Below are 72,089 nucleotides of genomic sequence, written 5' to 3' on the forward strand. Positions count from 1 at the left end.
AAGAGGTGAAGTGTGCTTGGTGGCAAAGCTTGGTCTGAGTCAGGCAGCCTGGTGATGAATCGAGCCCCCTCCTGACCACCTGTGTGAAGTCAGACACGTCACTCACCTCCCCTAAGTCTCAGTTCCTCTCTTATCAAATAGGATCATGCTAGTGCTTCCCTGTTAGAAGTCTGTGCAGATGAAAAGCAATGAGCCAGTCCCACTAAGGTGCTGAGTGCCGTGCCTCACACTCAGTAAGCCTCGCCAATGTGCCTTTATTATTAGTGTCAGCATTCCTGTTACTATTCTACTATCATGCTCATCATCATCTTTATAATGCCTTATAAAGTAGAATTTCCCTCAATGGAATTTAGAACATTTTACACTGCAGATGACCCAATGTTTCCTTGACACGCAAGGTTACAACTTGCAAGTGATTCCTACATTGTCAGACTGAACATTGCTCTCTAGCGTCATAGACTCACCAGTCAGTGAGATAATTATTTGGATGAAATTCAGTTTTCTTTGTTTTAATGCATTTTTATTTATTTATTTTTTTTGAGGAAAATCAGCCCTGAGTTGCCTGCTGCCAATCCTCCTCTTTTTTTTTTTTGCTGAGGAAGACTGGCCCTGAGCTAACACCCATGCCCATCTTCCTATATGTCGTTATGTGTGGGATGGCTACCACAGCATGGTGTGCCCAGCGGTGCCACGTCTGCACCCGGGATCCGAACCGGTGAACCCTGGGCCACTGAGAAGTGAAACGTGCGAACTTAACTGCTGGGCCACCAGGCAGGCCCCGAAACTCAATTTTCTGATGTTGATGTGGGCTCGGTGAGCCGAGGAGTCAAAAGAAAGATTTTCTGGACTCTCAACTTCTGGCAGTAGTGTTCCTTTATTCAGAGACTAGCACGGAGTAGCATGGGGACAGGACTCATGGGCAGTAAAGAGCTACAAACATGGGTTGAGGGTAGGGCTAAATTTATAAGGCATAGGTACATGAGTTATGTCTTTAGAAGACAAAGGAAAGAATATGTAAGAAAGTCGTTAAAATGGTCTCAGTGCAGGTGGGGTCTGGTTATTGGGTGGTCCTGTAACTTTGGATAAGAATCAGACTGGATCAGGTCAGGATGTCCTGTGCTTCCCGAGGATGATACAGATTGGTATGCAGGGCAGGACGCCTTGGGCTTCTCTCCCTGGGGCAGCCTCCATCCTCATCAATGTCTCCTCATAGATGGATTAAATAGTGTAACCACAGGTAAGGGGCAGATCATGACCACAGAGAGTGACTTGACCACCAGTGAGAAAGAGTCCCTTCTTATATTTTCCATGGAATACAAATATTTTCATGTCAGAAACATTTTCTAAAGTTAACCATTCTGAATACCCAGAAGTCAGTGTTCTTCAGAAATGATAGCTTGTTTTTGCTCCCAATGCTCTTGTTCTGAATCTGACTGAAGTGTTGGAAGGACGCCACCTAATGCACCCCTGGTGTTGTAACTGAACACAATGGGCTCCTCTCTTGGTGAGTGCAGAGCCAAAAACATGAAGACGGCAGGAGTAGGCGAAGAAAGTTTTATTACTAGCACAAGCAATGGAGAACACTGAGGGTCTCTCCCAAAGCAGTGGCTCCCCAAACAAGGGTTTGCGGGGTCCTTCTATTGTGAGATCATAGTACAGTTCATGAATATTCAGTTAAGGAAAAGGCAGGAGATCAGGGTTTATTGCGTAACCGTCACGTTCCTTTAAGGCTCATGGGTAGATGTGCACATGCTACTACATACATCACATGACCCAGAAACAGCTGCTTGGTCTCTCCCAGAGGAGGAGAATTTAAATTGTTAATGAGATCATAATGGAGACGGTTCAATTCACCTAAGATCAGTTTGAGGCAGCTAGAACCGCTTCAGTTATCTTGCTTGTGGGAACCTCCTGTGGTTAGGCTCGTCCTGAAATTTTCTGTCTGCAAAACACTCAACAGAAAATGTCAGTTTCTATCAGATCCTCAGTACTCCTTTCTTTTCCTAGTTCCCTGGTCACGGTAACTGTGCCTATGTACATATTTGGGGCCACTAGGTCATGCTCTAGTTGTCAACAAAGATGAAAACGGAGAGAGACTAATTATTGCATATGGTGAGGTGACTTTTAATTGTGTGTATTTGTAAAGAACGATCACACTTCAACAAGTCACCTCCCACCACTAGGTTTTAACACAATTGCCCCTGAAGAGGAGGAGTTCTGTCTGGCGTTCTGCTTAGACACCTAAACTCAGGAGGCTGTCACTCAGTCACAACAGGGTCTTTTGAACTGTCCATTCAGAGGCGGGGACGGAGTAGGTGGGTGGGGCGAAGCGTCCCAACCCCCCGGAAGTTGTTGCTGCTCCAGCCACGCTGCGGACCGTCTCCCCGCCATTTAAGGCTCCACGTGGTTCTGTTGCCTGTTTTGTCGAGTTGAGACCTGTACCCACCTCGGGAGTCATAGGAAGGACTTCGGGGGGACCCAGGAAAACTAGAAATGGTGAGATTTTGGGGCCCAGAGTCAAATTTTGGGGGAGGAATGTCTCTCCCAACGTGGACTTCCTTTTTCCCTCCTGGTGTGCTTGGGATTTGTTGTCGTCTCCCATTAACAGTCCCTGGTGGCTGTGCGGCAGCCTCTGTCGCGCTGTGACCTGCACTGGCCGTGGGGGTCGTAGGAAGGACTCAGGTAACCCAGGAGCCCTAGAAATGGTGAGTGTGCGGCCCCAGGCGTGAGGACACGGGAGGAGGGGCTGGTGGGAAGCGGCGGGGCGGGCCCGGCCTCCCGCGGTCCCCTCCGGGCTCTGCGGCCCCGAGTCCGCGGTGGCGCCGCTCGGCCCTCAGGCCCCTCCGGCCGCAGCGTGGGGGCGGGGCCGGCAGCTGGGCCCCGGGCGTCCTGTGGTCCCTGCGCGCGGCGACTGGGGCCGGAGCGTCTCTGGGCCGCTGTGCGGCCGCAGCCCCGCGTGTCCCAGAAGGTGCGGGGCCCGCGGGAGGGTCCTCAGGACAGTCGGGCCTCGGGCTCCGGGGTCCGTGCCCGGAGGGGCTGCGGTCTGTGGGGTCCCCAGTCTTTCCTTTCTCTCCAGGAGGCACCCGTTTTTTCCTGAGTATTCCACGTATTTGGGGAGCAGCGTCTGAAATCCACAACCCTGTCTCCCCAGCCTAGGTCTTTTTAGGGCTGACAGCAAATGCCTAAATATCCAGTCTCTCCCCAAATTCCCAAATGCCAACGTCCTTCCTTTGATTAACAGCATTGTCGTCAACTATTTGTTCTCCTTGTTGGATTTCAAACAGATCCAATATTTAATTGTTTATCATTTTCTCCCAGTCACTGGATGGCTGCTTTTAAAGGATTTATTTTGTGTGTGGATGTTTTCCATGAGTAAAAAGCAGCCCATAACCACCTGGAACTACATTGTATGAAATCCTTGTGTGTCTCCCCCAGGATCTTGCTGGGCACAGACATCCTAGGGCACGTCTTTTGGGTGGAGGTTTTTCTTAAGAAGCTTTTCTGGATGATCTGTCCTGTCAGCACTGTTCCTACCTGAGTTGGTCACCTTTGAAAGACTTACTTTATTTTAGTTTCAGTTTTTCAGTAAGTAAAAACTTATTTAGTCGATACGACTCGAAACACAATATAAGGCATTACCAAAGAGGGAAGAAAGAGATGAATTTCAGAAAAAATAACATATTCCAGTTGTACATTGCATGTACTAATCCTTTCCTTTTTTTCTTCCCTTCTGGATAGTAATATTCTGGGGTCTGTTCTTTTATCTTGGGTGAGTTAAAATGGATTTCCAGGGTTTAGACTTGTAGATTTGAAGTGTTCATGTATGATTACTAGTTTATAAATAGTGTCTTATAATGAAAATACAAGTATAAAAATAGTATATTAACATCTTTTTTTCCCAGAATGCAGTACGTCCTTGTGAAGTTTTTGTTGAGCCAACAACATGCAATACAATTTTCTTCGCTCATTTAGGCATAAAGACTAATTTGAGTGTTTTAGCTGGATTGTTCAAACACTGAGTTTGTGTCATTTAAAATATCAGTGGTGGGCCAAAAAAAATCCAGTGGGACAGAAGACTGAGGGCAGTGAGTCTAAGCTGAGGCCCCCTTGAGCCTGCAGAGGGAAGGCCTTGAAGGCCCAGCTCTTCTTCCTGGGGAGCCTCCCCTTGCGGGTGTCTTACTGCTCACACCCCCATGGAAGAAGCCTTTATCCTGAGAGGAGCTGCAGAGCCCTGGAAAGCTGGGGTGCACATGCTCATGGGGTGGGGAGTCACTTCCTTTCTGAGGTTGTCACTGTGGTTCCCTTGGGTCTGTTTCTAGACATAACTGGAGTTGTGCATCCACAGTATGGGTGCACTCAGAGAGTAATTTGTTTACACAGAGAAAGTCTGTGAGAGTCAGGAGCTCTGTGTCCTGGATTAGGGCCCATTAATCTGGGGTCCATTTGGGTCAGAACCTTAAACTGGATCCAGCTGAGTTTCCTCACTGTGAGAATGGAGCCTGAGAGAGGGAGCATGTGCACTGTTCCCTGGGGAGGGGAGGGTGTGTGGGGCTCCCAGAGCTCCTTCCTGTGGCTGCTCAGGTGCCCTCCCCTCCTTCTCCAGGGACTGACCCCCTCCAGGGCTCTGTCTCCACCAGGAGAGTCAGGAACTCGGGACCTCTGACCGTGGCTTTCCTTCTGTCCTGTGGGAAGCAGGCTGCTCGTCTGAGCTGATTCCAGTATTTGTGTTACTTCCCTGTGGATTCCTCTGTCGATGGACTAGGGCAGCCCTTTGGCTCTAGTTTCCCTTAGCACTTGGGGCTGAAACTGTAAGTTGATGGAGAGATAGGATGTGAGGAGAGCAAGAAATGTTTGTCATTTTTGGACAAGTTTTTCTATGTGCATTTCTCTAGTAACAGAGAAATTTAAAAGGCTTAAGTAATTAAATTTCTACTTTAATTGGTGTAAGGAAAACTTATGAAAGCTATGTATATGTTTGAAAACCCGATACGTTTAAGGGGTTAAACTCAAACCTTGATTGCATTATGCCACTTAATGTTTGAAAATACCCCAATGTGAGATGTAGAGGATGGACAAACTAGGATGCCGCATGTCCTTTTAGTAAGAAAGAGATTTGAAAGTTTTATTTTGTATGGTTTACAATTTTGTAACTGTTAGTGTTTAAAGGAATTAAATCTTAGAATGGTTTCCTATGTACAAGAGTTAAAATTATATTTCTTTATTTGAAGAAAATCTTGAAGACAGCAAAGTCTAACTTAAGAAGGCTCGCTGCCAGCATTTCCTGGTCCCCTCCATCACTGTTACTCAAGTCACCCCCTAATACACAGTTTTGATTATTTTTCAAAATTTTTAAATTTTTTAAAGTCAGTTAACTTTTTATTTTTTTTATTATTATTATTATTTTCCTTTTTGGGGAAGATTAGCCTGAGCTAACATCTGCCACCAATCTCCCTCTTTTTGCTGAGGAAGACTGGCCCTGAGCTAACATCCGTGCCCATCTTCCTGTATTTTCTATGTGGGACGCCTGCCACAGCATGGCTTGCCAGGCGGTTCCATGTCCACACCAGGGATCCGAACCGGAGAACCCCGGGCCGCTGAAGCAGAGTGTGCGCACGTAACTGCCGTGCCACCGGGCCGGCCCCAGTTTTGATTATTTTTGAGCCTCCTTACAGTATCTCTGCATAAATCAGTTGAGAATGCATATTTTTTACCCACATTTGTCCTCGTAGTGAGCAGTCAGACTCCACATTTTGGGTGACTGCTCACAGCTTAAGCCCCACCCACCCTCCTCCCCTTGTGCCCCCACCTGGACAAGCTGAGGAGAAGCCTGGGTGCTCTCTCCTCTAGAGCAGGCAGGAGATTCCCACCACACCAGCCCCTGCCTGTGTGTGGAGCTCTTGCCCCGGCCCCACCCCCAGGCCCAGTGAACCCCCAGGCCAGACTCCATTCCTTGCTTTCTGAGCCCTGTCAGAGCTGCTTGAGAGGCCGGCCCTGCCCTCTTCTCAGACCTCTGTTATGTGAGTCCTGAGCCTTTTCCTACCCTGTGTGTGTGTGTGTGTGTGCGCGCGCGCGCACACCACCCTGGCATCAGTGTCAACAAGGGAACCACCCCTCTGCAGGTGACCATGACAGTTCGCGCCCTGAGCAGCATGTCCAGACATGACTCCACCCGTGGGTCTGTCTTCTCTGGCTCTGACTTGCTCCCCTGCGCTGCTGCCTGGTGGAGGCATACACTGTGGGCTGCTGCTTGCTGGGGAGCTGGGCTGTGAGCTGTGCCGCTCCGTGTTGCATTGTGGACTCTACAAAGCCTCAATTCTAGATGAAGCTGAGCAGAGTTGGCAGTTTCAAGATTTTAAAGGCATTTGGGAGAAAGACTGGGATTGAGGCCTCCCTAAATGAGTCCTGGGTCAGTGTCTCTGCCAGTATTGATCTGTGTTAAGAGTGAAGCTGTGACAGAATCTGTGTTGGGCTGACATACCTCAGGGAAGGGGGTGTAGACAGGGACTATACCCTTTGCAAGACGTGGGTCCATCAGATCGTAACTCCTGAAAGAGCTGTCATTTGAAAAAAACGAGAAGAGGGGGCAAAGGCAGGCGGCAGGTGGCAGGCTGAGTCCACGCTCCTGACACCAGAGGGCTCCCCAGGCCCCTTCAGTACCTCTGCTGCTGCCCCTGCCTCTACTGCCACAAAGACCCTGACCTTCAGGGTTACAGGGGACAACACTCATGGCACCCCTGTAGCACAAGGCGTTAGTTCAAACCTGGCTTAAACCCAGGGTTTAACCCTATAAAGCAACCAGTTGCCACGGGGGAGGCTCCTAACCCTGATGGTACTGCTTTGAGGTTCTTGGGTGGAAACAAATTTATAAATACCAGGGAAGAGAACTACTCCCTCCCCTGAAGTGTATCCCGTGACGAAGAAAACAAAACAGGAAAGGAGTGAGGAAACAAAGATAAAATACTGAAACAAAGATCCACTATTTGAGCGAACTGAAAATCCAAAATATGCTGAAGAATTTACACAACAAAACAGATGGAGGTACACTGCTTGACTTTTGGGCGTCTACACCATGGGTTCTGAATTAATTTTACTATCTGATGTGATGCACTAATTCGACACCTTCAAGCAGTTAATCAACACTAGGTGTCATATGACAGTTATACCTGGGATCCTGCTAAGTTTAAGGATGGTGCCCCTGATGATCTTAGGGGTGTTAATGAATACAATATGGAGGACAAATAGGGCAAGTGTTTCATCTTTAGCCGTCAGAACTATGGTCTTGCCTAAATTCTCCATGGTCATAACACCCATTGTCCTAAAATATCCCATAGTGAGGTGGGAACCTCTGAGCCAATGAGCAAGAGTTCAAATGAAGTCCTTGCCGCTTACAAACTGGCTTGTCAGATTGGGACCCAGGGACCTTACTCCACAAAGAACGTAGTCACTATGGCCCAACATAAATTACACAAGGCTTTGAGGGATTGAAACCTGTCTGGAAGACCTAGTTAGTGACAGGCTGCTTACTCCCAGTGCTTCTTTTAACACCCCCATTTGTCCTGTAATTAAACCTGGAAAGAACGAATGACACTTGAGAGTGATTTACCTCGGCTTGAGGCTGTTTGCACGCACAGACCTCTGTTCATGGTCCCCACAGTGTGGAAATTACTGACTATACCAAATCAGCAGTGGATAAATATCCTGCTCTCACAGGTTTGGCTGAGTCTGCTTGTCCAGTCCTGTGTCCACAGCCTCTCAGCTGCACTTGGCCTTCCCTCTGAAGGGACATGATGCCCCTTTACTGGGTTGTCCTCATGGATCTTCCACAGCTGTTCCCTCCCACAGTCCTTGCAGGGGGGGTCTGAACTCATCATGGTTTCTCCAAGAACAGAGGGACGATGTTACATTACTGACATGTCTGAGGACATACAAATATTGAAAAAAGAGCCCACAAGAAGTGGATGGGAAATTACTGTTCACCCCTGTGAGGCCCTGAAAGCTTGTTTAAACTTCTGAAAATTATTTGATAACCTGAGACCCGCGCCTTCTCTGAGACCATGAAGAAATAGCTGCTGTTCCCCTCAGCACCCACAACAGCTAGGGTTTTCGGTTGTTCCAGAAGTAACATATTTCTTGTTTACAAATTTTACTTGACTTCATTTGTGCTGTTCCTTGCAAATTTGCCACTTTGAATGGGCTCCCCTACCACAAAAGTCTGGAGACTCTTCAAATTGTCATACTACCAACACTCCTGTTAGTGCCCTCAGAGACTCCTTCACTATAGAGGCCTCTGACCTTCTGTCATGCCTCCTGGGGTACCCATGGTGGCCATAAGTTGTCCATAGTCTTCTGATGCTAGAACCTGCCCCAGGCCCCACGCTACATGCCCTTAGAGCTGCAGTGACCTCTGCTTACAATGCTGTCCTAACAGTAGATGGCCCTGAGCTTGGGACCACATATCCAGCGGTCCATTTGGACTTGGGACGTGGAAGCAGCCGTCCAGGAGCTCAGCATGGCTACTGAGACCCCCTGGAGACCTGGTGGAGCCAAACCTGGGCCCTCTGGGATATCCTGCCTGCAGGAGGGGGTGGTCTTCCCTGTCCTCAGTCTCCTGCCAGGTGTCATGGTGTTGAAGGACTTCAACCAGATATCTTAGGGCTCCCTGAGAGAAAAGCAGTGGGAGTCCATAGACTTTAGGGATGACATCACCACCTTTGTACATGAGGGAGCTCAGGTGGAATTGTGGCTTTTCATGTCTTAAGTGAGACATCTTTGATGGTGTGGACCCGAGGGTCATCACACTGACCATACATCAAGCTGTTATTTTAGCACCAACTGACAGTTGGCTCCAGCTGCAGACATTACAGACTATGCACGATTCTCTGAGAGTTGCCCCTTTGTGATAAAAGAAGTCTGGGGATCTGTTGCCTCAGAGTTACCTACAATAGAAATCAAAGTAACACTTGTCTCTACACATATGAAGGGCACACACAAAACCTCACCAGGACACTCCTTATCCACGTGGGAGTTCCAGACGCTGCTGATAGTAATGAAGGCGCTCATTTCACTTCTCAGAATATACAGCGCTGAGCTCTTAACAAGGCATTCAGTGGAAGTTTCTCCTGTCTTCCATGTCTCAGGATGCAGGCGTCGTAGAGCATCATTATGGCTTATTGCAGTAAGTTCAAATTAATAGGGATGAAAGTTGGTCTGGTTCTGTAATGCATCAGTCATCAGGGGTGAATACTAATATAATACTAATATATCTGTCTGTCTGTTTTTTCCTATTAGACTTTAGCTTTTTTAAGAGCCGTTTTAGGTATACAGAAAACCTGATCGAAAAGTGCAGAGATTTCCCACATAATTCCTCTGCTCCACACAGTTTGCCCTGTATTTTGTATATTGCATGAGTGTGGTATATTAGATGAGCCAATTTGATACATGAAAGTTCATGGTTTACATTAGTGTTGACTCTGTGTTATATAATTTCCGGGCTTTGGCTAATGTCAGATGACGTGTCTCCATCATTTCTGTGTCATATGGGATACATACAGTGTCCTAAAAATCTTCTCTGCTCCATCTATTCAGTCTTCCCTCCCTCCCACCCCCAATTCCCTACGAACCACTGATCTTTCAGTGTCTTACGCTTTCTTTTTTTTGCTGTGAAAGATGTGCTCTGAGCTAACATCTGTTGCAAATCTTTCTTTCATTTTTTCTCCCCAAAGCCCAAGTACATAGTTGTATATTTTAGTTATAAAGTCCTTCTAGTTCTTCTGTGTGAGCTGCCACCACAGCATGGCAGATGCGTGGTGTGGTTTCGTGCCTGGGAACCAAACCCACGCCACCGAAGTGGAGCGTGCCAAACTTTAACTGCTAGGCCATCAGCGCTGGCTCACAGTGCCTTATACTTCTTATATTCTGCACAATGTCACATGCTTGAAATCATACAGTGTGTAGCCTTGTCGTATTGGCTTCCTTCACTTAGAAATATGATTTTTAAATTTCTTCATGTCTTTTTGGCTTGATAACGTCATTTCTGTTCATCACTGAAGAATGTTTTATCCTATGGTTGGACCCATGATTGTTTCTCCATTCGCCTATTGGAATTATCCTGGTTACATCTAGGTCTTAACAATTATGCATAAAGGTCTCAAACATATTCATGTGCAGGGTTTTGTGAACATGGGTTTTCAACTCATCTGGATAAGTTTGAAGAACATGATTGCTGCATCGTGTGGTCAGTGTAGGGTTAGTTTTAAGAAACTGCCTTTCTCCCAAAGTAGGCATTCCATTCTCCATTCCCACCAGCAGTGAATGAGGCTTCCTGTTCCTCTCCATCTTCACTGTTGTTCAGTGTCCTCAGTGTTTTCAATTTCAGCCGTTGTAATATGTATCTGTTGATGTCTCCTTTTGTTTGTAGTTTCCTAGTGACCTGATTTTGAGCATGTTTTCATGTGCTTATTTACTATCTGTATATCATTGCTGCAGTGTGTATTCAAATCTTTTGCACATTTGTAACTGGGTTGTTTGTCTTCTGTTTGTTGAGTTGTAAGAGTTCTTTGGATGTTTTGGGTACCAGTCTTTGTCAGATAAGTGAATTTCAAAGCTTTTATGCTAGTATGTGGCTTGTGTTTTCATTCTCTGAACACCATGTTTCACTAAGTGGAAGCTTGTCATTTAATGAAGTCAAACATTTCTTCTACTTGGAACTTGCTTTTGGTGTTGTATCTGAAAACTAGTCACCAAACTCAAGGTCACCTAGATTTTCTCCTATTTTATCTTTTAAGAGTATTGTAATTTTACTTTTTATACTAAGATCTATGATTCTTAATATGAAAAGAATCTATGATTCTTATTGTCTGTGTCTAGAATCTTTTTTTTTTGCCTGTGGATTGCCAGTATTTCTGGCATTATTTGTTGAAAAGACTATGTTTTCCCATGGAATACCTTTCGTCCTTTGTCAGAGGTGAGTTCAACTATATTTGTGTGGCTGTATAGGAAAAAATTGACTTATGTATTGTATCATTTTGAGTAATATCCTGTGTGGTGGCAGAGGAGGTAAATTTGACATCCTCAAGTTGGGATATTTTCTCTGCCTGTTTATAAGACGAGTAGCTGGGAGGTTTTCAGTTCAGTGATGCACAAAGCCCCCAAAGGCCATTTTTGCTGGTTTCTGGGATCATTTCCATATGTTTACTTTTCTAAGGGATGATATGGAAGACGAGGAAAATGTGACAGCTTTTTCTTCACTAAACAATGGGAATCCAAACTTCTTCCCCCTCCTTTTTTTTAGTGCTGATTTGTGTTTTCTTAGCAGTGTAGAGATTATGTGATTTTGTAATCATTAGTTCCTCATTTGATCCCCTTTCCCCGTCTTTCCTCCCATGATGCAGGTGAAGAAAGTAAAACATGAGGTCTTACCCAAATCACAGAGGTCAGTACAGTGGAATCTCTTAGTTTTGAAGGCATAACGTGTGCCCTTCAGCTGGGCAACGTCAAAAACTGCAAACGCACAAGAGCACTGTAAGTTTTGTATAGTCATGCCCTTTTACAAATGTGACATCAAAGTTTCCAAACAGGACTCACAGGCAACATGGTGTTTCACTATCTGACATTCTGGAAAAGGCAAAGGTATAGGAACCTTCATTACTATCAGCAGCGTCTGGAACTCCCACGTGGATAAGGAGTGTCCTGGTGAGGTTTTGTGTGTGCCCTTCATATGTGTAGAGACAAGTGTTACTTTGATTTCTATTGTAGGTAACTCTGAGGCAACAGATCCCCAGACTTCTTTTATCACAAAGGGGCAACTCTCAGAGAATCGTGCATAGTCTGTAATGTCTGCAGCTGGAGCCAACTGTCAGTTGGTGCTAAAATGACAGCTTGATGTATGGTCAGTGTGATGACCCTCAGGTCCAGACCATCAGAGATCAGTTCGTAAGTGTGGGAGGGTTCACCACAAGGGGCACCATGGGAGGGTTCCTCTGGGGTGAAGGAGTGTTCTCCATCCTGATGGTGGTGTAACTGTACATTCAGGAAAACTCACAACTACCCTTAGTATGTGAATATACTAAAAACAATGAATAGAAAACAACACACATGTGTTCACATGCTAGGAGAATGTGAAACTCTCCTGAACTTTGCTATGCATGCAACACTTCCTTCCACCTCCTTAGGTTCCTTCTTGAGTGTGCCTGGGCGCATCCTAATCTAACCCTTGGGCATCGACATCATGTCTTCCCAGAGCAGGTCTTGAGGCCCTTTCCAGCTCCTAAGTTTCCCATGTCAACTCTACTCAGTGCCACCTTGCTGGGAAACATGTTTAACTGCAACACCTGTCCACTCTGGAAATTTTCTCTTGTGTCGACCTTAAAATCAAAAGAGCCACTTATTTTACCAGTAAAATGAGTTTATTTGGGAATAGCAGAGAAAGTGCAATTCAGGACATGCAAACTGGTGAATCCCACGCAGGTAGGGAGAACACTCTTAGAGACGACAGGAGGAAGCTGAGAGGGGCTGTTTGGAACAGAAGTTCATCGAAGGAGAATGAAAGTTCAGGGTGGTGACAGTGGCTGAGTGTGGTGGCTTCTCATTGGCTGGGCTATTGCTGGACAAGGAGAAATTCTTCCTCCCTCTTGCTGAGGTCTGTAAAGTGAATTTCTCCCTGTTGGGGGATGGTTGGTGCACTTTTTCCTGTTTGAGGTCTGCAAGTTATGGGGAGGAGTATTGCATGAGAGCTCCCCGCTTCTGGGCTTCCCGACTCTATTTTACATGAGATTTCCTGTATTTGTTTTCACATTTGCAACCCCAAGTGACTGTGAGGTGAGGCAGTGGCAGAACCCAGAGCCCATGTCATGAGGCACAGGCCCCTGGAACATAGTACTCTCCACTGTCACATGAACATCACCTCTGCACCAACAAGCAGAGTTTCACAATAATCTTGATAACACCAATATTGTCAAAGATTTGTCCTGCCTTGTCCTAGCTCTGGGAGTTCCTCAGGTGCCCGGCTGTACCTAAACCACTCTCCTGAGATCTCTGGCACATTCCACCCTGTGGTTTCAGTGGCTCATGAGCTGACCATGCCTGGCTCCCTCACCTGAGAACCTGCCCCCAGAGTGAGTTTGGAGCCCACCCACCAAGGCTGGTGCTTGCTCTTTCTGGATCAGGACTCAACCTGCAGAGTTCCAGGCCCAATTCCTGTGGGAAATGGTGATCTCAGCCAGATCCTCTGCAGTCGCTGTCCCCCTCTGTTCACGTGGCTCCCAGACTGCAACGGCACCACAGCAAGGGAAGTGGCTGGAAACTGCAGAGATTTCCGCCTTTCCTGAAGTGCGCAGGCACAGGTGACACCCCCGCCCTTGTTGGAGGCCAGGCCAACTGTTTCTTGAAGGGAGGAGGCAGAAATGAGGTAAGCTATGTCCCAAAGTACTCTTGCAACAACTTGCAGTGCTTTCCTGGGTCACCAAGGTGATGTTGCTGTGGCTGGAGTCTTGGAGTCTGAAGTCCTGAGGCCTCCAGACCCCATCAGTGAACATTCCAAAGCAGGGCAGTGATCAGGGCCTGAGTGAGGACAGACCTCAGGGTTGACCCCTGCAACATCTGCATGCAGGTGAGACCTCAGGGGTGATGGGTCCCAGACCATGGAGACCACAGCAGAGGACAGGGCAGCTGGAGGAGGACGCACAGAGCTTTGTTGCCGGCACTGAGCTTGCACTGGGAAAGCAAAGTGAGGAAGGGGCACGTGGTGAGGGGTGCATTTCTGGAGGGGATCACAGCAGCATAAGGGGCTGGAACACCGTGATCACTGCAGCCATCATGGGCCCTCACTCTCATCGTGGGCTGTGTGTCTCTGGGCCATTATCTCTGAGGGTCTGTGACTTTGTGTATCTGTGTGTGGGTGTGTGCATATGTGTGTCCAGTGAGAAAGCCTGTGTGATTTTGTCTGTCTGTCTGGGGGGCTGTGTCTGTATGTCCTTAAAATCTGGAGTGCTGTTATGTCATTTGGTGCCCAACTACCCTGCTAGCATCTCCCTCACCATGTTGCATTGAACTAACGTGAGCAGACAAATCCTTGTCTTCTTTCTGATTGTATTACTCGTGTTTTATTTTTATTTTTATTTTTTAAAAGATTTTATTTTTCCTTTTTCTCCCAAAGCCCCCTGGTACATAGTTGTGTATTTTTAGTTGTGGGTCCTTCCAGTTGTGGCATGTGGGATGCCGCCTCAGTGTGGCTTGATGAGCAGTGCCATGTACGTGCCCAGGATTTGAACGGGTGAAACCCCGGGCCACAGAAGTAGAGCATGTGAACTTAACCACTCGGACATGGGGCCGGCCCCTCGTATGTTTTATTTTCTGTCTCTTCAGATGTTTTGACTTCTCAGGGGGGCCTCTCAGACATAGGGAGACCCTGCCCCTCCCAGGGGCACTTCATTCCACGTTGGCGGTGGACGGCTTGTCTGGAGCAGGCCTCTCATGTGCATCCCGCCCGATCCAGTGCCCTGTCCCTACAGACCTCCTTATCTGCCTCTCACACGCCAGACGGTATTCCCCACCCTAAACCCACCCAGGGCCAGGAACCAGATGACTGAGGACCGTCCCTAGGCCCCAGAGGCTGCTGGGATTGTTCAAAGCAGCCAGTCCTGAGCTGCTCACTCTGCCCTGACTCACATTTCCTGTGGGACCCAAATGAAGGCTGTGGCCTAGGTTTGTGTCCCCCTCCTGATTCTGCCTCCTGAGCAACCCTGATGCAGCCCCTGTGACCCTGCCTGGCATGGCATCCCCCTTGTCTTGGGAAATGTAAGTAATAAAGTTCTTTCAATGACATTGGCCTGTCCATGTTGTCACTTACATCTATAAATTAAAATCTCAAGGGTACAAATCAGACGCTGATCCTGAGGAGAAAGTGTTCAGTGAAGATGGTGGAGCCACCGTGGGAGGACGGAGTGAGGTCTGTGGGAATGTGAGTCCACAGCACAGCTGATGTTTCCCAGGGAGCCTGCAGCAGGGGACGTGGGGGCTGAGCGAGGAGATGCTCACCTTTGGCCCCCTCACTGCACTCACAACAGAAAAGCAAAGTAACAAAGGGACAATTCATGATGAGGGGGTTTCTGGATGCATCTATAGCAGTGAGAAGGGCTGGAACATCATGACTCCAGCCATTTTGGCCCTGACCCTGCCATCCAGTCTCCCATTTTGTGTTTTTTTGTAGAGATGTCCTGTTTGTACTGTGTGGTGTGAAGAAGGGTGAAATCCCTTCCCCATCTGGAGGGGCTGAGACCCCCTCTTTGGGGTTTGGTTTGGGAGCCAGGAGACACCCCACTACCAGGTGGGATGGAGTGAGAACAGCGCACTTTGTGAAGACCTGGGCCTGTGATGAGGTTTGTGTAAGGTTTCCTTATGAGTGTGTGTGTGTGTATGTTCTCTGTGTGCCATGACAAAGTCTGTGTGATTTTGCTTGTCTGTCTGTGGAGCTTTGTGTGTCTGTCCTTTGAATTCTGGAGTGGTTGATTTTTCCCATGTTCTTGCCTAATTGCTCTGGTAGCGCCTTTCTCACCACGGTGGGTGGAGCTGGTGAGAGCAGACATCTGTGTCTTCTCTCTGATCTGAGAGAGAAAGCCCACAGTCCTTCACCATCAAGAGTGACGCCAGCTGTGGGTTCTTCACTGATGCTTTATTTCAGGGTGAGGGAGTTGACTGAGGGAGGTTCTCCTAGTTTCCTGAGTGTTTCCCTTGTGAAGGGCTGTTGAACTTGGTCTAATGCTTGTTTGTACCTGTTGAGATGATCAGTAGTTTTTGACACTTATTCTGTTAATGGTTCCTTATGTTCATTTTCAGATGTAAAACCAACATTTCTCTCCTGGGTTAAATCCCATGTGGTCATGGTGATTAGGTCACTTTATATTTTGCTGGATTACGTGTGCTAGTATTTTGTAGAGGTTTTTTCATCTATATTAAAAAGAGGTATTGGGGCTGGCCCCGTGGCCGAGTGCTTAAGTTTGCGCGCTCTGCTGCAGGCGGCCCAGTGCTTCGTTGCTTCGAATCCTGGCTGCAGACATGGCACTCCTCATCAAACCACGCTGAGGCGGCATCCCACATACCACAACTAGAAGGACCCACAACGAAGAATATACAACTATGTTCCGGGGGGGCTTTGGGGAGAAAAAGGAAAAAAATAAAATCATTAAAAAAAAAAAAAGGTATTTCTGGGGCTGGCCCCATGGCTGAGTGGTTAAGTTCATACACTCTGCTTCAGCGGCCCAGGGTTTCGCTGGTTCTGATCCTGGGTGCAGACCTAGCATTGCTCATCAAGGCGTGCTGTGGTGGCGTCCCACATAGCAGAACTAGAGTGACCTCCAACTAGGATATACAACTATGTACTGGGGCTTTGTGGAGAAGAAAAAAAAGAAAACTAAGGAATCCACTAAAAAAAATTATTAGAATTGATAGTTATGACCAAAACATAAAAATCAGTTGTATTTTCATACACATATGATGAACAATCTGATAATGAAATTAAGAAATGCATTGACAATAAAACCAAGAGGAATAAAATACTTAGGAATAAGTTTAGTAAAAGAAATAGAAAATGAATACTCAGAAAACTGCAAAATATGGTGAAAAGAAATGAAAAATGTATAAATAAATGGGAAAACATCCTAGTTTCATGAATCTGAAGACTTAAAATTCTTCCCCAAATGGTCTGAGATTCTGCACATACCTGTCATGATCCCAGCTTATTCCTTTATACAAATTGTGAAGCTCTTTCATAAAGTTATGTGGAACTGCAAGGCAACCAGAGAAGCAAATGCAATCTTGAAAAAGAAAAATGGAAGGTGGTAGGACTAACATTTCCCATGTTCAGAATATGCAATATGCAATGGTAATCAAGAGTGTGTGGTATTGACGCAAAGATAGACATACAGATCTGTGGAATAGATTGAGATTTGAGAAATAAACCCACACATCTGTGGTCAACTAATATTTCCAAAAATTGCCAAATGTCAAGTATGGGGCAAGAATACCTTTCCATATCTTGGTGGTGGGCCAACTGGATAGCCATATGCAAAAGAAAGAGGTTTATCCTTACATGACACCTCATATTTACCAGAAAGAGAAAATACCTAAACGTAAGAGTAAACCGTGGGCCAGCCCAGTGGCACAGCAGTTAAGTTCGTGCGTTCCGCATCAGCAGCCCAGGGTTCGCCAGTTCGGATCCCGGGTGTGGATATGGCACTGCCTGGCACGCCATGTTGTGGTAGGCATCCCACATAGACAGTAGAGGAAGGTGGGCATGGATATTAGCTGAGGGCCAGTCTTCCTCAGCAAAAAAAAGAGGAGGATTGGCAGCAGGTAGCTCAGGCTAATCTTCAAAAAAAACAGTAAATTGTAACACACTTAGATAAAACATAGGGAAAAATTCCAGACCTTGGATTTGACAAAGAGTTGTTAGATAAGGCCCCAAGAGCAAAAATGGAAAAAAATTAGGTAATTTGGTTTTCATAATATTAGTGACTTTTGTGGTTCAAAAGGACACTATCAAGACAGTGAAAACAGCCTTCAGAATCCATGTGCACTATCGCTAGGAGCATAATATTTTGTTGGGAGTATGAAATACAGCATGATGGTTTTGCCAAAAATGTGTTTATAATTTATGAGTTACCATCTGAACTAGCAATTCTACTTCTGGGAACTTAAATAGAGTTGAAAGCAGGAACTTAAGCAGGTACATGTCCACTCGTGTTTACGTTAGCATTATTCATGATAGCCAAAAGGTGGAGGAAAATGAAGCGCGCGTCAAGACTTGAATGGATGAAAACAATTTGGCACGTACACGCAGTGGCATATTATTCAGTTTTAAAAAGAAAGCAAATTCTGACTTGTGCTATAACTGAACTATACACTTAGAAAATGGTGAAAATGTAAATTTTATGGTGTGTGTGTAATACCACAATTAAAAGTAAAAATTTTTAAAGCGAGAGTGAAAACAACTGACAGAATGAGAGAAATTTTTGCAAATCATATACCTGATAAGGACCTTGCATCAAATAAATCTAAAGAATTCTTAAAACTTAATTGTGGAAAGTTAAATAACTCAATTTAAACATGGCAAGGATCTGAGTATACTGTATTCCAAGGAAGATAGACGAAAGGTCAAGAGCACATGAAAAGATACTGGACATCATTAGTAATCAAGGACATGCTAATCACCCCAGTGAGAGACCACTTCCCAACCACTAGTATGGCTAGAATCAAAAAGTGAGATAAGTTCTGTGTGTGTGTTGTGAGAACGCTTAATCCGTCCACTGTCTTATCGAGTTTCAAGTATACAGATTGTATATGTATATCTAATCACGTCGTAATCTTGTAACATATACAATTTTAATAGTCAGTTATCCCTCAATAAAGCTGGGGGGTGAGGGAACAGTTTCCAGGCACATCCCCCATTTACATAATGATGTATTGTTTTTCTTATAACAGTGAAAATAGAGATCAGTTTCCTTAGATGCGGATATTATAGGTATTAATGGTTGAAAGCTCTCTAGGGACACAGGCAAAAACTGATCTAAAATTAATTCCCTTCCAGTTCAGTGTGTAACCTGAGTCTTTAATGAGCACATGTCACACCCTGTGGTCAGACTAAGAGTCTCTGAGCCCTGGCTACGGCTGTGGGATGCAAACTTTGCACCAGAGCCAAGAGCCCTGGGATTCTTTATCTTAAGCACAAAATAAGTGGAGATGGGGACGGGATGAGTGCAAGGCTGATGGCTAGGAAGATTCAAAGGTTAAAAAATGGAGCCTGACTCTTTATTCCAGATGATGAGGTCACAGTTAAGTGTACATTTCTAATCAAGGGCCACGCTAGGGGTTACAGCTCAATCAGGAGTGTTCAGACCCGAAGTTTGGGAATGTGGTCAACTTTCTGAGGGTGAGTTTGTCCTTCTGCTCTGTAGGCAGGCAGGCTGCTTCTGTTAGCAGATTTGAATGTTTGCGTTTCTGTCCTTGGATTTCTTTATCCATTGACAATAGCTGCCCTTTGATTCTAGTTTCCATTAGCGCTTGGGGTTATAAAATGTAAGTTGATTGAGAGAGATGGGAATAGGGCAAGAAAGTAGTGGAGCCAAATAGAATTTTTGTTCCATTTAGGCACTAGAACCTAGAGGTGTAAGATGAGTGTATTTAAGTGCTCAGGTGCTTTGTAAAGTTTTGGGTCAGTTTTTGTGTGTCCATGTCCCTAGAGAACTTTGATCTTTAAAAGGCTGTACTAGGGGGCTGGCCTGGTGGCGCAGAGGTTAAGTGCACATTTTCCGCTTTGGCGGCCCGGGGTTCACTGGTTCGGATCCCAGGTGCGGACATGGCACCGCTTGGCAAAAGCCGTGCTGTGGTAGGCGTCCCACACATAAAGTAGAGAAAGAAGGGCAAGGATGTTAGCTCAGGGCCAGTCTTCCTCAGCAAAAAGAGGAGGATTGGCAGCAGATACTAGCTCAGGGCTAATCTTCCTAAAAAAAATAAAAGTAAATTAAAAAAATAAAAGGCTATACTATTCCTAAGGCAAATGAGTGCCTATTTTGATGGATGTGAGGAAAAAGCACTTGAATTTCTATCTTCATTGATTTGATGAAACAGGTCAAACCTTATGTAAATCTTTGGAATTCCTAGTTTATTGCACGCCTTAATTGCAAACCCCTAATGTGGTATAATATGCTACTACTTCCTGAAAGTATCCCCAGTGTGTGAATTTAGTTGAGGGGTAAACTGTGATGCCCCTTGTCCTTTTTGTTAGAAAGGGATTGTAAATTTTTTATGGTTTACGGTTTTATGTCCATCAGTGCTTAAAGGATTAAATCTTGCAGGCCATGCTGAGGTGGCGTCCCATATGCCACAACTAGAAGGACCCATAACTAAAATATACAACTTGTACTTGGGGGATTTGGGGAGAAAAAGCAGAAAAAAGAAAATCTTGAAATGGTTTCCTATGTGGAATTGTTTAAATTAATTTTTAAAAACTAAACATAATTAAAAATAGTGATCAAGTATAGAAAAATATGATGTATATAAATTGCTCACTTATTTTAAATAAATAATGCATGGGAAAGTTAAAAATATTCCTGAGAGGAAACTGCCTTAAGGAGACTCCCTGACTGTACCTCCTGCCCCACTCCTCTGCTCTAACTCCTGCCTCCCTCCCGTGATCAGTGTTGATCACTGCTTCACCATCCTGTTAGTGTTTCTTTATGTAAAAGCAAGCCAGTGGGAATGTGTATTTTTCTTACCCATGCTTGTTCTTGTATCGAGTTGCCAAGATCCACATATTTAATGTTTGACTTCTGAACACTTAAATCTCGCCCTCCCTTTTGCCCTGGGCCTTCTTACCTGGACCAGCTGATGAGAAAGCCTGGAGGCTCCTGCACTGTGGGCTGCTGCTTGCTGGGCAGCTCCTCCTGGGCACTGTGCTGGCCTCGGTTGCACTGTTGACCCCACCAAGCCTGGGTCCTGTGTACAGTGGACTCTGAGTTGGTGCGTTTGATAATTCTTTGTCCTTTGGGACCAGGAGTATGATAATGGGGCTCTCCTTGATGTGGTCCTGAGTCAGTGTCTTGACTGGAATTCATCTGTCTGTTTAGAGTGAAGACAAAACTGAGGTTGAGATCACATTGACATTAGGGGAGGTCTAGGGTTACGAGGATTATTATACACTGTCAATGAGGTGAGCCCATCAGATGGTCACATTTTTTTTTTTTTAAGATTTTATTTTTCCTTCTCCCCAAAGCCCCCGGTGCATAGTTGTATATTTTTAGTTGTGAGTCCTTCTAGTTGTGGCCTGTGGGACGCCGCTTCAGCATGGCTTGATGAGCAGTGGTGCCATGTCCACGCCCAGTATTGGAACTGGTGAAACCCTGGGCCGCCGAAGCAGAGCACATGAACTTAACCACTTGGACATGGGGCCGGTCCCTATTATTTCTTTTATTGTGCTTACGTTGAGTTTAATTTGCTTTTCCTTTTGTTGTTTCCTAAGGTAGATACTTACATTACTGATTATAGATCTCTGGTTTTCCCACTGTATTTGTTCAGTGGCATAAATTTCCCTCCAGGTACTGCTTTTGGTGCATCCAAGAACCTGTCATATGTTATGTTTTTATTTTATTTAATCCAAAACAGTTTTTTATTTCTCTTGAGACTTCATTGATCCTGTGTATTATTTAGACCTGTGATATTGAATCCCCTTGCATTTGGGCATTTCCTAACTCATTGCTGTTAGTGATTTCTGGATCAATGCCTCTGTAGTTTGAGAGCATATTCTGTATGATTTCTGTTTTTTCAAATTTGTAAAGGAGTGCTTTATGGCTCAGAATCTGGTTTTTCTCAGTGAGTGTTGCATATGAACTTGAGAAGAATGTGTATTCTGCTCTTGCTGTACGAAGTATTCCATAGATTACAGTGAAATCCAGTTGTTTCATAGTGTTTGTTGAGTTCATCTCTGTCCTTGCTCTTTTCCTGCCTGCTGAAATTTATAATTCCTGAGTGTTGAACTCTACACATATAACACTGGGTTCGTCTCTTTCTCCTTGCATTCTATCAGTCCTTGTCTCCTGGATTTTGCTCCTGTGTTGTTCTACAGGTACGCGTGAAGGATTGCTGTGCCTTCCGGGAGAATGGACCCCTTATCAGTGTCTAATGCCACCCTCAGTCTCTGAGTCTTCCTTGATTTGGAATCTGCCTTGTCTGTAATTCATATACCCATGGCAGCTTTCTTTTGATTATTGTTGGCACGGTATATTTTTCACCATCCCCTTACCTTTCATCTATCTGTGTCTTAATACTTAAAGTGGATTTCTTTTAGGCAACATGTAATTGTGTTTTTTGAAATCTGATATTCCTGTGTCTTTCAGTTATAGTGAGACCATCAATGATTAAAGTGGTTATTGATATAGTTGGATTAATATTTTACAAAGCTTTTGCTGTTTCCCATTTTTACCCTTGCTATTTTTTCTTTTTCTCTTCCCCCTTTTTTCTGCCTTCTCTCACTGAAATTGAGCAATTATTCTGATTCTTGTTTTTCTCCTCTCTCAGTGTATCAGTTACACTTCTTTTAAAAAACATTTTTTAGTGGCTGCCCTTGAGTTTGCAGTGTACATTTACAACTAACCCACCTCCTGCCAAATAGCAGTATACTGACTGCTTCACTGTGTGCAGGTACCTCTCAGCACACTATTCCCAATTTCCCTTTGTCACACTGATGTCATTTATTTCTCTTGTTCATAATCTTCTCATTACCAAATACGTTGTTAATGTTATTTGAAACAAAGTGTCATCTATTACGTTAATTATAAGAAATACAAAATATATTTTGCCTTCATTCCTTTTTTCCTAGTCATGTACCTTTATCATTTACATTCTTTCTGATAGATTTTTTAACATTTAATTCACAATAGGTATACTGATGACAAATTTCCTCCATTTTTGTCTCAGAAAGTCGTAATATCTCCTTTATTTTTGAAGGACAATTTCACTTGACAGAAAATTCTAGGTGTCCCACCCACTCAGAAGGTGCCCTGCCCAAGTTGCATAGTAGCCCGTGGGACCCACTAAGTGGTGGCTCAGCCCCCACATAGGTGCCCCTTCCACCTAGTGCTGCAGCTTAGCCAGCTCCCTGCTGCATGTGGTGGCCCTGCGCATGCAAGAGAAACCACCTACCAAGCAGAGATGCCCCACCTACAGTTCATGACCTGACCACCTTGTGCAGAGGCTCTGCCCATGTGAGCACAACCTGCTGAACAGCTGTTGCCAGCCCACACAAACAAACGCAGTGGAGTCCTACCCATGCAACTTCCAGCAGACAGGGCAGGATCAGAAAACATAGCTCCTGCTCCCCCCCAGCAGTGGCAAGTGGAATCTGTGACCTGATACTACAACAAATATGCCAGCAAAGGATCAATCATCAAACACCATAAAGAACTACAGTAACACTTCAGAGCAGAAGGAAAAGGGTAGATCTCCTGAAACCAATCCTAAAGTCACAGATGTTTAGCCTAAATGAGAGAGAATTCAAAATAGTTGTCATAAAGAAACTCATTGAATTACAAGAAAACTCAGGAAGAGTTGAGTCATCTCAGGAATAGAGTTAATCAGCAGAAGGAATACTTCAGCAAAGAGACTGAAGCTCTTAAAAAAAGTTAGATAAAAAATAATCTAGTCCTTGAGGGTATTATGTTAAGTGAAATAAGCCAGACAGAGAAAGACAAACTCTGTATGACTCCACTCCTAAGTGGAAGTTAACATATAGACAAGGAGAACTGATCGGTGGTTACCAGGGGAAGGGGGGGTGGGGGGAGGGCACAAAGTGTGAAGTGATGTACCCACAACATGACTAACAATAATGTACAACTGAAATTTCACAAGGTTGTAAACTATCATAATCTTAATAAAAAAATAATGTAGACAGCATAAAAATAATAGAGCTTACCTTATGGGGGAGAAAATATGTGTCATAGAAGATAGAAATCTAGAAATGCTCGAGGCAGAGGAGGAGAGACAACTAAGGTTTTTTTAAAAATGAAGAAACTGAGAAATATCTGACTGAATTAGGAAAGGCAACATAAGGATTATAGGTATTCCAGCAGGAGAATAGTGGGAGAAAGGAGCAGAGAGCTCGTTCAAAGAAATAATAGCTGAGAACTTTCCAAACCTGGGTGAGGAACTGCACTTACCAGTACACAAAGCCAGTAGAACTATGACAAAGAAAAAATATTAAGGGCAGTAAGTCAAGAAAATAATCAACAAAGGAACTTCTATCAGGCTTTCAGTGGGTTTCTCAGCACAAACCTCACAGGTACTAGTATGATGTATTCAAAATACTGAAAGACAGAAACTTTCAGCCTAGGATACCCTATCCAGTGAAACTATCCTTCAGATATGATGGAGAAATAAATGCTTTCCCAGCTCAACAAAAGCTAAGGGAGTTTATCACCACTAGACCTCCCTTACAAGAAATGATTAAGGAAGCCCTCCTACCTGTAACAGAAAGGCAAAGATTTACAAAGCTTTGAGCAGGAAGTTAAATAGACAGTGAAAGTCAGAAAATCACAGCTCTCTAACAGAATGGGTTAGCAAACAATTATAAAAGATAAAGGGAAGAAAAGCATCAAAAATAACTATAAACACTTCATTTTAATCACAAACTTGCAACACAAAAAAGAATTTGTGACAATAACTCAGAAGGGAAAGAGGAGAGGGATGGAACCAATTAGGATAATGGAGATGAGGCTATCAGAAATGTGAATGTCTCATCTATGAGGTCTTTTATACAAACCTCATGGTAACCACAAAACGAAAAGAGCAGAGCCACAAATCATACACAAAGAGAAAACCCTCACAGAAAACCACCAGACTGAAATGGCAGGCAGGGAAGAGAAAAAATGGAAATAGAGAACAACAAGAAAACAAGGTAAAATGGCAGTATTATACCATCACATACCCATAATCACTCTAAATGTAAATGGATTGAATTCACCAACCAGAAGGTGCAGAGTGGCTGGATGGATTAAAAAACAAGATCCAACAATATTTTGCCTCCAGGAAAGACATGTCATCTCTAAAGACAAACATAGGCTCAGAGTGAAGGGATAGAAGACAATACACCAAGTAAATGGCAAGAAAAAGAAAGCAAGTGTGGCTGTACTTATATGAGACAAAGCAGATTTCAAGATAAAAATTACAATGAAAGAGGGGCAGAATATAATGATAAAAGGAACATTCCACTACAAGAACATAGCACTTATGGATATATATATACCTAACACAGGAGCACCAGAGTAAAGTAACTAAAGGGAGAAATTGATAGCAACACAATAATAGTAAGAGACCTCAACACTCCATTTACGTCAATGGATAGATCATCCAGACAGAAAGTCAATAAGGAAATTGTGGCCTTAAATGAAACACTAGATCAAAAGGACTTAGATATTTATAGAACATTCCATCCAAAAGCAGTGGAAGACATATTCTTCTGAAGTTCATATGGAACATTCTCAAAGGTGGAACATAGTTGGGAAACAAGGCAAGCCTCAGTAAATTTAAGAAGGTTAAAATCAGAAATCTTTCCCAACCACAATGCTATGAAACTAGAAGTCAACTAAAAAGAAAAAATTGGAAAAGTCACTACTTTTGGAGTCTGAACTTCATGCGTCTGTTCAACCATTGGATCAATGAAGAAATCAAAGGAGGAATAAAAAAATACCTAGAGAGAAATGAAAATGAAAACATAACATACTGACTTTTATGGGATGCAGTAAAAGAGGTACTGAGAGAGAAATTTTTAGCAATTCAGGCCCATAACAACAAACAAGAAAAATCTCAAATAAATAATCTTGAACTACACCTAAGAGAACTAAAAGAAGAAGAGCAAAGACTGAAGTCAGAAAAAGGAGGGAAATGATAAAAATTAGAGTGGAAAAAAATGAAATAGAGACTAAAAAAACAGCGAAAAGGATCGATGAAACTAAGAGCTGGTTCTTTGAGAAGATAAAGTTGACAAGCCCTTAGCCAGATTCACTAAGAAAAAAAGAGAGAAGGCTCAAATAAAATTAAAAATGAAAGAAGAGAAATTAAGGTGGATAGCACAGACATATAAAGGATTATAAAAGGATGGTATGAAAAACTATATGCCAACAAATTGGATAAACTAGAAGAAATGGATAAATTCTTAGACTCATAAAACCTCCCAAAACTGAATCAAGAAAAAGTAGAGAATCTGAAGACCAATCACAAGAGCTTGAAACACTAGTCAAAAACCTCCCAAGAAACGAAAGCCCTGGAGCAGATGGCTTCTCTGGAGAATTCAAACAAATATTTAAAGAAGATTTAATACCTGTCTTTCTCAAACTGTTCCAAAAAATTGAACAAGATGTAATGCTTCCTAACTCATTCTATGAGGCCAACATCAGCCTGATACCAAAACCAGACAAGGTCAACACAAAAGGAAAATCCTAGGCCAATGTTGCTGATGAACCTAGATGCAAAAATTCTTGATAAAATATTTGGCAGCCAAATATAGCAATACATTAAAAGGATTATCAAGAAATGATCAACTACAGCAAAGTTGCAGGGTACAAAATCAACTTAACAAAAGTCAGTTGCATTTCTATACTAACTATCTAGCAGAAAGAGAAGTCTACAATACAATCTCATTTATAAGCACAACAAAAAGAATAAAATAGCACAGAAAAAAAAATTAACCAAAGAAGTGAAAGCCCTATACACTGAAAACTATAAGACGTTATTGAAAGAAATTGAAAACAACATAAAGAATTGGAAAGATATTCCATGCTCATGGATTGGGAGAAGAAATATAGTTAAAATGTCTATATTACCTACAACAATCTACAGACTCAATGCAATACCAATCAGAATCCCAATGACATTCTTCATAGAAATAGAACAAAAAATCCTAAACTTTATATGGAACCCAACAAGACTCTGAGTAGCCAAAGCAATCGTTAGAAAAAAGAACAAAGCTGGAGACATCTCAATCCCTGACTTCAAAATATACTATAAAACTGTAGTGAAACAGCATGGTACTGGCACAAAAACAGACTCTCAAATCAATGGAAGAGAAGTGAAAGCCCAGAAATCAAACAACATCTATGGGCAGCTACTCTTAGACAGAGGAGCTGAGAACATACAATGGAGAAAGGAAAGTCTCTTCAATAAATGATGTTGAGAAAACTGGACAGCCACATGCAAAAGAATTAAATCGGACCATTATCTTTCACCATACACAAAAATTAACTCAAATTGGGTCAAAGACTTGAAGGTAAGATATGAAATCATAAAACTCATAGAAGAAATATAGGCACTACACCCTTTGACATTGGTCTTAGCAGTACCTTTTTGAATCAACCATGTCTACTCAGACAAGGTAAACAAAAGGAAAATAAACAAGTGGAACTTCATCAGACTAAAGCTTCTGCACATAAAGGATCAGCACATAAAGACAACCCACCACTTTGGACAAAATATTTGCAAATCGTATATCCAACAAAGAGTTTATCTCCATAATATATAAAGAACTCACACAACTGAACAACAACAACAAAAACCCGATCAGAAAATGGGCAAAAAATATAAACAGACATTTTTACAAAGGAAATATACAGGTGGCCAATAAACGTGAAAAGATGTTCAATATCACTAATCATCAGGGAAATGCAAGTCAAAACTACACTAAGGTACCACCTTACACCTGTTAGAATGGCTAAAATCACCAAGACAAAAAATAGCAACTGTTGGAGAGGGTGTGGAGTAAAGGGAACACTCATACACTGCTGGTGGGAATGCAAACTGGTGCAGCTACTATGGAAAACAGTATGGAGATCTCTCAAAAAACTAAAAATATAACTACCATACTACCCAGCTATCCCACTACTGGGTATTTATCCAAAGAACTTGAAATCAACAACTCAGAGACTTATGCACCCCTATGTTCATTGCAGCACTGTTCACAATAACCAAGACATGGAAGCAACCCAAGTGCTCATTGACTGATGACTGGATAGAGAAGATGTGTGTATACACAATGGACTACTTATCCATAAAAAAAGACAAAATCATCCCATTTGCAAAAACTTGGATGGATCTTCAGCGTTTTATGTTAAGTGACATAAACCAGACAGAGAAAACCAAACACCATATGATGTCACCAATATATGCAAGATAAACACATGGATGAAGAGCGCGGATTAGTGGTTACCAGAGGAGAAGCGGGTAGGATGGTGGGGTAAAGGGGAACATATATATGGTGATGGATATAAGCTAGACTTTTGGTCAAGAGCATGATGTAGTCTATACAGAAACTGATCTATAATAATTACACCTGAAGTTACACAACATTCTAAACCATTTTGACCTCAAGAAAATATTTAAAACAAAATCAAAAATGCTGTGTTTCTTATCTCTTATTTTTGGCGACACCCATTTGCCCTCTGACCTCCAGGCTCTCATGGATCTAAGAAGAGTGTTTTCATTTCAAGTTTGTTCATTTTCTTGTGAGGTCAAGAATGAGAGCTTGTAAATTCCTTAAGTGTCATCTCAGAAGTTGGCAGGGCATCATCTCGAGTGGCTCATGAGGAAACACTTCCTCATGAAGTTGGAGAATGGGGATTTTATGTTCTGTTGAAGGAAAGCTCTTTCAAATCCTTTACAGATTCAATAATCTTTGCCAAATTGACCATCAAGCCTTTGTGGACTTAAGTGAACTGCCTTGCAATCTGTAGCTCTTAACCTGGCTCCAGGCCAGCAAGGCCCAGGGCACACTGTTAGAATTTGACTAGAGAGAGCTCTTACGGCACACTGTCATTTCACTGTGTTCTGACATTGGTGGGAAGCAGCCTTGAGGCATGTGAGCATACGGATATTATTGTCCAAGTTGTCCTGCCTTCTTAATTGTGTCTGAGCTGTGACTTCCAAATAACTTTCTGTCCTCATCTAATTTTACAGGGACGGAAGGGAGGACCTGAGCCTATAAGAAATATTACACAAGTTAAAAAGCAATGTCCTCACAAGAATATTTACATTCAGCCATCTACAGCTGGTTACTTGTAATGATGGCCTGGAGTACTTCAGGACCATCTGCCCAGTTGGGCTTTATTAAAAATTTGATTTCTACATGCCTCCTAGACTCCTTGTTTGGTGATAGAAATAGACAAACTTTCAGTTCTTCTCTTATGTTTTTCTTCATTGAAACCTTATGCAGATTTGTATCTTTGCCTCATGGCGTGCTGTAAATGGTGAGTAATAAAGATGAAGATGAAAGAATTTTCTCTTGTAAGGAATCATCATTCTTAAAATGATAATATTTGTTTCTTTTTATGTCATATCTGTCATTTCCCAACATGCTCTGGACCCTGCCATTACAGAGAAATACAATGTAATGTGATCACAGTAATAATGTGTAAATAATTTCTTGTGTACATGATGCTGTTAAATTGGTGAGGAACTGTGTAAAGAAAAAGAATGCATTTTTGATGATCACATCACAGAATACACTTTTGGACATGACAGTATTGTACATAACCTTCTTACAAATGGGAGTATGGGTGTCCAGTGCTTTGAGTCTTATTCATCCTGCTGTGCACATATTTGGGATGTTTTAGGACTCAGTGGTCATTGAGGACGTGGCTGTGAACTTCACCCCAGAGGAGTGGGCTTTACTGGATCCTTCTCAGAAGAAACTCTACAGAGATGTGATGTGGGAAACCTTCAGGATCCTGGCCTCAGTAGGTAAGAATGAGGACATTCCTTCACTGCATCAATGAGAGAACAAGTGTATCTTGCCCATCAACATTGTTCTCAGATGTACAAGGTGGATGGGGGGAGGTGTTGGTAAATAAACTGGAAATGATCAAAGCTCATCATGAGCCTAGAATCTAAAAATGTTTCTATAATTTCTAATACTTTAAAGTCAAGTTTATGTGTCTGCATTTCAGGAAAAACACAGGAAGATCATAGTGTTGAAGATCAGTACAAAAACCAGGGGCAAAAACCAAGGTGAGTGACACTCACAATAGAAAGCAGTGTCTCATGTGAGAATCCTGGTATGTAATGAAATTTTAGAAAGAAGCAAAGAAGTCAAATAACCCTTGCTTCAAATTTAGCTCTTTTTACAAAATTTTAACCAAATATGCTCTCTGAAATTTGATGCAGAGATTCCGTTTTTGCAAAGTAGTCACTTGGAAATAGTATTAGCAAACCCTATATATGATTGTTACTGTTTGGATAATAGCAAGGATGAATTCCTATTGCAAAGCAGTCAGTATATTCAGTTTCAGACAGTTCAGATGAGACAGCACACCTAAACTTGTTCTGTAAATCATAAAAGATATAACAAATATGAAATCATTAAAAATCTCTTTTTTACAGAAGTCATATGGTAGAGAGACTCTGTGAAAGTGAAGAGGGCAGTCAATGTGGAGAAAACTTCAGCCTTACTTCAAATCTCAATCTGAACAAGAAAACTGCAGGAGCTAAAGCATGTGAATACAGTGCATGTGGAAAAGTCTTAATGCATCATTCATCTGTTAATAGACAGGTTGGATGTCATATAGAACACAAACCATGTAACTATCAAAAAGATGGAGAGAAGCCATATAAATGTAAGGAATGTGGGAAAGCCTTCCCTTTCCCCAGTTTTCTTAAAATACATGAAAGGACTCATACTGAAGAGAAACCCTACAAATGTAAAATATGTGCTAAGGCCTTCAGGTTTTCCAGTAATGTTCAAGTACATGAAAGAACTCACACTGGAGAGAAACCCTATGAATGTAAAAAATGCAGTAAAGCATTCACACATTCCACTTCTCTTCAAAGACATGAAAGATTTCATACTGGAGAGAAACCCTATGAATGTAAAAAATGCAGTAAAGCATTCACTTACTCCACTTCTCTTCAAATACATGAAAGAACTCACACTAGAGAGAAACCCTATGAATGTAAGGAATGTGGGAAAGCCTTTACAGCTCCATCAAGCCTTCGATCACATGTGATCTTTCACGCTGGGAATGGACCTTATAAATGTAAGGAATGTCAGAAAGCCTTCATTTCTCCCACTGCATTTCGAACACATGAAAGGAGTCACACTGGGGAGAAACCATATGAGTGTAAAGAATGCGGTAAAGCCTTCAGATGTGCTAGTTCTCTTCGACAACATGAGAGGACTCATACTGGAGAGAAACCCTATGAATGTAAAATATGTGGCAAAGCCTTCAGGTTTTCCAGTAATGTTCATGTACACGAAAGAACTCATACTGGAGTGAAATCTTATGGAGGTAAAAAAGGGAGTAAAGCTTTCACTTTTCTCACATCATTTCAGAGACGTGAGAGAATTCACACCAGAGAGAAACCCTATGAATGTTAGGAAAATGGGAAAGCCTTTTTTTTCTCATGAAAACTTTCAAGGATATGGAAGCATGTACACTAGAGGAAAAACCACATAAATGTGAAGAATGTGGGAAAGCCTTCAGGTCTCATCTAGTTTTCCAGATACATAAAAAAATCTTATTGGAGATTAACTGTTAATGTAAAAATTGTAGTAAACCATTTAGTTTCCCAGTTGTCTTCAAACACATGAAAGAACTCACACTGGAGAGAAACCCTATGAATGTCAGAAGTGGGAAAGCCTTTGTTTGTGATGCAAACTTTTGAGGATATTGGAGAATACACACAAGTGGAAAACCCACGTAAGTGTCAAGAACGTACCTGAACATATTTGTCAATATGTTTTCAATAGTTTGATTCCATGTCATTAAGCTAGGTATATTTGCTTTGGAAATGAGCACATCTGTAGTTGTTTCATTGATGTATTTTATCAACTGTTCTAATCCATTGAATGCTACTAAGTGTTATTCTGGTTTTCATTTCCTCTGAATATGTTAAAATCCATGTTAATTAGGGATTTTCAGATATCCCTTGCAGTTTTCTTCATTTAACCATTATACATTATGAGTTTATTTTATCATGTGCTTGCAAATTCAGATACTTTTTCCTCAGGCAAACTCTACTTTTTATTCTGTTATAGTTACAATTTCTGTCATGAAACTAATTTCTCATCCATTCTTAACTGAAAACTTGACAGTCATGGTTTTTCAGTGCCGTGTTTAACTGACCTGCAGGATTGCACCTGTAGTCAAAGAGAGGGGTGTAAGGAATTCTGGTAAGAATGACACAGACCTAAAGGACTGGAGGAATACTGGGAACAGAGTGCTCAGAAGGACTTCTTACAAGATTTCGGCGTGAGTGTGTGGATTTGATTGCTATTCAAGGAAGCAGGTCATTTTCTGGATTGAATGTTGTGAGCAGGTAAAATTAATTCTATCTTTGATGAGTATGTTATCTGTGGTAAACCTAATCATTGTTTTCTAGAAGGCAGAAACAATGCAGTGGAGCTGAAGTTAAGTTGTAAGAAGTTCCAGTGAGTCATTTCAGTAAAAAGGGAATATTAGTTATCTTTATAATTTAGAATTTTATCTTTTACCATTTTTACTGGTATGTTTACAAAATATTGTTAGTTTTATCTTGGTAACTATACTTTTGAGGAAGGAGGTGTGTGACATTTTTCCCTTGAGCAGGGTAAGACTTGACCTTGCAGTGCATGCAGCCAGCTCCTGGTCCTCTGGAACAGTTGTTGTCTTTCCTACTTATAGTCAAGACACTGATGTATTTCCTGCGGTGAATTAGTGTTGATCATGAAGTACCTCGTTTGTAATATGTAAATTTGGTTCTTGGCATACTGCATAATATTAATATCTCTTTTATGACTCAACTGAGGCCTTTGAGTTTAGGTAAATTGTGAGACAATGAAACCCAGCCAGGGAGAGAGACAGGACCACTGTGCCAATCCAGCTTTCCTTTCTCAGAGGCTGTGCTGTTGATGCTAATGTTTCAGCATCCCTCACCTGCCTGCTCTATACAGGCAGTGTACCCAGTGCAGCTGAAGTAAGGCCCAGTGGGATTTGGATATAGTGGCTTGAAACAAATGAGTTCTTCCAGTCCTGATGCTTATATGTTTGTGAGAAAAGAGAGAGTATTAATACATGGTAAAGCTTTGTCTGATAAGATGGAATTAAGGGCTTTGAAGAAATGTAAAAACTAATGTGAGCTATTGGGTGGCTGAGCTGTGTATATATCTGTTCTGCGAGGGTAGGAGTGAGTGAGGATGTCATTATTATCTGGGACCTGAAACTTCCTATTGATTTAGGCCACAGATATTTGTGGTGTCTTTGTTTTTAATGTCATTTGAGAGGATTTTTATTTTACCTTTAGATACTTGAAATATTAGTCTTTGTCATTTTCATTTTGCTCCTGTATAGACTGAGTGTGCAACATGCACCCCAGTAAACCATGGAGTTCCTCCCACTTAGAGAGACAGTTGCCTTCACCTGCCCTGTTCTAGCTCATCCTGAGTGAGTTCTATGGGTAGAGTGACATCTCTGTGAGTCTGCTGTGATCTCCCCGTGGAAACAGCACAAAGAGCTCTGGCTGGTTAGAGGCAACCATCCCAGGAATAATTGAGTGAGCTGCAGAGAGAGGGTGTCATTCTGAGTAACATCCTGAGTATAAGAGGAGAGAGAAAATAGTGTCTTTTTATCCCAGGAGTAGCTGGAAGTTTTTGGCTTCACTGATCCCCAAAGCCCCTCCACCCATTTTGCTGTTCACAGGTTTCATTTCCATGTGCTTAGACGCACAAGTCCTGGAAAAGTGGGAAACAAGAGTAACAGCTACAAGGTTTTGTTTTTGTTTTTGTTCTGAGGAAGATCAGCGCTGCGCTAACATCTGCCGCCAATCCTTGTCTTTTTGCTGAGGAAGACTGGCCCTGAGCAACATCCGTGCCCATGTTCCTCTACTTTATATGTGGGACGCCTACCACAGCATGGCTTGACAAGTGGTGCATGGGTCCGCACTCAGGACCTGAACCAGTGAACCCCAGGCCACTGAAGTGAAACATGCAAACTTAACCACTGTGCCAGCCAGCCAGCCCACAAGGTTTAATAAAGAGCAAAGTAAGCATTAATCTTTCCCAATTTTTTTAGTGTTAACTTACATATTGGAGAGGTTTCATTCAAATGGGCACCACAAGAGTGTTCTTCTTGGTGATGGCATGTTTTGCATCTTTTGATGGCTGTATTAGTAAACATTTGGAAATTCACAAGTATACCTAAAATATATTTATATAATTAATGGAAAATGAATAACTGAATTGTTTCCTATGCTAAGAGAATGTTAAACTTCTCCTGAACCTCTTTAATGCATTGACTTTTCTTTCTAGCCTGTGGGCTCCTTCTGCAGAAGAATTGAAGGCTTGGGCAAGAAGGACTCAGTCCTCAACAGGCCTTTCTTGCAGCCCTGTCTTAATTGAGAAAACACCCCCTAGGGTTGCACGTGCCCTCAGCTCAGAATCATAACGGGAGTGAAGTGAGAGGGCTCCCAGACTCTGTCCTTGAGTTTAAATCAAGTGTGTGGGCTGATCTTTGGAAATAACTGTGGTTCTGAAGCATAAAAGTGAATCCCGGGAGGGATCTGCCTGGGGACATCCTCATCCATGTGCGTCAGCATCAGTTCTTTTCACTGCCATCCACAGACCATTTCCAGCTCTTCATTTCCCAACTCAGGCCTGCTCTGTGCCTGCTGAGTTGGAAACATCTTTAGAAATCCACAGATATCCCACTCTGAAAAATTTCTCTGAGGCAACAGGAGGGGGCTGTGAGCTGAGAGGGTGACAGAAGCGCTCGTAGAACCCATATCATGGGCACATTCTGTCAGCCACAGTGACCACAAACATCGCATAATTATTAGTCCTGCTTTCTTACTTTGTCATACAACACTTACACTTTGGCTGACTTTGAATTGGGCCACAAAGGGCTCTAGAAATTTTTGAAATAGCTGTCTTCCATTAGCCTCTCCCTTCACCATAGAGGCTTGTAGCAGCCTCCCACTGTGCATCCCAGAGTCTCTAAACCCCTCGCAGTGGACATAAGTTGCCCAAGGCCTTCTTGTACCAGAAACTATTGTCATCCAGTGCTGCACACAGTTAGAGAAGCAACTGATGGCAACTCACAGAGTATTTTTGTAAATGGAGGCCCTCTGAGGACCTGGGTTGATGATCTTTCACAGCCAGCACCCATTTTGCCTTTGGGCCTGATTGCAGGACCCCTCAGACTTGCCAAATAGAGGACAACTATTTGAGGAGACATCGGAACTTATAGGATAGAGCCAAAAATGGCGCTTCTGGCATATCACCTACAGGAGGAGGTGTGTTACCCTCTTCTCTGATTGAGGTAGTATATTCTGGAGGAGGTCGTCTCCTTTTTAGACACATTGGCCATTTCAGGTGTGATTTGGGGACACATAAAGGACTAGGGAGTTCTTATACTTTATGCACAGTGTGCACTACCACACCTGATGGGTCCACTGCAGAGTTGCTGTGTTCTTCCCCAGATCAAACAGGCCAGCCCTGATCACAGATTGTGTCAGACTGGTGAGTCAAACCCCAGGTAGTCATGCCGGCAACAGAGAATTCCCTGGGCAAGAATCCAACTCATCTGCACATTGTTACAGATCCTTTTGCAACTGCCAGTGGTCTAGCTGTCGCATCCACCAATAGTAACACCTCCTTAGCCAAGGTTGCCCCTCTGCCTAAAAGAACCCTGGGATACCTACCTCACACACCCAAGTACAAGTCAGGTCACTCCTTACTCTGCACATATTAAACCTCAGTCTGCAGGGGCTCATTTCCTTGCTTGGCGATAAATTCACTCAAATTTCTGAGACACATACTGACCCCTCAGACCTGATGGCATTAATCTTGACACATGGGTCCCTATAATACAAAATCGTTGAGGTCTCTAACCTAAAGACCTAGGCATGATTCAAAGGACTCCCCTCTGCTTCCATGGACAACTCAGTTCTGGACCAACACACCTGATGTGAAAAACGTGTGACAGGTAATAGAATCCATGCACATTAAGTGCAGGTGGAGGAGGGGTCCCTACAGCTGGTGGCAGGTGGACTTTGTCGGGCTGCTCACCCTCTGCTGAGCTGCTTGCTACGCTCAGACCATGGTAGAACCTTTTATAGACAAATTGCTCATCCTGTTAAACATGATCCTCCTGCAGCCAGAATCAAGGACTCACCAAGACACTAGAAATTATTGACTTTATCAACTAAAGTCTCAAAGTATAAAACACTAGGCTCTTGAAAAAGGTGTTCAGTGGATCTTGTACCTCTGTCATGACCTAGGCTGCAACCCTGTGGGGATTAATGGCTTGTTTAGACAAACTTGCATTCTTCTAAATGGATGTTCCTGCTGTTTGACTCATTAGTTACATACAATCCCCAGTCTTTGGGGCTTATTATTTTGTTCTGATCACCAGGCTCACTGGCAACAGGTAAGTGGAGCCTTTCTATAGGTGACATTTCTGTCAAAATGATCATTCCTGCAGGTCTTTGGTTTCTTCTACTCATGCCCCCTGGCCACCACTCTCATATGCCACTCCTGGTCTTCCTCCTAACATTGCCTGTAGTCTGTGCCCTGTGTCTCAATATTTCATTTTGGACACCTGCCTTCAAAACACCAAGTCCTGGGGCTGGCTTGGTGGCGCAGTGGTTAAGTTCACACGTTCCGCTTCTGTGTTCACCGGCCCGGATCCTGCGTGCGGACCTACACACCACTCGTCAAGCCATGCTGTGCAGGCGTCCCACATATAAAGTAGAGGAAGATGGGCACGGATGTTAGTTCAGGGCCAGTCTTCCTCAGCAAAAAGCAGAGGATTCGTACAGATGTTAGCTCAGGACTATCTTCCTCAAAAAAAAAACCCAAACTGGGGCTGGCCCCATGGCCGAGTGGTTAAGTTTGTGCGCTCCACTGCAGGCGGCCCAGGGTTTCGTTGGTTCGAATCCTGGGCGTGGACATGGCACCGCTCATCGAGCCACGCTGAGGCAGCGTCCCACATGCCACAACTAGAAGGACCCACAACTAAGAATATACAACTGTGTACCAGGGGGCTTTGGGGAGAAAAAGGAAAAAAATAAAATCTTTAAAAAAAAACGAAAACCAAACTACCCCAAAACCATCCACACAAATGTGCTATTTTCCAACCATTTGCGTGCTTGTGTTCATTTTCATTGGAATGACTGCTGCTGACCTGGGCACACATGATGTCACTCAACAAACATCATTCCTGCCAATCAAGAAAGGTCCAAAACACTCAAAATACCTGCAGCAGACAGGTAGTGTTTGAGATGTTTTCCCTGAAGGAAAACCCCCTGGCAGCCATGGAGCTGCTGAGCAGTTGGCTTTAAAGTATTTATTACCCATCCACGGAGAGCTCTGTCCAGTAAAAGGGCTGCTCGCTGCATGTAGGCAGGCTGCACGGGCAGGGGGCCTCCAAGAACACAAGAAATGAGCCAACAAATTAGAGTAAACGGTAAGATTACTAGAATATTTGAACATAGTTCTGGAACCACACTGACACACTTTCCTGGATCTCCAACACCCTGGGATGACTGGAGTGAAAGATTTTTGGAGGCTTTGTGATCCTACTTATAATGGCTTGTCCTTTTCACATGACTTTTCAATTAACATTCAAATTCAAATGCTTTTAATGAGACATGTCGTTATTCAGTCAATGAGCCTCAGGAGTGAACTTGAATAAAGACTGACCTCACTGTTAACATCTCTCTCCTCCTTGGCATTAGATACTTGCTCACCCTCTCTGGCCCACGATGTGACAATGGGTAAAGAAGTCAGGAAGGGTGACACTTGCCCCTTTGGTGCCAACAGTTAGGAGGGTCAAACCTTGAAAACCTGCAGCCTCTACCCCTATACACCTTAAAGGTTCAAGCCATTCTCCTTTGCACAAGTGACCCCAACCAGCTTGCCCTTGTCCTACTTTCCTTAGAAAGTACCTTAGAGTCATAAACATATTTCTATTAAACTGATACATGTTGTGACATAGGTTTGACATTCAGTCCCATTTTCGATAGTTAATTCTGCCCCCAAAATGGCAATAATAAACAGAAGGTAACCAATGGAAAATGACTTTTCAGTGACAAACAGGTATTCAGGTTAACGAATTTTTATGAGATGATGAAAATACAAATACAGAAATTCCAGCATGGTAATCTGTCTAGATGTATTGGTCACAAAAGAAAAACTGAAACCCCCCACGTGGCCCCAGCAGTAGAAGTAGCTAGTGAGAATGGACTAGTGTCACCAGGGAAAATACAGCAATGGAAGTGAAGGATGGTTTCTGTTCCGATATGTAAAGAGCTCTGACTGATCATCTCGTCTTCACAACAAGAAAACAACAGAACAGCCTGAAAAGCAACACCTCTTAGAAACAAGGGAGAGTTGAGATTCCATGGCAAACCAGTGCTCCCCAAATGAGAGACCTGCAAATGTAGAGAATTACCACTTACCCAGAGGAGAAACAACTGGAGCCAGCACCCTCCTGCAACGCATAAACTGTTAACAATGAATTTGCTGGAGACCCAGATTGGACTTGCTTGAGAGTTAAAAGTTAGGGAGTCAATTCTTAGAGAGCCCTCCAAAATTTATGTATTTTTCATCCAGGAGCCCAAGCAGGTTCTCATGAAGACTGCAAAAACTACTCATGCTTCATGCAGGAAATGGGGGGAAATATTTTGATGTATACACAAAGCATTCGGCCCTCTCTAACTTTGGCCATCCCTGAAAAAAAAAACTAATTGCCAAAACCTTATCTGGTTGGGGAAAGAGCAGTCAGACAACTCCCAGACTTGTCAGGATTTCTCTCTGACAAGAGGGGAGGAATAAATGCCAAGAACCTGTTTGAAGTTCATGGTCCAGGGATTAAGTCCTATCAAATTTTCACAGGTTTAATTATAAGAACATTTTCCCACCCTAGTAGTTTTCCACATGTGAACAGGGCTCCAGTATAAAAACAGTGTGTTAAAACAGAATTGCAAGACACAGACTACCCAAAAGTGAGTTTCTAGGGAAACCCAAGGACGCCAGGGAAGAAAAATAGCAGGACACTTGTGTGCAGCGTATGGTACACTAAGACAGAAGTTCATGGCAATAAACATCCACATTGAAAACGAAAGATAGCAAGTTAACAAGGGAACTAGAAAAACAACAACACACCAAAGGACAAAATGATACACGGAACCCTACAAAAGATGGTCCAAAGAAATTAAGAAATGTACAAATAAATAGGAAACTATACCACCTTCATGGTTTCCAGGACTTAACGTTGTTGAAATGTCTCTACTCCACACAATGACCTAGAGATTCACTGTGATACCCATCATCATCCCAGCTGTACCTCTTCTAGAAATCGGCAAGCTGTTTCATAGATTTTATGAAAATACAAGGGAACCAGAATAGCCAAACCAATCTGGAAAAAGAAAAACCAACTTGTAGGAGTAACATTTATGGATTTCAAATTTTATACTAAGGAAAGGTAATCAAGCTAGCGTGGTACTGACACAAGGATGGACAGAGAGATCTGTGGAAGATTGAAATTAGAGAAATAAACCCCACGTTTATGGTGAACTGATCTTTGACAAAGGTCCCCAAAGTGAGGAAAGAATATCCTTTTCATTACTTGGTGCTGGGCCAGCTGGATAGCCACATGCAAAAGGCAGAGATTGTACCCTGAAAACCCACAACATACAGTGACTTCCCAAAAAGTATCAGAGACCTAAAGATGAGAGTAAAAGTATAAGAAGAGTATATAAAACAAAGAAAAAAATTCCTGACCTTGGATTTGACAAAAATATGTCAGATATGACACCAAGAGCAATGATAGGAAAAAAATAGGAAATTTAGGCTTACGTAGTATGGATTAGTACTATGGTACTAATCTTATGGGACCACTGTGGTATATGTGGTCAGTCGTTGGCCCAAACTTCATTATGTGGGGCATGACTGTATCTGGATTATATCTCAATGAAGCTGTTCATGTATGTAAATAAAAGCATTGGAGCTTTGAAATGCAAGAGTTCTGCAATCCACTTTCTTTAGCTTATTAGAATTTCTAGGTTAATTGATACATATGTCCCCGACATAGTTAATTTCTGTGTGTGGTGAGAATGCTTAATTGATTGACTATGGTATACATATATCAAATCATCTACTTCTAATCTTTAAATATAGACAGCATCATTAGTTATATCCCAGTAAAGCTGGGGGAAAAAGTTTTCCGGTGCACCTCACATTTGCATAATCATTTATTGGTTTTCTTACATAAGTGAAGCTGGTTAGGAATCAGTTCCCTTAGGAACATTATAACCATTTACATTTCAGAATTCTCTAGGGACAAAGGCAAAAACTGATCTGAAATAAACGTCCCTCCAGTGTAAAATGGAAACTTGAGAATGTAGTGAACACATCTCATATATTGAAATCCGTCTGAGAAGAGTCCTTGCGCCCAGCCAGGGCTGTGCGGTTCCTACTTCCCACCAGAGCCAAGGGCCCCAGGATTCTTTAAGAACAGAATGAGGGGCTGGCCTGGTGGCGCAGCGGTTAAGTTCCCATGTTCTGCTTCCTGATCCGGGTTCAGATCCCGGGTGGGGACATGGCACTGCTTGTCAAGCGGTGATGTGGTACGCGTCCCACATATAAACTAGAGGAAGATGGGCATGAATGTTGGCTCAGGGCCAGTCTTCCTCAGCAAAAAGAAAAAAAAAAGAGGATTGGCAGCAGATGTTAGCTCAGGGCTAATCTTCCTCAAAAAAAAAAACAAAAATCAAACGGGTGGGCATGGGCAAGGGAAGGGTGGGAGGTTGAACGCTAGCAAGGATTAAAGATCAAAATGGAGCCAGACGCTTTATTACAGATGGTGAGGTCACATTTAAGTGTCTGTTTCTAAACAAGGGTCAGGGTTCCTTGAGTGGCCTCGCAGCCTTACACCAAGCTCTTAACCCTTAGAGGACCTAAGAGCCTCTTGTTCCGTGTGCGCTGGCCTGGATCACCCTCTTGTCTGTACTTGCTCCTCCTTAAAACTGAATCAGGAACTCCCCGTCACACCTGTTACCACGCGGTCAGAAGGAGGTGGGGAAACAGGAATGTCTGGCACTGGAAAAAGTTCTGTTTAAATGTAAACGCCCCGGGCGGGGAGAGGTCAGGATCCACTGGCAGAACCTGGTTTGGCTGCGTCTTGCTGTTCTGCTGTCACTCAGGGGTGAGGGGGCGTGGCCTTTTGTAACTGTCCAATCGGGGAGCCGCTGGGGGCAGGTGGGTGGGATGACGCGCCACAATGGCCTGGAAGTCCCTAATCACTCAGGCATCGCTGGAGATCATGGGTCACCTGTCCTAAACGGTCCCTGGTGGCCCTGTCGCAGCCTTTGTCGTAGTCACCTGCACTGGCCGTGGAGGTCCTAGGAAGGACTCGGGGGACTCAGGAGCCCTAGAAATGATGAGTGTGCGGCCCCGGGGTGAGGACGCGGGAGGAGGGGTTGGTGGGAAGTGGCGGGGCGGGACCGGCCTCCCGCGGTCCCCTCCGGGCTCTGCGGCCCCGAGTCCGCGGTGGCGCCGCTCGGCCCTCAGGCCCCTCCGACCGCAGCGTGGGGGCGGGGCCGGCAGCCGGGCCCCGGGCGTCCTGTGGTCCCTGCGCGCGGCGACTTGGGCCGGAGCGTCTCTGGGCCGCTGTGCGGCCGCAGCCCCGCGTGTCCCAGACGGTGCGGGGCACGCGGGAGGGCCCGCAGGACAGTCGGGCCTCGGGCTCCGGGGTCGTGCGCGGAGGGGCTGCGGTCTGTGGGTCCTCCGGGCCTCCTTTCTATCCAAGGGGACCTGTTTCCTTTTGAGTTTTCTAAATATTTGGCGACCAGGGTCTCAAATCCACGTCCCTGTCCGCCAGCTCTTCCAGGACCGACAATAAATCCCTAAATTTCCAGATCTCTCCTCGCGTTCCCAAAGCCAGCTTACCTTCTCCAACTGACAGCATCATTTATCAACTATTCCTCCTTCATGGTGCATCAGAGACCCAGTATTTTCAGTTTATCATTATTCCCCTGCACCATGGATGGCTCTTTACAAGATTATATTTGTCTGGATATTTTACATTAGAAGACATCAGAAAATAACCACCTGGGGCCTGGCCCCGTGGCCGAGTGGGTAAGTTCACGCTCCGCTTTGCTGGCCCAGGGTTTCGCCGGTTCGGATCCTGGGCGCGGACATGGCACCACTCATCAAGCCATGCTGACGCGGCGTCCCACATGCCACAACTAGAAGGACCCACAACTGAAAATACACAACTATGTACTGGGGGGGATTTGCGGAGAAGAAGGAGGAGGAAAAAAAAATAGATTGGCAACAGATGTTAGCTCAGGTGCCAATCTAAAATTTTAAAAAAGAACAGAACCAGCTGGAACTATGTTGCAGGAAACACTTGTGCCTCTTCCCCCAGGGTCTTTCCGGGCACAGACGTCCTGTGGGGGGAGGTTCCTCTTGAGAAGCTTTCCTGGGTGAACTGTCCTGTCAGTCTTGCCCCTCACTAGGTTTAGACCTTGAAAAGATTTATCCACTTATTTAGGTCTCTGTTTTTCAATGGCAGTAAACTGTATTTAATCAATAGTGTTTGAAAGACAGTATAAAATATTTCCAAACAAGGAAGAGGTGAATTTCAAAAAAGTAAAATATACCTGTATTGTATTCCATTTTGTAAGATTTCTGATTTCCCTCTTTCTTCCCCTGATTGTGTGTAGTAAGTTTCTGAGTTCTTTACTTTTGGATGTTTTCAAATGAAATTCCATGGCTTAGACATGCAGACCACAAGTGTTCAAGTGTGATTTGTTGCCATGGAAATTACAATTAACTGGCATCTTATTTTCTGACTCCTTTTTTTCCCCTTAGATTAGCCCTGAGCTAACTACTGCCAGTCCTCCTCTTTTTGCTGAGGAAGACTGGCCCTGAGCAAACATCTGTGCCCATCTTCCTCTACTTTATATGTGGGACGCCTACCACAGCATGGCGTGCCAAGCAGTGCCATGTCCGCAGCCAGGATCCAAACCAGCGAAGCCTGGGCTGCCGAAGCGGAATGTGCGCACTTAACCGCTGTGCCACCTGGCCAGCCCCTGTTTTCTGAAAGAAATAGAGATTTGGGGCTTTCTGGTCGAACTAGTGAAAGTGCCTCACAATTTCCTTCCCTCCTTTTCACATAAAGGATGAGTTTAAGTGATTTTGCTGGATTCTTCAAACATCGACCTTATGTCATTTAAAATATCAGTGGTGTTCCAAAGCAACTCCAGTGGAGAGCAGACCCTGTAGTCGTTGACCCAAGCTAAGGCCCCCCCTGGGCCTGCAGAGGGAAGGCCTTGAAGGCCCAGTTGTTCTTCCTGGGGGGCCTCTCCCTGCAGGTGTCCTACTGCTCACACCCCCATGAAGGAGCCTTTATCCTGAGAGGAGCTGCAGAACCCTGGAAAGCTGGGGGTGCACGTGCTCATGGGGTGTGGAGTGACACCCTTTCTGAGGCTGTGGTTGTGGTTCCTTAGGCCTGGACATTTTAAATGTTATGTTTGAGTTTAGCCCCCACACTGTAGGTGCACTGAGAGTGTAATCTGTGCACAGTGAGGAAGTCTGTGAAGGTCAGGTGTTCTGTCCTGTGGACAAAGGGTTCATGAATTTGGAGTTCATGTGGGTCAGAAGCTTAAACTGAATCCGGCTGAGAGTTTCCTCACTTGTGAGAATGGGAGCCTGGGGGAGGCAATGCCTCCATGCTCACAGGAGAGGGAGGGTGCGTGGGGCTCCCAGAGTTCATTCCTGTGGCTGCTCAGGGGACCCCACCCTCCTTCTTCAGGGACTGACCCTCTCCAGGGGTTCTGTCTCAACTGGGAGAGTGTATACCTCAAGTCTGGGAATGTGGTCCCTTTCTGAGTGTGGGTTTCCTTCTGAACTGCAGGCCAGCAGGCTGCTTCTGTGAGCTGATTCCAATATTCATGTTTCTGTCCTCGGATTCCTTTATCCGATGAAGATTTCAGCCCTTTGATTCCAGTGTCCATTAGCACTTGGATTTTAAAATCTAAGTTGATTGAGAAATACGATGTAAGGCAAGAAAATTGTGGAACCAAATACAATTTTTGTTTCATTTAAGCAAGAGAACCTAGAGATGTGAGATGGGTGTGTTTAAGTTCTCAGGTGCCTTTGCCATTTTTAAGTCAGTTTTTGTATGCGTCTGTCCCTAGAGAGCTTTGACATTTGAAAGCCATGCTATTTCTAAGGTAAATGAACAGCTATTTTAATGGATGTGAGGAAAAGCAATTGAATTTCGACTTTCATTGATAGGAGCAGAACACCTCATAGCTTATGGAAATCTTTGAAATTCTTAGTCCAGTTCAGGGGTAAATTTCAAAGCCCTATATTTTCAAAACAAAAGCACTATAATATGCTATTTATTCCTGAAAATATTCCCAGTGTGAAGTATAGTGGAGAGACAACCTATACTGCCCCTGTGCTTTTAATTAGGAAGGGATTTGTAAATCTGAAGTTTTATATTCGTTAGTGTTTACAGGAATAAATCTTGGAGTGGTTTCCTGTGTAGAATAGTTAATATGAAATTAATTTTAAAATTCAAGTTAATTAAAAATAATAATGAACCATAGGAAAATATGTGTATATAAAATTCTCTCCTTACTTTATTTTTTTTTAAAGATTTTATTTTTCCAGTACATAGCTGTACATATATTTTTTTCATTGTGGGTCCTTCTAGCTGTGGCATGTGGGACGCCACCTCAGCGTGGCCTGATGAGCAGTGCCATGTCTGCGCCCAGGATCTGAACCAGCAAAACCCCGGGCCACTGAAGCGGAGTGGGCGAACTTAACCACTTGGCCATGGGGCCGCCCCCTCTCTCCTTACTTTAAATAAACAATGCATGAGAAGGTTAAAAATTCCTAAGAGACGAGGCTCCCTTAAGGAGACTCCCTGCCTGCAGTCCTGCCCCACTCCTCTGCTCTGACTCCAGCCTCCCTACATGACCAGTTTTGCTCACTGCTTCACCATCCTGTTAGTGTTTCTTTATATAAAAACAAGCCAGTGTGAAGGCCTATTTTTCTTACCCTGTTTGTCCTTGTAACTGTTACCAAATCAGGTTTGTTTTGCCCACCACACTATTAATGCTAATAACCATGATGACATGCTTGCAAAGAGAAAGGATTTAATCACAAAGCAGCAGAGTGAGGAGTCAGGAGAATCAATCTCAGATCCACCTCGCCCGAAAATGGGGACTCAGCGACATTTATGGGGTAGGTGGCAAGGTGGTCTGAAGTCTGGGAATAGACGATTGGAGGTGAGGATAGGTGAGCTAATTGATGTTCTGTGCAGGCGTGGTCAAGCTACATGCCTCTTCATAGGACATGTGTTCACAAAATGGCATCATTACCATGAGGATGAAGTTTATAGCTCCTTGACATTGAAAAGGTCACTTGTCCAGCATGTGCACAGGCCCAGATGATGGCTTGGTGGTCTCAGCTGGCCTGAACAGGACAAGGGATCTCAGTTCCTGAAAAACCACTCTTAATTACTCTGTTGATAAGACAGAATCAGTTCAAGTGCTCTTGGACAGCCTGTGGTCCCCTAATGAGTGGCCAAGGTCCACGTATTTGCTGTTTGAGTACTAGAAACTTAAGCCTCGCTCTCCCCTTTCCCCTGGGCCTTCTTCCCTCGACAGGCTGATGAGAAAGCCTGGAGGCTCCTGCACTGTGGGCTGCTGCTTGCTGGGCAGCTCCTCCTGGGCGCAGTGCTGCCCTGTGTTGCACTGTTGACCCCACCAAGCCTGGGTTCTGTGTACAGAGGACTCTGAGTTGGCAGTTTCTGTAACTCCATGTCTTTTGGGAGCAGGAAGATGAGAATGGACTCATCACAGGGGTCCTGGGTCAGTATCTTGGCTGGAATCTGTCTGTGTCTAGAGTGAAGCCGTGACTGAGGCTGGGTTTGTCCCTACATTAGGGGCATGTCTTAGGGGAGGATGATTATACCCTGTGAGTGAGGTGAGGCCATCAGATGGTCACTCCTCAAAGAGCAGTTATTTCAGAGAGAAAGTGAGGAAGAAGAGAGACAGGAAAGGAGCCAGTAGATGGAGGGTGACGTCCACACTCCTGATAGCAGAGGGCTCCCCAGGCCCCTTCAGTACCTCTGCTGCTGCCGCTGCCTCTACTGCCACAAAGACCCTGACCTTTGGGGTTATAGGGGACACACCCATGGCATCTGTGTGGCACAGCCAAGGGATCAGGCAAACCTGATTTAACACTGGAGTCCTTAAACTCTATAAAGCAAGCGGTTGTTATGCTGGAGACGCCTATCTGATGGCACTGACGTGAGGCCCTCTGGAAGAACAATGTAGAAATGCCAGGGTACAGGGGACACCCCATCCCCCAAAGCATATCCAGTGACCTGAAATACAGGACAGAGAAGGACAGCAGAGGGGGAGAAAGAGGAAAAAGATCCCGAAATAAAGGTCCACAGTGTGACACAACTGGAAATCCAAAATGTGCTAAAAGAATTTACAGAAAAATGATAAAAGGGGGCGCTTTGCCCTCTGAGCCTCTAAAACATATGATTTGAATTCACTTTACCATCTCCTATTGTGCAATAATTCACAACCCTCCATGCCATTTCTCAATGCTGGGTCTCAGTAAACTTAAGCATAGGACCCACGATCTCAGGAAAGTTACTGAATATAATGTAGAGGCCACATTGGCGTACTTCTCCTTAACCATCAGAACACTGCCATGCATCCAGCCAGGACCCATTGTCCTAAAATATCCCACAGTGAGCAGGAAAGCTCTGAATCAATAATTCATAAATTAAAATTCACTTAAAACAAGTCTTCACTCCTTCCACACTGGCTTCCCCAAATGGGGCTCCATGGTCCCTACGCCTTAGTTAAATTAGATAATATGGCCCAGTGCGAACTGAACAGAGCCTTCAAGGACTGAACACTGTTGTAAGAAACCTGTTTAGGAAGAAGTGTTTCTTCTTTGTAGAAGTAGAAACATCAGGCTTTCTCCTTTGAACAGCTGAATTTGGCCTGTTCTTCAGTCTGGAAAGAATGAATGACACCTCATAGTGGATTACTGCAAGCTGGAGGCTGCGATCATACCAAACACAGCCCTATGCCCAGTCCCCAACATCATCAAAATTACTGACTCCATCCGGTCAGCAACTGGTAAACATTCTGCTCGCACAGACTCAGCTGAGTCTGTTCTGTCCAGTCCTGTGTCCACAGCCTCTCAGCTGCACTTGGCCTTCCCTCTGAGGGGACAGGACTCACCTTCACAGGCATGCCTTGTCTTATTGCACTTTGCTTTATTGCGCTTGCCAATATTTCCTTTTTACAAGACCCTCCACCAGCAAAAAGACTGACTCGCCAAAGGCGCACATGATGGTTAGCTTTTTCTAGCAACAAAGTAGTTTTTCATTAATGAATGTACAATGTTTTTTTAGAGATAATGTTATTGCACACTTAATAGACTACAGGATAGTGTAAACATAACTTTTTTATATATAAAGGGATATTTTAATTCTTGTCCTTAGAAACTATAAAGACTACACATGACTTGCATATGAGACTGTACCAAACAAAGGCCAAAGAAGATCGTCCACTCCATGCCTTCTCTTCTGTCTGGTCACTCAGAAATATAGTGTTATCAACTCTGATTGATGTTGCTTGTCACCTCACGTTGTTTTTATCCTTGTATCCTCCATAGTCTACTTTCCCTTCCACATCAATTCAAGATCCTTTTTCACATATGCCACATCTCCAAGGCCTGGCCAGAATACTGAAATTTGTGCCGTGTTGTCTTTTTTTTTACTTAAATGCATTAGAATCACCTGGATGGCTTTTTTTTTTAATACTGTAAAGCATATTTTCTTTTACTGAGTTCATAATAGTTTACAACAATGTGAGATTTCAGTTGTACATTCTTTCTTTTTTTTTTTTTTTTAAGATTTTACTTTTCCTTTTTCTCCCAAAGCCCCCAGTACATAGTTGTGTATTTTTAGTTGTGGGTCCTTCTAGTTCTGGCATGTGGGACGCCACCTCAGCATGGCCTGATGAGCCGTGCCATGTCCGTGCCCAGGATTCAAACCAGTGAAACCTGAAGCCGCCACAGTGGACCGCACAAACTTAACCACTCGGCCACGGGGCTGGCCCCAATGTACCTTATTTCTTGTCTGTCACCACATAAGTGCTCCCCTTCAACCCCTGTGCCCACCCGCCCCCCTTCCCCTGGTAACCACTGAACTGTTTTCTTTGTCCAAGTACTTGTTTATATTCCACATATGAGTGAAATCATCTAGTGTTTGTCTTTCTCAGATTGGCTTATTTTGCTTAGCATAATTCTCTCTAGGTCCTTCCATGTCATTGCAAATGGGATGAATTTGTTTTTTGTTCTGGCTGAGTAGTATTGCATTGTATATATATACCACATCTTCTTTATCCAGTCATCAGTTGATGGGCATTTGGGTTGCTCCATGTCTTGGCTATTGTGAACAGTGCTGCAATGAACATAGGGGTGCATATGTTACTTTGGATTGTTGATTTCAAATTGTTTGGGTAGATACCCAGTAGTGGGATAGCTGGGTCAAATGGTGTTTCTATTTTTAGTTTTTTGAGGAATCTCCATACTGTTTTCCATAGTGGCTGCACCAGTTTGCATTCCCACCAGCAGTGTATGGGGCTTCCCTTCTCTCCACACCCTCTCCAACATTTGTTATTTTTATCCTTAGTGATTATAGCCATTTTAACAGGCATATGGTGGTATCTTACTATAGTTTTGATTTGCATTTCCCTGATGATTAGTGATGTTGAACATCTTTTCATGTGTTTCTTGCCCATCTGTATATCTTCTTCGGAAAACTGTCTGTTCATCTCCTCTGCCCATTTTTTGATTGGGTTGTTTGTTTTTTTATTGTTCAGTTGTGTGAGTTCCTTATATATTATGGAGATTAACACCTTGTCAGATATATGATTTGCAAATATTTTCTCCCAATTAATGGGTTGTTTCTTTGTTTTGATTCAGTTTCTTTTGCCTTACAGAAGCTCTTTAGTCTGATGAATTCCCACTTGTTTATTTTTTCTTTTGTTTCCCTTGTCTGAGAGGACATGGTATTCGAAAAGATCCTTTTTAGTTTGATGTCCGAGAGTGTACTACTGATCTTATCATCCAGGGGTTTGTAGTTTCAGGAGGTATCTTCAAGTCTTTGATCCATTTTGAGTTTATTTTTGTGTATGGTGTGAGATAGTGGTCTACCTTCATTCTTTTGCATGTGGCTGTCCAGTTTTCCCAACGCCATTTATTGAAGAGACGGTCTTTTCTCCATTGTATGTTCTTGGCACCTTCGTCAAAGATTAGCTGTCCATAGATGTGCAGTTTTATTTCTGGGCTTTCAGTTCTGTTCCATTGATCTGTGTGTCTGTTGTTGTACCAGTACCATGCTGTTTTGATCACTATGGCTTTGTGTACATTTTGAAGTCAGGGATTGTGATCCCTCCAGCTTTGTTCTTTTTGAGGTATCAAGCCAGGAAAACACATGGAGGAACCTTAAAAGTATATTGCTAACTAAAGAAGGCAATATGACAGATCTATGTAGTGTATGATTCCAAGTATATGACATTCTGGAAAAGACAAAAGCCTGAGCCACTAGAAAGATCTTTACTTGTGAAGGATTTCGAGGTCAGAGGGAGGGATGAATCAATAGGTGGAGAACAGAGGAGTGTTAGGGAAGTGAAACTAGACCATGTGATACATAAATGATGGGTCCACGTCATTACACATTTGTCAAAACCCATACATTGTGTAACACACAGAGTCAATGCTAATGTACACTGTGCACTGTAATGCGTCCATATGGGCTTGGAAATTATAAAAAACCTATCACCTTAGTACAAAATAAGAAAAAGACTGCAAACTGTGTGGATGCAGAGAGAAGGGTTATATGGGAAAACTCTGTAAATTCTGATCAATTTTTCTGTAAACTTAAAACTGCTCTAAAGAAAAAACCTGGTCTTTCAAAAAAAAAAAATGAAGACAGACTCATTACAATTCACCCCTGATGACTGAAACAGGACATCTCTCACTCAACTGATCTCAGGAAGCCAGTCTGTGCTCTAGGAGCCTGAGACCCACAGGGGAGGGGAAACTTCCATCGGATGCCTTGTTGGGGAGCACAGCACTGGATCCTCTGAGAAGTGCCATAGTCACTAACAGTAGTGGCAGAACCCCAAGGTGGATGATGAGCATCCTGTTGGGTCCTTGCATTGTAGACTTAGTAATGTCCAGACAAGGGTTACCTTCATTCCTATTTTGGGTATCTCTGAGTCAGGAGATTCCTAGAATTCTTTTAGCACAAAGGGGCATCTCTTAGACAATCATCCAAGAGTTTGTGGACATACGCGGATGAGGCCAATTTTTGGCCAGTAGTAAGATGACTGCCTGAAATTTGGTTAGCTCTGGTGACCCTGGTGTTTGGTTCTTTATCAGGCATGTCCCAATTAAGGAATGATGAGCAGCAACTCTGTACTGAGCTCCGCATGTATGAATGTGTATTATTGTCCTTAAAGTCTATGCACTCCCCAGTGCTGTGCATTCAGTTAATCCAGAGGAACTACCCAGAGAGCCAAGGTGTCTGGGAGAAGTGTGACCTCCTCCACCACTATAGCATCTTTCAATGAACTGAAGAAAGAAATGCCATTCTCCCCCCGCTGGTGGCATAAGCTACAGCTCCAAGGTTAGGCTCCATCATATCACAAGTAGGTGTCAGTAGCTGGGCTGAGCTGGCAGGGTGCTGTCTCCGGGGCCAAAGATATAACAGGCACTTCGGTAGAGGGTCTCATGCTCAGTGCCTGTGAGAGCCTCTATTTTCAAGAGGTCTCAGTTCCTGGAGACAACAGCATCTCTAATGGTATATATTGCGGGGACCTAGGGCAGTTTCTTGCAACAGAAGCCTATGGATGACTTAAGGTCCTCCTCCAGAGAGCCTCACACCATAGCCATCAGGGTCAGAGGCCTCCTCCATGACAACTGCTTGCTTTACAGAGTTTAAGGAACGCAGGCTTAAGTCAGGTTTGAACTAATCCCTTTGCTGTGCCAAACTCAGACTGTGGGTGTTGTCCACTATAGCCCAGAGGATCAGGATCTTTGTTGCAATAGATGCAGGGGTAGCAGCAGCAGAGTGACTTACGGGCGCTGGTGAGCCCTCTGGAATCTTGCTGCATTTTCCTGTCTCTTCTTTTTCTCTGACATAATTGCTCTTTAAGTAGTGACCATCTGATGGGCTCAGCTCATTCAAGGGTTTAATCATCCTTGTAACCCCAGGTCCCCGCTAACATCGAGGCAACTCCAGCCTCAGTCTCACCTTCACTCTAAACACACAGATTCCACTCAAGACATCGACTGAGGACCACATTAAAGAGGATAAAGGAAGCCCTCATACCTGAAACAAAAAGGCAAAGGTGTGAAAAGCTTTGAGCAAGGAGATAAACAGACAAAATCAGAGCTGCAGCTCTCTTTCAGAACAAGTTCAAATAATTAATTATAACATAAAAGATAAAGGGAAGGAGAGCATCAAAAATAACTATAAACACTTCAACTTAGTCACAAAGTCACAACACAAAACAGAAAGATTTGTGACAATAACTCAGAAGGGGAAGAAGAAAGGGATGGAACTTGCATAGGCTAATGTAGATAAGAGGCAATCAGATAATGGACTACCTCATCTGTGAGATATTTTATACAAACCACATGGCATCCACTAAACAAAAAATCAGAGCACAATTCACAAATAAAGAGAAAACCACCAGAGAAAACAATCAAACTGAAATTGCCATTAGAAATAAAAGGGAATAGAAATAATGGAAATATAGAACAACTGGAAAACAAGAGATAAAATGGCAGTATTAAGCCTTCACATTTCAATAATCAACTCTAAATGTAAATGGATTGAATTCTCCAATCAAAAGACACAGAGTGACCGTAGCGATTAAAAAGCAAAACCCAACAATATGCTGCCTCCAGGAAACACATCTCAGCTCTAAAGACAAACACAGGCTCAGAGTGAAGGGATGGGAGATGATACTCCAAGCAAATGGCAAGAAAAAGAAAGCAGGCGTAGCCATACTTAGACAAGCAGACTTCAAGATAAAAAAGACAATGAGAGACAAACAGGGCAAGTATATAATGACAAAACAGACTTTCCACCAAGAGGACATAACACTTATGAATATATATGCACCTAACACAGGAGCACCAAAGTACATAAAGCCACTCTTAACAGACCTAAAGGGAGAAATTAACAGGTACACAGTAGTAGTAAGGGACCTCAACACCCCACTTACATCAAAGGATACATCATCCAGACAGAAAGTCAACAAGGAAATAGCGGGTTTAAATGAAACACTTGATCAGGTGGCCTTAACAGATATATAGAGCGCATTCCATCCCAAAACAGCAGAATACACAATTTTCTCAAGTGCACATGGAAAGTTCTCAAAGACAGACCATATGTTGGGGAAAAAAGGCAAGTCTTAGTAAATTGAAGAAGACTGAAATCATATCAAGCATCTTTTGTGACCACAATGATATGAAACTAGAAATCAACTACAAAAAAAAAGCTGGTAAAGTAACAAAAAGTTGCAGACTAAACATGCTACTGAACAACCAGTGGATCAATGAAGAAAGCAAAGAGAAATTTAAAAATATGTGGAGATGGGGCTGCCCCATGGCCAAGTGGTTAAGTTCACATGCTCTGCTGCGGCGGCCCAGAGTTTTGCTGGTTCAGATCCTGGGTGTGGATATGGTACCGCTCATCAGGCCACGCTGAGATGGCATCCCACGTGCTACAACTAGAAGGACCCACAACTAAGAATATACAACTATGTACTGGGGGGATTTGGGGAATAAAAGGAAAAAAATAAAATCTTTAAAAATAAATAAATAAATATAAAAAAATATGTGGAGACAAATGAAAATGAAGATACAATATACCAACTCTTATGAGATGCAGCAAAAGCGGTTCTAAGAGGGAAATTCATAGCAATACAGGCCCATGTCAACAAACAAGAAAAATCTCAAATAAGTAATCTTGGGGCTGGCGCCATGGCCGAGTGGTTAAGTTCACACGCTCCGCTGCAGGTGGCCCAGTGTTTCGTCAGTTCGAATCCTGGGTGTGGACATGGCACTGCTCATCAAACCATGCTGAGGCAGCATCCCACATGCCACAACTAAAAGGACCCACAACGAAGAATATACAACTATGTACTGGGGGGCTTTGGGGAGAAAAAGGAAAAATAAAATCTTTAAAAAAAAAAAAGTAATCTTAACCTACACCTAACAAAACTAGAAAAAGAACAAACGAAGCCCAAAGGATAGCCACTGACTCTCTTTTAGCTGAGCAAGGCAGTCTGTGTTGTGGCCATCACCACCCGCTGCTCCTGAATTTAAACTTCTGGGGAAGTTGAAACTCACATAACATCACTGAGAAAACCATTTGGCTTTATTAAAAGGTGACTGCTTTGATGAGGTCTTTCTTTGATTCATTTGATTTTGATTGGTTTAGTTCTTGGGGACCATGGGTCCAAAATACACTCCAGATATTGAGAACTATCCTTCTGATTATACTCATAATAAACTCCTTGGTACATTGTAGTCTCTCAAAAGCTTTAAATGCATGTTTGCAGCTGCTAACCACCAAAGAAATGATCTCCTAGGACTGGAAAATCAAAAAAGGAATGAAGAGACGACCAGCTTAAAGAGTGTGAACCTGAAGCCTTGACCTTTGAATGTCACAGGGATTAAGGAAAAATGTCATGACCTCTGGATGCCATCCAAAGGAACAACAAAAAAAGAATTTCACAGGGGTAGCTGAGTGGTGCTGATGCCTTAAATTTTGCTCAGATCTCTCAGTTAGGCTGAGAACCTGATCAAAAAGGAGGAAATTGTAAAAAAGGAAACCACAGGCCGAAAACAGAGTCACTTTTGCTAGGCCCACATCAACAAACAAGGGCTTGATACCTAACCTACCTGCAGCTTCAACCTTCCCGAGGAATGTAGTCTGACCATCAGTCTAGGAGTTTCTGGTCAGCACCAATGAGGCAATCTGCCACAGGGACCTCTCCATCCCCCAAAGGAAGATGAGGTCACCCACCTAATAAGATCCTTGTGTCCCCAATGCAAGGTAACCTTGCCTAAAATAATAATCTTTTCTATTTATGACTTCCTTGACCTGCCTTTCAAACATTTCCCTTTCCACAGCCCTTTGGAGCTCCTCTCTAGTGGATGTGATGTTGCCCAGTTGATGAGTTGGTCAATAAAACAAATTAGATCTTTAAAATTTACTCAGTTAAATTTGTGTTATTAAACACTATGAAAAATAAAATATGGTTCCTACGAATTTTTTTATCATGAAATATTTACCATGAATATCAAGCTTCAAAAACTCAGCCTGAGATTTATTTGCTACTTATACTATATATATATATGCTACTTATACTATATAGGTAATATACTAAAATATACTATATATAAATATGTATATATACTGTATTCTACATTCTCTCTTAATATATATACACACAGATACTATATGCAGCATTAGATAATTTTATTTTATAAACTACATTATAATACAGTAATCAAACACCTCTTTTCAATATAGATTAAAAAAAAAGCCTCCACAAAACACTAGTACACTGAATCCAGCAATATATAAAATGACCTAAAACACCACAACCACGTGGGATTTAACCCAGGAAAGAAATGGTGGTTTTACATCTGAAAATCATTAAAAGAATCAACCTCAAAAACTACAGGATCATCTCAACAGATACAAACAAGCAGGAGACCAAGTTCAACAGCCCTTCAAGGAAAACACTCAGGAAACTAGAACCTCCCTCAGTCAACTCCCTCACCCTGAAACGAAGCATCAGCCAAGAACCCACAGCTGACGTCACTCTTGATGGTGAAGGACTGCGGGCTTGCTCTCTCAGATCAGAGAGAAGACAGAGATGTCTGCTCTCACCAGCTCCACCCACCGTGGTGAGAAAGGCGCTACCAGGGCAGTTACGCAAGAACATGGGAAAACCAACCACTCCATATTTCAAAGGACACACACATATAGCTCCATAGACAGACATGCAAAATCACACAGACTTTGTCATGGCACATATAGGACACACGCAGACACAGACACACAAACTCACAAACACTCAGAGTTAATGGTCAGAGACACAGATGTTCCCACAGACACACAGGCGCAGGCCCTCCCCACTCCCCCCAACATTTCTTTACTCTTTAGGGCCAATCATCAGATATATGGTATAATTTTACTAATATATCTTCTTTCCTAAAATGTCATCTTAAATCAAAGTGGGATATTTCCTCTGCTTTGTTCACCAAAGCACCTACCTGAAGGCCAGTCATGGCAATACTTTTGCATACTGGGGCTCAGAGAGAAACAGACACACACACTCACATGGAAGCCTTACACAAACCTCATCACAGTCCCGGATCTTCACAAGGTGTGTTGTTCTCACTCCCATCCCACCTGGTAGAGGGGTGTCTCCTGGCTCCCAAACCAATCCCCAAAGAGGGGGTCTCAGCCCCTCCAGATGGGGAAGGGATTTCACCCTTCCTCACACCACACAGGACAAACAGGACATCTCTACAAAAAACACAAAATGGGAGACTGGATGGCAGGGTCAGGGCCCAAAATGCTGGAGTTCCAGCCCCTCTCACTGCTACAAAGGCATCCAGAAACTCCCTCATCATGAATTGTCCCTTTGTCACTTTGCTTTTCTACTGTGAGCTCAGTGAGGGGACCAAAGGTGAGCATCCCCTCGCTCAGCCCCCATGTCCCCTGCTGCAGGCTCCCTGGGAAACATCAGCTCTGCTGTGGACTCACATTCCCACAGACCTCACTCTGTCCTCCCACGGTGGCGCCACCATCTTCACTGAACACTTTCTCTTTAGGATCACTGTCTGCTTTGTACCCTCAAGATTTTAATTTACAGAGTTGACTAAGTGACAACATAGACAGGCCACTATCACTGAAAGAAGTTTTTTACTTACATTTCCCAAGACAAGGGGGCACACCATGCCAGACAGGGTCACAGGGGCTGCATCAGGGTTGCTCAGGAGGGAGAATCAGGAATGGGACACAAACCTAGGCCACAGCCTTCATTTGGGTCCCACAGGAAATGTGAGTCAGGGCAGAGTGAGCAGCTCAGGACTGGCTGCTTTGAACAATCTCAGCAGCCTCTGGGGCCTAGGGACGGTCCTCAGTCATCTGGTTCCTGGCCCTGGGTGGGTTTAGGGCAGGGGATACTGTCTGGCGTGTGAGAGGCAGATAAGGAGGTCTGTAGGGACAGGGCACTGGATAGGGCGGGATGCACATGAGAGGCCTGCTCCAGACAAGCTGTCCACTACCAACGTGGAATGAGGTGCCCCTGGGAGGGGCAGGGTCTCCCTATGTCTGAGGGGCCCCCCAAGATGTCAAAACACCTAAAGAGACAGAAAATAAAAGATGTGATTAACACAATCAGAAAGAAGACAAGGATTTGTCTGCTCACGTCAGTTCAATTCAACATGGTGAGGGAGGTGCTACCCGGGCAGTTAGGCACCAAATGACATAACAGCATTCCAGATTTTAAGGACATCCACACACAGGCCCCCAGACAGACAGACAAAATCACACAGGCTTTCTCACTGGACACACATGTGCACACACTCACACACAGACACACAAAGTCACAGACCCTCAGAGATAATGGCCCAGAAACCCACTGCCCAGGCCCTGAGGAGGGAGAGTCAGGGCCCACGATGGCTGCAGTGATCACCATGTTGCAGCCCCTCACGCTGCTATGATCCCTTCCAGAAACACGCCCCTCACCATGTGCCCCTTCCTCGCTTTGCTCTCCAATTGGAAGCTCAGTGCAGACAAAGCTCTGTGCGTCCTCACCCAACCATCAAGTCCTCAACTGTGGTCTCTGTGGTCTGGGATCCATCACCCCCTGAGGTCTCACCTGCATGCAGACCTAGCACAACACTGCCCATCCTCACTGAGGTCTTAATCACTTCCATGCCTTGGGGCATTTACTGATGGTGGGGTAGAGGCTTTGAGACCTCTCATCCCAGCTCTCCCAGCCATGGAGACATCACCTTGGAGACTCAGGAAAGCACTGGAAGTTGTTGCAAGACCAGGTTGGGACGTGGCCTACCTCATCTCTCCCTCTTCCCTTCAAGAAACAGTGGGCAGAGCCTCTCCCAGAGTGGGGCGGCATCACCTGTGCCTGTGCGGGTCAGGAAAGGAGGAATTCCCTGCCATTTTCAGCCACTTCCTTTGGCATGGGGCCTGCCGCATTCTGGGAGTGATGATTAGGGATGGGGCCCCACGACTGCAGATGGTGTGCTGAGATCACCATTTCCCACAGGCCTTAGAGCTGGAAGTCTGCTGAGTGAGTCCTGATCTGGAAAAAGTCAGCACCAGCCTTAGGGTGTGGGCTCCAAACTCACTCTGGAGGCGGGTTCTGAGGTGAGGGAGCTGGCGTGGTCAGTGCATGAGCCACTGAAACCACAGGGTGGAATATGCCAGAGATCTCAGGGACAGTGATTTAGGTACAGCTGGGCACCTGAGGGACTCCCAGAGCTTGGACAAGGCAGGGCATCTGTGACATTATTGGTGGTATTGAGACTATTGTGAAACTGTGCTTGCTGGTGCAGAGGTGATGTGTATGTGACAGTGGGGAGTATTGTGTTCCAGGGGCCTATGCCTCATGACATGGGCTCTGGGTTCTGCCACTGCCTCACCTCGCAGGTACCTGGGGCTGCAAATGTGAAAACAAATACAGGAAATCTCATGTAAAATGAAGTCAGGAAGCCCTGAAGGGGAGCTCTCATGCACTACCACTCCCCATAACCTGCAGACCACAAACAAGAAGTGTCTGTCCCATTCCCCAACAGGAAGAAGCTTACTTCACAGTCTCCAGCAAGAGGGAGGAAGAATTTCTCCTTGCCCAGCAATAGCCCAGCCAATGAGAAACCACCATAGTCAGCCACTGTCAGTACCCTGAACTCACCTCCTCCTTCAATGGCCTTCTGTTCCAAGGAGCCACTCCCAGCATGCTTCTTTCCTCTTTAAAAGCAAGCCCGTCTGTTCTGGTCTCCCTATTCGCCTACGGTTCGCCATTATTTGCATATACTAACTTGTACTTCCTCTGCTATTCCTGAATAAACTCATTTGACTGCTAAAATAACTGGCTGTTACGTTTTGTTTTGTTTTGTTTAAGATTTTATTTTTCCTTTTTCTCCCCAAAGCCCCCTGGTACATTGTTGTGTATTTTTAGTTGTGGGTCCTTCCAGTTGTGGCATGTGGGACGCCGTCTCAGCATGGCCTGATGAGCAGTGCCATGTCCGTGCCCAGGATTCGAAGTGGTGAAACCCCCGGCCGCCACAGCCAAGCACACGAACTTAACCACTCGGCCACAGGGCTGGCCCCATCTTACGTTTTTTAAGGTCAAGACAACAGAAAATTTCCAGAGTGGGACAGGTGTTGCATTAAAAACGTTGCCCAGCAATATGCCACACAGAAGTCTTGAAATGGGAAACTTAAGAGCTGGAAATGGCCTTAAGACCTGCTCTGGGAAGACATGATGTCGATGCCCAAGAATTAGATTAGGATGTGCCCTGGTGGATCCCACTGTGGAGATGTGTCAGGCGCAGCTTTACGTTTCACCCCACCGCATTCCCAGGACATGACCCAGGAAACCTGGTGTCAACTGAAAGATGGAGGCCGGGAGCCCCATCACTTTCTCATCAGTTATGTGAATGACACAAGGGCAGGTGTAGCCCTAGAGGGGGTTTTCTAATTCAGACTGGGTACCAGGAACAGTCCATAGTGGCCTATGTCCTTCTTCCCAGTCCTTCCACTCCCAAGGAAGGAACCCAAGGCAAGTGTTGCACATGTAGCAACCAAAGTACAGGAGAGTTTCACATTCTCCTAGCATGTGAACACATTTGTATTGTTTTCTATTAATTGATTTTAGTATATTCACATACTATTTTAAGAGTAGTTGTGAGTTTTCACAAATGTATACTTACACCGCCATCAGGATGGAGAACACTCCATCACCCCAAAGGAACACTCTCATGCTGCCCATTGTACTGAACCCTCCCACCTTTAAGAACTGATCTGTTTTATTTTCCTATACCTTTGTCTTTTCCAGAATGTCATATAAATGGAACACCATGTTGTCTTATGGGTCCTGTTTGGAAATTTTGATGCCACTTTTGTAAAAGGGCCTAATTATACAAACTTTGCAGTGTTCTTGTGAGTTTAAAATTTTTGGCATTGCCCATTATGCCTTCAAAACTTACGAGCTCTGTGAATTTGGTTAAGACCTCGTGCGTAACTTTTTTCATCTGCATCATGGGAGGAAGGATGGGGACAGGGAATCAAATGAAATACTAATAATTAGAAAATCTCATAATCTCTCCACTGCTAGGAGAACATGAATTCGCACTGACCAAAAAAAGGGGGAACAAGTTTGGTTTCTGTTGTTGTTTAATGAAAAAAAGCTGTCAAGTTTTACCCCGTCTTCCATAACATCTCCTGGAAATGTAAACATATGGAAATGATCCCTGAAAATAGTAAAAATGAGTTTTGGGGGCTTTGCGCATCATTGAAAAAAGCTCCCAGCTACTCCTCTTATAAAAAGGCATAGAAAACTTCCCAACTTGAGGATGTCAAACTTACCTCCTCTGCCACCACACAGGATATTACTCAAAATGATTCTGTGTGTCTGTCTCCAGCTCACCTCAGCTATTGCATGGATCATTATCTTCTAAGCATTCATAGATTTTTAAAATGTTTTAACCAGGAAATCACACTGATCTTGCACAGATGTCACTCTACTCCTAGGAAAACCCATGATGGGCCACAACTGTGCAGATGACCAGAACCCTTCCTCAAACTGAGAGAAGCTTGAAGGTTTAATGGGCATAAATAGTGTCACTCAGTGTGAATAGCAGAAAGACAATATGCTGTATCAAGACAATTTCAAATCCTTTCAACTGATGTTAAACAGAAACATAAATACCACAAATACCCATGGCCCAAAGCAATGGCAGTCTCCAGTTCCAGATAATCGTGTATCTGGACCATGATCAAATAGCACATGCAGTGAAACATTTAACCACAGCTAAAATGAAGATGAACTCTGTCTCTGCCTTTATCTCTATGGGGAAGCATTGCTGTTAATTCCAAGAATGCAGGACTTTCAGTATTGCTGCCCACTGTTTACATCCACACCCGAGCAGTTCCTCCAACAGTGTTTAAGATGCATTAGATGGTGGGAAGACAATGATCGATGAGGGCATCCTCACTCACTGAGGCCTCTACCTGCCATGGAGAAGATACACATTCATTAGTGGATGAATGGATACAGAAGTGTGGTATATATGCACAGATGATGGAGTACTATTTAGCCACAAAAAACAAGGAATTCTACCATTTGTGAAAACATGGATGCAACTTGAAGGGATTACACTAAGTGAAATAAGTTAGACAGAGAAAGACAAATACTTTATGATCTCACTTATATGTGGAATCTATAAGACAAAAGCCAAAACAAACTCATAGAAAAAGAGATCAGAATTATGGTTACCGGGGCGGGGGGCGGGGGAAGGCAATTGGAGGAAGGTGATCAAAAGGGACAAACTTCCAGCTATAAGATAAATAAGTCCTAGGCACATAATGTACAACATGACAACTATAGCTAACTATAACTATATCATACTCCTGTATGATACAAAGGAAAGCTGTTAAGAGAGTAAATCTTACGATTTCTCATCACAGAGATTATTCCTTTCTTCTATCTATTTTTTGTATCTAAATGAGAAGAAGGATGTTAGCTGACGTACTGTGGTAATCATTTCACAATATGTATAAATCAAACCATCATGTTTCAACCTTAAATTTATAAAGTCATGTGTGTCAATTTTTTCTCAATGAAACTGGCAAAAAAGGAGTCAGAGAATCATGGTCTCTGGTCTGTAATACACGGAGCTCAGAAGCCAGATTCGAGTCCTCAGAATAAAAAAGCCAAGAAACTTGTAATCAACAACTCTTCCGTCAGAGAAGTGAGGTCACAGGGTAAACCACTGTCTCTATATTAGAAAGAGAGACAAAGAATTAGCCATTTACAAATAAACCCAAAATGTAATGTTTTTAACAAGGCATGCCCTAAAAGCAGTCTATTTCACAGGGCTGGGATTTTCCCAGAGCCTAACTGACCCGGGGGAGAGAAAGAGCCAAGAACGTCTCTTCCAGCCTTTTCTGCTCTCAAAGGTGGGGGACTTGTGAGAATGATAGGATTTTCCCCCTCCTGACACCAAATATTTGGTGTCTGTTCCAATGCCCCTTCTCCAACTCTACATCACCGAAGAGGCATCCATCAGTTCAATTCAGTCCTAACACTAACCACCCAGAGTGCACGTCAGACTCCACAGGTTAAAAGTTCAGTCCCACAAACTGCCCTTTCTTCAGATGTCAACCAAAAATGGGGTGCCTGGGCTGCCAACAGTTTTACTCATAAATCTTCAAATTCATAGATTGTCTCAACACCTTATTACATTTCGTAATTTACTTACATGATTTTGAGACCTCAGCCAAGTGCTTTATTATTATTGGTATAAAAGATACAACTCACGAACAGACAAAAGGCAGAGTTGCATAGGGCAAAGTAGGGCCGTGGTATGGGTGAGGGGAGTGGGGGTGGAGGGGGCGGCAGAGATTCCACGGTCCTCTCTGGACACTCCACCCCCGAAGCACCTGATGTGGTCACCAGCCCAGAAACCCTCTGAATTCTGTCTGTAAGGGTTCCGATGGAGGTTTCATTACATGGGCTCAATTTATTCAATCATTGCCCACTGGTGATTAGCTCAGTCTCCAGCCCCTCTCCTTCACACAGAGGCTGGGAGCTGGGGCTGTAAGTTCCAGGCCTCTAATCAAGGCTTGGTGTTTCTGGTGTCCAACCCCCATCCTGAAGCCATCCAGGAGCACTATCACCCTTATCACGCAAGGAATTCCAAGGGCCTCAAGAGGTTTTTGCTAGGAACTGATGATATAGACCACGTATCTTTTCTTTTGTATAACAAGGTCAAGCCCAGGGACACAGGCTCACTAAATATTGAGACCAAAGCATCAGAATAGAGAATGCTTCCCCTCTGCCCACACCCATCTCTACATCAACTGGGCTCTTGCTCAGTATTAGTGGACTACACTGAGGGAACTAGATGCTTCCAGTAACATCAGGAGGAAGGCAAGGGTGTCCCCTCTCACCAGCCCTAGTGAACCCTGTACTGGAATTCTTAGTTAATACAATTAGACACAAAAAGGAAATAAAAGGTACATAGATTGGGAAGCAGGAAATAAAACTGTCCTTGTGGCATGAGATTGTCTAGGGAAAATCTCAAAGAATCCCCAATAACAAAGACAAACCCTTGAACTAAGGGTAGAGGAAACTTGAAAGATAACATGTTAATAGACAGAAGTCTATTGTTTCCTGTAGATCCACACAAGCAAAGATGAGGTGAACTCATCTTTAACTAAGGACCAACGGCAATTCACTGGGAAAACAAACTTTTCGACACATAATGCCAGAATAACAGGGCATCCACATGCCAAAAAAAGAATCTAGACAAAGACTACAATTTTCACAAAAATTAATTTAAAATGAATCATAGATCTTAGTACAAAATGTAAAACCACAACACTCCTAAAAGATAACATAGGAGAAAATCTAGGTGACCTTGGGTTTGGTAAGTAAGTTTAGATACAACACCAAAACATTGGTGTTTTGTGGTAGGGGTGCCCATTCAAGGTGCAAATTTGCAAGGAACAGCACAAACAGGCTCAAGTAAAATTTGTAAACAAGGAATACACTGCCTCCCAAACACCAAGAGAACCTAGAGGATGTGGTGAGTGCTGAGGGGAGCAATAGCTATCTCTTCACGGTGTCAGAGAAGGAGCAGGTCTCACACTAACAAATAATTTCCAGAAATTTAACAAAGTTGTCAGGGCCTCACAACAAATGTGTGGCAATGTCCCATCCACTTTTTATGAGCTCCTTTTTTCAATATTTGTGTGTCCTGAATGTCCTCAGAGGAGATGTCAGTAATGTAACATGGTCCCTGTGTTCTTGGAGGAACCAGGATGAGTTCAGACCCCGCCTGCAGTGACTGTGGGAGGGCACAGCTGTGGAAGGTCCATGAGGACAACCCAGTAAAGGGGCATCATGTCCCTTCAGAGGGGAAGGCCAAGTGCAGCTGAGAGGCTGTGGACACAGGACTGGACAGAACAGACTCAGCCAAACCTGTGAGAGCAGGATATTTATCAATTGCTGATTGGCTGTGGTCAGTAATTTCCACACTGTGGGGACCGGGGACAGAGGTCTGTGTGGTGCAGCCACAGCCTCAAGCTGAGGTAAATCACTCTGAGGTGTCAGTCGTTCTTTCCAGGTTTAATAAGACAAATTAAGTTGTTAAAAAGGACACTGGGAATACTCAACGCTTCACTAACTAGGTTTTCCAAACTGTTTTCAGTTCTTCCCGGCCCTGTGTAATTTACATTGGGACATAGTAACTACTTGATTTGCCGGGTAAGGTCCCTGGGGTCCCAATTGGTCAAGTCATCTTGTAAGTGGCAAAGACTACATTTAACTCTAATTCTAGCTCATTGGATCAGAGCTTCCCAGCTCACTATGGGATATTTCAGGACAATGCGTGTTTGGACCATGGAGAATTTAGGCAAGACCATAGTTCTGATAGCTAAAGATGAAATAATTGTCCTATCTGTCCTATATATTATAGTCATTAACACCCCTAAGATCATCAGGGGCACTTTCTGTAAATTTAATGGGATCCCAGGCATGACTGTAATTTGACACCTAGGACTGACTACCTGCTTGAAGGTTTCTGAATTAGTGCATTACATCAGAGAGCAAAAGCAATACAGAACTGATCTTGTAGAGGCCCAAAGCCAAGCTGTGTACCTCTATCTGTTTTGTTACGTAAATTTTTTAGTATATTTTGGATTTCGAATTGGTGCAAATTGGATCTTTCATTCAGTATTTTTTCTTTTGTTCCCTCCGTCTTGTCCTTCACTGTTTTGGGTTTTTTTTTTTTTTTGTCATTTGTTATACTTCAGGGGAAAAGCCATCCTCTCTACCCTGGTATTTATATATTTTTGCTTCTGAAGAGCCTCAAAAAGTGCCATCAAGCTTGGGAGCCTCCCCGATGACAACTGGGTGCTTTAGTGAGGTTAAGGTCCCTGGACTTAAGTCAGGTTTCAACTAATCCCTTTGCTGCGTCACAGCAGTGCCATGGGTGTTGTCCCCTAGAACCCCGAGGGTCATGATGTTTGTCACAGTAGATGCAGGGAGAGCAGCAGCAGCAGAGGTACTGAAGGGACCAGGTGAGCCCTCTGGCATTAGGGTGTGGACTCAGCCTGCCATCTACTGGCTGCCCGTCCCCTTCTCTTCTCTTTTTAAATGACAGCTGTTTCAGGAGTGACCACTGATGGGCCCTCCTCTTGCACTGGCTCCAGTCTCCCTGTGCCACCCCCATCACTGGGGCATCTTGGGGCCAATGCAGCCTCTGTCACAGCTTCACTGTAACACACAGATAAATCCCAGCAAAGATGTGAAACAGCACTTTAAAGAGACCCCAATCCCACAGTCCTGCTCCCAAATGCCTATAAATTCTTGAAACTGCCAACTCTGCTCAGCTGATCCTGAAACTGAGGCTTTGTGAGTCAACAGTGCAACACGGGGCAGCACAGCTCACAGCCCAGCTCGCCAGCGAGCAGCAGCCCACAGTGCATGCGCCACCAGGCAGCAGAGCAGGGGAGCAGGTCAGAGCAAGAGAAGACAGACCCAGGGGTGGGGTCATGTCTGGACATGCTGCTCAGGGCACCAACTGTTATGGTCACCTGCAGAGGGGTGGTTCCTTTGTTGGGACTGATGCCAGGGTGGCACGCGAGTGCACGCGAGTGCACGCGCGCGCGCGCGCGCACACACACACACACACACACACACACACAGTGTAGGACAAGGCTTAGGACTCACATAACAGAGGTCTGAGGGGAGGGCAGGGCCACCTCTCCAGCAGCTCTGACAGGGCTCAGAAAGCAAGGAATGGAGCCTGGCCTGGAGGTTCACTGGCCCTGGGGGTGGGGCCGGGGCAAGAGCTCTGCACACAGGCAGGGCTGGGGTGGTGGGAATCTCCTGCCTGCTCTAGAGGAGAGAGCACCCAGGCTTCCTCCTCAGCTTGTCCAGGTGGGGGCACAAGGGGAAGAGGGTGGGTGGGGCTTAAGCTGTGAGCAGTCACCCAAAATGTGGAGCCCAACTGTTCATTAAAAGGACAAAAATGGGTAAAAATATATGAATTTGCAGTTGCTTGTTTTTATATAAAGAAACACTAACAGAAAGCTCAAAAAATCATCAAAACTGTGTACTTGGGGTGACTTGAGTAACAGTGCTGGAGGGGACCAGGATATGTTGGCCATGAGTCATAAGTCAGACTTTGCTGTGTTACAGAATTATTTTTAAAAAACAGAGAAACTGATATGTACTATATTTTATTATTTAACAGTCTTTTTTTTTTTTAACTTTTGTACATAGGAAACCATTCTAGCAGATTTAGTTCCTTTAAACACTAACAGTTACAAAAGTGCAAACCACAGAATGAAAATTTTTAAATCTTTCTACCTAAAAGGACCTGCAGCATCCTAGTCTGTCCTCCCCCTGTAGCTCACACTGGGGTATTTTCAGGAATAAGTAGCATATTATAAGGCAATAGGGGTCTGAGTTTAGCTGCTTCCATATAGTAGGATTTTCAAAGATTGACATAAGCTTTCAGAAGTTTCCTTCACATCAATTAACATAGGAATTTAACTGCTTTAGCCTTTTAAATTTCTCTGTTCTCTAGGGATATACACATACAAAAACTGATCTAAAAATGAAATATTTACCTGAGAACTTCACATCTTGAGGTTCTCTGGCTTAAATGGAACAAAAATTCTATTTGGTTCCACAATTTTTTACTCTCCTCACAGCCTCTCTCTCCATCTACTTACAGTCTCAGGGCCCAAGTGCTAAGGGAAACGAGAGCCAAAGGGCTGCACTAGTCCATCAATAAAGGAATCCAAAGCAAAGAAACACAAACACTGGAATCAGCTCAGATGAGCAGCCTGCTTCCCACAGGACAGAAGGAAAGCCACAGTCAGAAGGTTCCATGTTCCTGACTCTCCTGGTGGAGACAGAGCCCTGGAGGGGGTCAGTCCCTGGAGAAGGAGGGGAGGGCACCTGAGCAGCCACAGGAAGGAGCTCTGGGAGCCCCACACACCCTCCTCTCCCCAGGGAACAGTGCACATGCTCCCTCTCTCAGGCTCCATTCTCACAGTGAGGAAACTCAGCTGCATTCAGTTTAAGGTTCTGACCCAAATGGACCCCAGATTATCAGGCCCTAATCCAGGACACGAAACTCCTGACTCTCACAGACTTTCTCCGTGTAAACAAATTACTCTCTGAGTGCACCTACACTGTGGATGCAAAACTCCAACTTATTTCTAGAAGGAGGCCCAGGGAAACCACAGTTATAATCTCAGAAAGGGCGTCACTCCCCACCCCATGAGTACACGCACCCCCAGCTTTCCAGGGCTCTGCAGCTCCTCTCAGGATAAAGGCTCCTCCCATGGGGGTGTGAGCAGTAGGACACCTGCAGGGGGAGGCCCCCCAGGAAGGACAATGGGCTTCAAGTCCTTCCCTCTGCAGGCCCAAGGGGGCATTAGCTTAGTGACAGTGTCTTCAGGCGTCTGCCCTCACTGGAGTTTTTTTGGACCAGCATTGATACCTTAAATGAAATAAATCCAGTGTTTGAACAATTGCACTAAAACACTCACACCAGTCTTTATGTGGAAATGAGGGAAGAAAATTGTATGGCATTTTGCTGGCTCAACAAGGAACCTCACAGGAATGTACTGCATTCCAGGAGAAAAGATATTGATTGATTATTTCCATGACAAGAAATTGTTGTATAAACTATTACTCATACTTGAGCACTTCAGATCTGCCAGACTAAGCCCTGGAAATCCATTTGAACTCCCCCAAAATAAAAGAACAGACCTCAGAATATTAGCAACATGCATGGGGAGGAAAAAAGAACAACAGTTATTAAATCATACAATGAACTAGTGGAATGTTTTATTTTCTCTGAAATTCACCTCTTTCTTCCCTCTTTGGAAACATTTTATATTTTCTTTCAAGCTGTATTGATTAAATAAATTTTCATTCATTGAAAAACTGACACTAAAATAAAGTGAATACATCTTTTCAAGCTGACAACCCCAGGGAGGGGCAGTGCTGACAGGACAGATCACGAGGAGTTTGCCCAGAGGAACCTCCAACCAAAGGACTTAGGATTGAATGTCTGTGCCCAGGACACAGCCTGGGAGGAGAGGCGGAAGGAGTTCACACAATGCGCTTCTAGGTAGCTGTTTACTACTTTTTTCTCATGTAAAACATCTGATACCAACCCTGATATCAGTTTCCCTACATTGAACCCAGCATATATGGGGTTAAAACCAAAACACTCATTCCCTGCTTACTCCCTGACTTCCTGGCTCCAGAATCCACTATCCTCCATGGAGACAGACACGGCGAAGGACAAGCACCTGGATTCATTTATCTCCTCCCTGCAAGGAGCTACAGGCTGGTGGGAAAGCTGTTGACCAGCAAGGTCACGGGCTCCCTCCTCTCTGCAAGCGTCTCAAGGCCAATGACAGGCTGGTGGGAAAGCTCCGACCAGCAAGGCGATATGGTCCACCTCCCCTACCTAAAGCCCCAAATAAAAACCCTTCCTTTTAGCTTTTCAGGGAGTTTGGGATTTCAGCATTAGCTGCCCTCTCTCCTTGCTTAGCACTGTGCAAAAATAAAATTCCTACTTCCACCACACCCGGTGTCAGAGACTGGCTTGCTGCCAACGGGTGAGCGAACTCACTTCAGGTTCGGTAACACATCCACAAACAAGAAATAAACCCTTTTAAAAGGGCCACCCATTGACTATGAAAAAATAATAAACAATTAAAATTTTGGGTCTGTTTGTAGTCGGTTATGATGCTGTGACTTGGAGACATGAAGCTGGCGTTGGGGAACGTGAGGAGGATCTGGAAATTTAGGGATTTATTGTCAGTCCTGGAACAGCTGGGGGACAGGGTCGTGGATTTGAGACGCTGCTCCCCAAACATTTAGGAAACTCAGGAGAAAACAGGTCCCCCCTGGGGAGAAAGGAGGTCCTGGGGACCCCACAGACCGCAGCCCCTCCGCGCATGGACCCCGGAGCCCGAGGCCCGACTGTCCTGCGGGCCCTCCCGCGGGACCCGCACCGTCTGGGACACACGGGGCTGCGGCCGCACAGCGGCCCAGACACGCTCCGGCCCAAGTCGCCGAGCGCAGGGAACACAGGACGCCCCGGGCCCGGCTGCCGGCCCCGCCCCCACGCTGCGGCCGGAGGGGCCTGAGGGCCGAGCGGCGCCACCGCGGACTCGGGGCCGCAGAGCCCGGAGGGGACCGCGGGAGGCCGGGCCCGCCCCGCCGCTTCCCACCAGCCCCTCCTCCCGCGTCCTCACCCCGGCGCTGAACTCTCACCATTGCTGAGGCTCCTGGGTCCCCCGGCGTCCTCCCTACTACTCGGTACAGGTCACGGCGCTACAGAGTCGGCAGCAGAGCCACGCGACGCCTTTAAGGTCTGGTGACCCCTGACACAAAGAATTGTAGAGAGACAGGAAGTCGGACGTGATTGTGGAGCGTCGCCCCGCCCACCTTCCCTGGCGCTGACCCTGATTGGACAGTTTGAAAGGCCCCTGGTCCTGAGTGGCAGCGGGATGGAGATTACTTCTCTGAGCCAACCCAGAGCTGGAAATTGTCCTCTCTGGGGACGTTTCCACTGAAATGAGTTGCTGCGAGCCCACTCGGAGAACTGTGACTCTTCTTTGCAAACACAATTAAAATCACCCCCCCCATATGTAATAATTAGTCTGTCTCCACTCTGATCTTTGATCTTCCACCCAGCGCTTCCCCACCTCCACTCAGAACGTAGTTTACAAAATCCCACGGCCTCCCAAGCCCTTAGCCCTGGTGGGAAGTTGGAACCCGCGTCCCTAGCTGGGCGCAAGGCCTCTTCTCAGTCTAACCACAAGGTATGAGATGTGTTCATTCAGTTCTCAGGTGTACGTTTTATGCTGGAGGGAAATTTGTTTGAGATCATTTTTTGAATGTATCCTGAGAGAACTTTGAACTGTAAAAGTCTATAATATCCCTAAGGAAATTCAATTCCTATTTGGACTGATATAACAAAAAAACAAGAAAAGGTTATGTCAATGTGGGATGTACCTGGAAAGTATTCATGTGCTTAAGAGATTGGAATGCAAAACTCATTTGCATTGCAAAACCGTTATTGCGTGTATCCACTTATTTAAACAGTTGTGGGTTGTTGTTTTTTTTTTGAAATACAATACACTTACTATGCAACGGAGCCCTTTAATGTGTACAACTCACTGGTTTTCAGTATATTCACAGATAGTCTAGTTAACGTCCATCACCATGAGTTATACATTTTTTTTCTTGTGTTGAGAACATTTAAGATCTAGTCTCTTAGCAAATTTTAAATATACAATTCAAAATTATTAACTCTAGTTACCAGGCTGTACATTACATCCTCATGACTTATTTATATCATGAAGTGTGTACCTTTTGATCACCTTCTGTATTTATTCCATCGAAGTTACGTCTTATCCCTATTTAAGTGTATAGTTCATAGTGTGAAGTACACTGACATTGTGAAACCAATCTCCAGAACTCTTCATCCTGCAAAACTGCACCTCTCTGTGTATTAAACAACAATGCCCACTTGCCCTTTCCCCTGTGGGAGACTGGAATTGGCCACTCCAAGATATGTCTCTTTGGCATGAGGATTATTTTGGGCTGGTTACTTTTAAAAACTGCAGACATGAGAGGAACTCTGAAAAGTAGAAGTCATCCTTTGTTAAGAGATATTTACATTGTAAAGGAAATCTCCATCTGTAAAGGTGTCTCCCTCTCTGTACCAGGAAGAAGGGCAGATGACCTTATCTCTAGAAACTCTTATCAATGTGGAAGGCAAGGACTTAAATCTGCATAATAACCTTACACTTCTTTACTGTACTTTTCTGATGATCTTCCATAACTGACTCCCCCCACCTCCAGCATCCTCCTTTGTCTTTAGCTGAGGATCACATTTAAGGTGAAAGCTTCAGCCATTTTGGTGAGTTGCTCAGCTTGCCTGAGTCTCTCCCATGTATATGTTATAAAGCTTTGTTTAATTTTCTCCTGTTATTCTGTCTCATGTGAATTTAATCTGTTGTCCAGCCAGAGGGACCTAGAGTGGGTAGAGGAAGTGTCTTCCTCCCCTACACCCCCAGGCCCTGACAACCACCGTCCTGCTGTCTCTATGAATTTGACTACTCTAGATACATCATATCAGTGGAATCATCATACAGTTTTTGCCCTTTTTTTGACTGCCTCGTGTCACTTAGCATCATGTCCACAAGGTTCACCCATGTCGTAGCAACTGTCAGAATTTCATTTCTTTTTTAAGCTGAGTAATATTCTGTTCTATGTGTATACACATTTTGTTTATCCATTCACCCACTGGTGAACACTTGGGTTGCTTCCACTTTTTGGCTACTGTGAATAATGTGCCTATGAACACAGTGTACAAATATCTGTTTGAGTCCATGTTTTCAATTCTTTTGGGTATATACTCAGAAATGGAAATGCTGGATCAGATGGTAACATTCTCCATAATATTTGAAAAAATGCCATACCATTTTCCACAACAGGGCATGATTTTACATTCCTGTTACCGAAACTAAAGTGGGTTCACCTCCTGGTAAGTTAAATAACACTCTCCACCAGAAGTAGTTGTCTCAAAGTAAAGTGTATTTGCAGCAAATAGGAGACCATGTGGAATCATTTCCAAAGTCACGGCAACTCTGAAGTAAGGGAAGCAGGGACCTTTTATTTCTGATGGGGAATGAATATTCAAAAGGAAGAGGTGGGTATTCACTTGCACAGGTTCAGTTGTAAAACATGCTTCCATATACACTGCAGGTTACAGTAATAAGGCGTGAGCTCCTCCTGGGGAGATCTTAGCATTAAAAATAAGATCATAGGTGTAGCTCTTGTAGTGAGGCTGGGTCTGGTCCAGGGTGGTTGATGATTGCATCTCATTAATATACCAAAAGGGGAAAATACAATTTGGAAAAACAGTTAAATGCTTCCAAACCCAGCCTTGAGTTCCTCAGAGCAACTAGTCAGTGACAGTCTCTCTCTTTCTGGGTTTTTTTTTTTTTTTTTACTCTAATTGGCTTATTTATTTATTCACTGACTGGCTGGATTTCAGTCTATGTCCCCAACACAGAGGGGAACCTCTGACACAGCTCCTAGAAGGGCACATGGCTTTGGGAAAGCCTGCCCTCCTGGGCCAGCGATATTGGGAGGGCCCTCGTTCTCCTTCAGGAACAACAGCTGGTGGGTAAACTCCACTAACTGCTGGCTGATTGCTCTATTGTTTTCACCAACTTCCTGGGGTGCACAGATTGCTCTAACAATCAATTCAGTAAAAGTCTGGCCTCTTTATAGAAATTTTTTCTGAAGTCTCTAGGTGATATTTGTTCTGAGGCTGTAAGTCTCCTCTCAGCAGTCTAATTTCCTGGTTTTTTATTTTCAGAGAAATAGTCGGCCTACACTCTAAACTGTATCTTCAATAAATATATGAATCCACTGCTAATTGCCTTTTACCACTTTCTTCAGAGTGTCCTTTGACTTGAACTTCTCATGATCTTGGGCCAACAAAGTTAATTCTTTGGAAAGTGACTAAGAGCTTTGTGTTCGATGGCTCAATTTGCACCCATGTTCAGGAAAATCTCTGTCAGAAACCTAGAGCTGTTTTGAGGACAATGGGAAGCCTCTGAATGACAATCCCATTTGAGGAGCTGAGGGCTCAGTGCAGTAGAGACAGCAGCCAGAGGTGCTCTCAATTGTGTTTCCTGCCTCCTCCCAAATGACTTATGTTACACTCACCTCATGACGTGGAACAAGGGTGAACGGCACCCAAGTACTGTCAGGACACCACGCCAAAGGCATCACCTCAGTTCCACGGTAGGGAGTGAAACAATGGTGTCCCCACTTTTCAAGCACACTCCCCCAGCACTTATTTACCCTCCACAACAAGTAGCTGGGCACAAGGTTAGAAATGCTGATGTCCTGTTCTTCTTGGGAAGGTAGCCCTGTTAGTGGGAGGGGGGGTGACAGGGTGCCCCGTGTTGTAGACGGCAGGGGTCTGGAGTGGAGTCTCCACCAATGGGAGCTGGAGGAGGTAGGCAAGCAGTGTTCTTGGTTCCAATACCACAGACTGTCATGGTTTTTACAAAACTTCATAGATTTTCTTGAATAAAGTTAATTTCTTGTTTGATTTAGGA

The 72,089-nt window shown here is 44.0% G+C and overlaps 1 protein-coding gene and 1 long non-coding RNA gene across 4 annotated transcripts; both read left to right on the forward strand.

Moving 5' to 3' along the window:
• Positions 1-1,751: 1,751 nt before the first annotated feature.
• Positions 1,752-33,787, forward strand: LOC100056435 (zinc finger protein 709). Of its 3 annotated transcripts, none has more exons than XM_070274073.1 (5): positions 2,337-2,496; positions 2,609-2,705; positions 29,145-29,271; positions 29,478-29,538; positions 29,911-33,787. In XM_070274073.1, exons 2-5 carry the CDS (start codon positions 2,703-2,705, stop codon positions 30,902-30,904), a joined length of 1,185 nt encoding a protein of 394 aa, XP_070130174.1. In that variant the 5' UTR covers positions 2,337-2,496; positions 2,609-2,702; the 3' UTR covers positions 30,905-33,787. The 3 variants fall into 3 exon arrangements, with proteins under 3 accessions (XP_070130173.1, XP_070130174.1, XP_070130175.1); XM_070274074.1 differs by lacking the exon at positions 2,609-2,705 and adding an exon at positions 15,206-15,374 and having other exon boundaries at positions 2,355-2,496; XM_070274072.1 differs by lacking the exon at positions 2,609-2,705 and having other exon boundaries at positions 1,752-2,496.
• A 7,014-nt stretch (positions 33,788-40,801) lies between these two features.
• Positions 40,802-57,765, forward strand: LOC138925155 (uncharacterized). The gene is made up of 2 exons (XR_011440977.1): positions 40,802-40,962; positions 57,476-57,765. It is a non-coding gene; the product is annotated as an uncharacterized lncRNA (long non-coding RNA).
• Positions 57,766-72,089: the final 14,324 nt, after the last annotated feature.

Source organism: Equus caballus, chromosome 7 (genome assembly GCF_041296265.1).
Source record: "Equus caballus isolate H_3958 breed thoroughbred chromosome 7, TB-T2T, whole genome shotgun sequence".
Lineage (NCBI taxonomy): Eukaryota > Metazoa > Chordata > Mammalia > Perissodactyla > Equidae > Equus > Equus caballus.

Excerpts from the sequence above, each read along its gene's own strand:
- LOC100056435 (XM_070274072.1), top strand. Across the intron at positions 29,272-29,477 it reads CAGGATCCTGGCCTCAGTAG|GAAAAACACAGGAAGATCAT; the intron begins GTAAGAATGAGG and ends TCTGCATTTCAG. Across the intron at positions 29,539-29,910 it reads AACCAGGGGCAAAAACCAAG|AAGTCATATGGTAGAGAGAC; the intron begins GTGAGTGACACT and ends TCTTTTTTACAG.